General features: G+C 46.9%; 1 pseudogene; it reads left to right on the top strand.

The window, feature by feature from the left end:
- Positions 1–53,431: 53,431 nt before the first annotated feature.
- LOC138252477 (small nucleolar RNA SNORA17) lies at positions 53,432–53,523 on the top strand (annotated as a pseudogene).
- Positions 53,524–72,089: the final 18,566 nt, after the last annotated feature.

Here is a 72,089-nt window from a genome sequence, read left to right as displayed (position 1 = left end):
CACAATTGGCAGACCCTGGCATCCAGATAAGTCCCTTGTAACTGGTACTTCTAGTACCAAGGGCCCTGATGCCAAGGAAGGTCTCTAAGGACTGCCGCATGTCTTATGCCACCCTGGAGACCTCTCACTCAGCACAGACACACTGCTTGCCAGCTTGTGTGTGCTAGTGAGGACAAAACGAGTAAGTCGACATGGCACTCCCCTCAGGGTGCCATGCCAGCCTCTCACTGCCTATGCAGTATAGGTAAGACACCCCTCTAGCAGGCCTTACAGCCCTAAGGCAGGGTGCACTATACCATAGGTGAGGGTACCAGTGCATGAGCATGGTACCCCTACAGTGTCTAAACAAAACCTTAGACATTGTAAGTACAGGGTAGCCATAAGAGTATATGGTCTGGGAGTCTGTCAAACACGAACTCCACAGCACCATAATGGCTACACTGAAAACTGGGAAGTTTGGTATCAAACTTCTCAGCACAATAAATGCACACTGATGCCAGTGTACATTTTATTGTAAAATACACCACAGAGGGCACCTTAGAGGTGCCCCCTGAAACTTAACCGACTATCTGTGTAGGCTGACTAGTTTTAGCAGCCTGCCACAAACCGAGACATGTTGCTGGCCCCATGGGGAGAGTGCCTTTGTCACTCTGAGGCCAGTAACAAAGCCTGCACTGGGTGGAGATGCTAACACCTCCCCCAGGCAGGAATTGTCACACCTGGCGGTGAGCCTCAAAGGCTCACCTCCTTTGTGCCAACCCAGCAGGACACTCCAGCTAGTGGAGTTGCCCGCCCCCTCCGGCCAGGCCCCACTTTTGGCGGCAAGGCCGGAGAAGATAATGAGAAAAACAAGGAGGAGTCACTGACCAGTCAGGACAGCCCCTAAGGTGTCCTGAGCTGAAGTGACTCTAACTTTTAGAAATCCTCCATCTTGCAGATGGAGGATTCCCCCAATAGGGTTAGGATTGTGACCCCCTCCCCTTGGGAGGAGGCACAAAGAGGGTGTACCCACCCTCAGGGCTAGTAGCCATTGGCTACTAACCCCCCAGACCTAAACACGCCCTTAAATTTAGTATTTAAGGGCTACCCTGAACCCTAGAAAATTAGATTCCTGCAACTACAAGAAGAAGGACTGCCTAGCTGAAAACCCCTGCAGCGGAAGACCAGAAGACGACAACTGCCTTGGCTCCAGAAACTCACCGGCCTGTCTCCTGCCTTCCAAAGATCCTGCTCCAGCGATGCCTTCCAAAGGGACCAGCGACCTCGACATCCTCTGAGGACTGCCCCTGCTTCGAAAAGACAAGAAACTCCCGAGGACAGCAGACCTGCTCCAAGAAAAGCTGCAACTTTGTTTCCAGCAGCTTTAAAGATCCCTTCAAGCTCCCCGCAAGAAGCGTGAGACTTGCAACACTGCACCCGGCGACCCCGACTCGGCTGGTGGCGATCCAACACCTCAGGAGGGACCCCAGGACTACTCTAAGACTGTGAGTACAAAAACCTGTCCCCCCTGAGCCCCCACAGCGCCGCCTGCAGAGGGAATCCCGAGGCTTCCCCTGACCGCGACTCTTTGAATCCAAAGTCCCGACACCTGGGAGAGACCCTGCACCCGCAGCCCCCAGGACCTGAAGGACCGGACTTTCACTGGAGGAGTGACCCCCAGGAGTCCCTCTCCCTTGATCAAGTGGAGGTTTCCCCGAGGAACCCCCCCCTTGCCTGCCTGCAGCGCTGAAGAGATCCCGAGATCTCTCATAGACTAACACTGCGAACCCGACGCTTGTTTCTACACTGCACCCGGCCGCCCCCGCGCCGCTGAGGGTGAAATTTCTGTGTGGGCTTGTGTCCCCCCCGGTGCCCTACAAAACCCCCCTGGTCTGCCCTCCGAAGACGCGGGTACTTACCTGCAAGCAGACCGGAACCGGGGCACCCCCTTCTCTCCATTCTAGCCTATGTGTTTTGGGCACCACTTTGAACTCTGCACCTGACCGGCCCTGAGCTGCTGGTGTGGTGACTTTGGGGTTGCTCTGAACCCCCAACGGTGGGCTACCTTGGACCAAGAACTAAGCCCTGTAAGTGTCTTACTTACCTGGTTAACCTAACAAATACTTACCTCCCCTAGGAACTGTGAAAATTGCACTGTGTCCACTTTTAAAACAGCTATTTGTGAATAACTTGAAAAGTATACATGCAATTTTGATGATTTGAAGTTCCTAAAGTACTTACCTGCAATACCTTTCGAATGAGATATTACATGTAGAATTTGAACCTGTGGTTCTTAAAATAAACTAAGAAAAGATATTTTTCTATATAAAAACCTATTGGCTGGATTTGTCTCTGAGTGTGTGTACCTCATTTATTGTCTATGTGTATGTACAACAAATGCTTAACACTACTCCTTGGATAAGCCTACTGCTCGACCACACTACCACAAAATAGAGCATTAGTATTATCTATTTTTACCACTATTTTACCTCTAAGGGGAACCCTTGGACTCTGTGCATGCTATTCCTTACTTTGAAATAGCACATACAGAGCCAACTTCCTACATTGGTGGATCAGCGGTGGGGTACAAGACTTTGCATTTGCTGGACTACTCAGCCAATACCTGATCACACGACAAATTCCAAAATTGTCATTAGAAATTCATTTTTGCAATTTGAAATTTTTCTAAATTCTTAAAAGTCCTGCTAGGGCCTTGTGTGTTAAGTCCCTGTTTAGCATTGTCTTTTAGAGTTTAAAAGTTTGTTAAAGGTTTGAAATTAGATTCTAGAAACAGTTTTAGATTCTTTAAAAAGTCTTCCAACTTTTAGCAAAATAATGTCTGATACAGAGATGAATGTGGTGGAACTCGACACCACACCTTACCTCCATCTTAAGATGAGGGAGCTAAGGTCTCTCTGTAATATAAAGAAAATAACCATTGGCTCCAGACCTACCAAAATTCAGCTCCAGGAGCTGTTGGCAGAGTTTGAAAAAGCCAACCCCTCTGAGGATGACTTCACAGAGGAAGAAATTAGTGACTTGGAGGGCAATTCCCCCCTTCCAGTCCTAAATAGGGAGACCAGGGCCTCTCAAGCCCTGTCTCCAAAAATGATAGTCAGAAATGTTGCTTCCCTCACAGGAGGGTCCAGCATTTCTGAAATCACTGAGGATGCTCTCAGTGAGGATGACCCCCTGCTAGCCAGGATGGTCAAAAGATTGGCTTTGGAAAAGCAGCTCCTAGCCATAGAAAGGGAAAGAAAAGAGATGGGCCTAGGTCCCATCAATGGTGGCAGCAACTTAAATAGGGTCAGAGATTCTCCTGACATCCTAAAAATCCCCAAAGGGATTGTAACAAAATATGAAGATGGTGATGACATCACCAAATGGTTCACAGCTTTTGAGAGGGCTTGTGTAACCAGAAAAGTGAACAGATCTCACTGGGGTGCTCTCCTTTGGGAAATGTTCACTGGAAAGTGTAGGGATAGACTCCTCACACTCTCTGGAAAAGATGCAGAATCTTATGACCTCATGAAGGGTACCCTGATTGAGGGCTTTGGATTCTCCACTGAGGAGTATAGAATTAGGTTCAGGGGGGCTCAAAAATCCTCGAGCCAGACCTGGGTTGATTTTGTAGACTACTCAGTAAAAACACTAGATGGTTGGTTAACTGGAAATGAAGTGTGTGACTATGTTGGGCTTTATAATTTGTTTATGAAAGAACACATTTTAAGTAACTGCTTCAATGAAAAGTTGCATCAGTATCTGGTAGACCTAGGTCCAATTTCTCCCCAAGAATTGGGAAAGAAGGCAGACCACTGGGTCAAGACTAGGGTAACCAAAACTTCCACTGGGGGTGACCAAAAGAAAGGGGTTACAAAAACTCCCCAGGAGAAAGTGGGTAACACTAGAAACCAAGAAAAAGAGTCCTCTGTAGGCCCCCAAAAACCAGAACAGGTGGGTGGGCCCCAGGACACAACCCAAAACAAAGGTGGGTACCAGGGTAAGAACTGGGATGCCACTAAGGCATGGTGCCACAACTGTAAACAGTCTGGGCACCACACCAAGGACACTTCTTGTCCCAAAAACAAACCCCAGAACAAGATTCCAGGGGTAACCAGTGTAGCCATGGGAGATGACTCCTCAGATGAGGAGGTCTTCATAGCCTTCAACTGGAAACAGGGCCCAACAGGTGAGTTGGAGATTCCAGAGGGAAGTAGACACTTCCACCACCTACTGGTGAATGGAATCCCCACCACTGCCCTGAGAGACACTTGTGCCAGTCACACTATTGTGCATGACAGGCTGGTGCTCTCAAACCAGTACATCCCAGGTGAGACTGCCAGGGTAAGAGTTAGCCTAGACAGGGTCACTAAGAGGCCTGTAGCTTTAGTGCCCATAGAAGTAGGTGGCACTCTTAGCTGGAGAAGGGTAGTAGTCAGTACAGACCTCCCCCTTGATTGTCTCCTTGGAAATGACTACCCAGAGGTTAGTCAGAGCCCAAGAGAGGAACTGGTCCAGTGCCAGTCCTCTCCCAAGGATTCTGGAAATCCTGCCTCTGCAGTAAATGCAAGCAGGCCCCAGAAGAAGAAGAAAAGAAAACAGAGTAGGAGGGGTTGACAACCTTTAGCCAAGGTTACAGCAAGCCAAGGAGATTCTGCTCCAGTAGGGGAGAACTCCAAAAATGGCCCTGATAAAGTCCAACCTGACTCACAAGAAGTCCTGGCTAGTCAGGCAACTGTTAAACCTGAGTGGGTGGCTCCTCAGCTAACAGAAGAAAGAGTGGAAGAAGGGTGTTTACTACAAGATGTGGTAACCCCCCACTCTAATACAGCAGACAGGCCACCTGAACCCAAAGAGGCCTGTAACTTAGCCCCTTCCCCTTTAGGTGAGGAGCTAAAGGTGTGGTTCTGGGCACTGACAGCTGTCAGTGGCCTCTGCTGGGTGTTAGCCTTTATGGCTGCACTATCCTTAGCATGGTGGTCTGACCCCATGCCAAATAGCAAGTTAGGCCCCCTGACCCTATTGGTCATGGTGGGGTTACTCCAGCTCTGGGTAACCTCTCTGGGTAAGCTAGGGGTAACCCTGGCCAAGATAAAGTTAGCAGAGGTGGATACCTCTAAGACCAAAATAGAAAGAATGGGTGGAGACATTGAAGAGGCAGACAAGAGGCAATTCAGACTAGGTCCTATCACTGTGGAAGTAGGTCAGTTCCCCCAAAGGGAATGACCTGAACAGAAGGATGTAAGGCAGAGTAGGCCCTGCAACTAACCAGCCTATTTCTCCTACTCTTCCTCGCCTGACAGACTAGGAAGACTCTCCCAGCTTGGGCTGAGTCTCCTGGCCTGTGGGCTGGGGGGGGCTTGTGTAAAGAAATGGCTCCCTGTTGCAGTTACCCCCCACTTTTTGCCTGATACTGATGCTGACTTGACTGAGAAGAGTGCTGGGACCCTGCTAACCAGGCCCCAGCACCAGTGTTCCTTCACCTAAAATGTACTTTTGTATCCACAATTGGCAGACCCTGGCATCCAGATAAGTCCCTTGTAACTGGTACTTCTAGTACCAAGGGCCCTGATGCCAAGGAAGGTCTCTAAGGGCTGCCGCATGTCTTATGCCACCCTGGAGACCTCTCACTCAGCACAGACACACTGCTTGCCAGCTTGTGTGTGCTAGTGAGGACAAAACGAGTAAGTCGACATGGCACTCCCCTCAGGGTGCCATGCCAGCCTCTCACTGCCTATGCAGTATAGGTAAGACACCCCTCTAGCAGGCCTTACAGCCCTAAGGCAGGGTGCACTATACCATAGGTGAGGGTACCAGTGCATGAGCATGGTACCCCTACAGTGTCTAAACAAAACCTTAGACATTGTAAGTACAGGGTAGCCATAAGAGTATATGGTCTGGGAGTCTGTCAAACACGAACTCCACAGCACCATAATGGCTACACTGAAAACTGGGAAGTTTGGTATCAAACTTCTCAGCACAATAAATGCACACTGATGCCAGTGTACATTTTATTGTAAAATACACCACAGAGGGCACCTTAGAGGTGCCCCCTGAAACTTAACCGACTATCTGTGTAGGCTGACTAGTTTTAGCAGCCTGCCACAAACCGAGACATGTTGCTGGCCCCATGGGGAGAGTGCCTTTGTCACTCTGAGGCCAGTAACAAAGCCTGCACTTGGTGGAGATGCTAACACCTCCCCCAGGCAGGAATTGTCACACCTGGCGGTGAGCCTCAAAGGCTCACCTCCTTTGTGCCAACCCAGCAGGACACTCCAGCTAGTGGAGTTGCCCGCCCCCTCCGGCCAGGCCCCACTTTTGGCGGCAAGGCCGGAGAAGATAATGAGAAAAACAAGGAGGAGTCACTGACCAGTCAGGACAGCCCCTAAGGTGTCCTGAGCTGAAGTGACTCTAACTTTTAGAAATCCTCCATCTTGCAGATGGAGGATTCCCCCAATAGGGTTAGGATTGTGACCCCCTCCCCTTGGGAGGAGGCACAAAGAGGGTGTACCCACCCTCAGGGCTAGTAGCCATTGGCTACTAACCCCCCAGACCTAAACACGCCCTTAAATTTAGTATTTAAGGGCTACCCTGAACCCTAGAAAATTAGATTCCTGCAACTACAAGAAGAAGGACTGCCTAGCTGAAAACCCCTGCAGCGGAAGACCAGAAGACGACAACTGCCTTGGCTCCAGAAACTCACCGGCCTGTCTCCTGCCTTCCAAAGATCCTGCTCCAGCGACGCCTTCCAAAGGGACCAGCGACCTCGACATCCTCTGAGGACTGCCCCTGCTTCGAAAAGACAAGAAACTCCCGAGGACAGCGGACCTGCTCCAAGAAAAGCTGCAACTTTGTTTCCAGCAGCTTTAAAGATCCCTGCAAGCTCCCCGCAAGAAGCGTGAGACTTGCAACACTGCACCCGGCGACCCCGACTCGGCTGGTGGCGATCCAACACCTCAGGAGGGACCCCAGGACTACTCTAAGACTGTGAGTACAAAAACCTGTCCCCCCTGAGCCCCCACAGCGCCGCCTGCAGAGGGAATCCCGAGGCTTCCCCTGACCGCGACTCTTTGAATCCAAAGTCCCGACACCTGGGAGAGACCCTGCACCCGCAGCCCCCAGGACCTGAAGGACCGGACTTTCACTGGAGGAGTGACCCCCAGGAGTCCCTCTCCCTTGATCAAGTGGAGGTTTCCCCGAGGAACCCCCCCCTTGCCTGCCTGCAGCGCTGAAGAGATCCCGAGATCTCTCATAGACTAACACTGCGAACCCGACGCTTGTTTCTACACTGCACCCGGCCGCCCCCGCGCCGCTGAGGGTGAAATTTCTGTGTGGGCTTGTGTCCCCCCCGGTGCCCTACAAAACCCCCCTGGTCTGCCCTCCGAAGACGCGGGTACTTACCTGCAAGCAGACCGGAACCGGGGCACCCCCTTCTCTCCATTCTAGCCTATGTGTTTTGGGCACCACTTTGAACTCTGCACCTGACCGGCCCTGAGCTGCTGGTGTGGTGACTTTGGGGTTGCTCTGAACCCCCAACGGTGGGCTACCTTGGACCAAGAACTAAGCCCTGTAAGTGTCTTACTTACCTGGTTAACCTAACAAATACTTACCTCCCCTAGGAACTGTGAAAATTGCACTGTGTCCACTTTTAAAACAGCTATTTGTGAATAACTTGAAAAGTATACATGCAATTTTGATGATTTGAAGTTCCTAAAGTACTTACCTGCAATACCTTTCGAATGAGATATTACATGTAGAATTTGAACCTGTGGTTCTTAAAATAAACTAAGAAAATATATTTTTCTATATAAAAACCTATTGGCTGGATTTGTCTCTGAGTGTGTGTACCTCATTTATTGTCTATGTGTATGTACAACAAATGCTTAACACTACTCCTTGGATAAGCCTACTGCTCGACCACACTACCACAAAATAGAGCATTAGTATTATCTATTTTTACCACTATTTTACCTCTAAGGGGAACCCTTGGACTCTGTGCATGCTATTCCTTACTTTGAAATAGCACATACAGAGCCAACTTCCTACATTGGTGGATCAGCGGTGGGGTACAAGACTTTGCATTTGCTGGACTACTCAGCCAATACCTGATCACACGACAAATTCCAAAATTGTCATTAGAAATTCATTTTTGCAATTTGAAATTTTTCTAAATTCTTAAAAGTCCTGCTAGGGCCTTGTGTGTTAAGTCCCTGTTTAGCATTGTCTTTTAGAGTTTAAAAGTTTGTTAAAGGTTTGAAATTAGATTCTAGAAACAGTTTTAGATTCTTTAAAAAGTCTTCCAACTTTTAGCAAAATAATGTCTGATACAGAGATGAATGTGGTGGAACTCGACACCACACCTTACCTCCATCTTAAGATGAGGGAGCTAAGGTCTCTCTGTAATATAAAGAAAATAACCATTGGCTCCAGACCTACCAAAATTCAGCTCCAGGAGCTGTTGGCAGAGTTTGAAAAAGCCAACCCCTCTGAGGATGACTTCACAGAGGAAGAAATTAGTGACTTGGAGGGCAATTCCCCCCTTCCAGTCCTAAATAGGGAGACCAGGGCCTCTCAAGCCCTGTCTCCAAAAATGATAGTCAGAAATGTTGCTTCCCTCACAGGAGGGTCCAGCATTTCTGAAATCACTGAGGATGCTCTCAGTGAGGATGACCCCCTGCTAGCCAGGATGGTCAAAAGATTGGCTTTGGAAAAGCAGCTCCTAGCCATAGAAAGGGAAAGAAAAGAGATGGGCCTAGGTCCCATCAATGGTGGCAGCAACTTAAATAGGGTCAGAGATTCTCCTGACATCCTAAAAATCCCCAAAGGGATTGTAACAAAATATGAAGATGGTGATGACATCACCAAATGGTTCACAGCTTTTGAGAGGGCTTGTGTAACCAGAAAAGTGAACAGATCTCACTGGGGTGCTCTCCTTTGGGAAATGTTCACTGGAAAGTGTAGGGATAGACTCCTCACACTCTCTGGAAAAGATGCAGAATCTTATGACCTCATGAAGGGTACCCTGATTGAGGGCTTTGGATTCTCCACTGAGGAGTATAGAATTAGGTTCAGGGGGGCTCAAAAATCCTCGAGCCAGACCTGGGTTGATTTTGTAGACTACTCAGTAAAAACACTAGATGGTTGGTTAACTGGAAATGAAGTGTGTGACTATGTTGGGCTTTATAATTTGTTTATGAAAGAACACATTTTAAGTAACTGCTTCAATGAAAAGTTGCATCAGTATCTGGTAGACCTAGGTCCAATTTCTCCCCAAGAATTGGGAAAGAAGGCAGACCACTGGGTCAAGACTAGGGTAACCAAAACTTCCACTGGGGGTGACCAAAAGAAAGGGGTTACAAAAACTCCCCAGGAGAAAGTGGGTAACACTAGAAACCAAGAAAAAGAGTCCTCTGTAGGCCCCCAAAAACCAGAACAGGTGGGTGGGCCCCAGGACACAACCCAAAACAAAGGTGGGTACCAGGGTAAGAACTGGGATGCCACTAAGGCATGGTGCCACAACTGTAAACAGTCTGGGCACCACACCAAGGACACTTCTTGTCCCAAAAACAAACCCCAGAACAAGATTCCAGGGGTAACCAGTGTAGCCATGGGAGATGACTCCTCAGATGAGGAGGTCTTCATAGCCTTCAACTGGAAACAGGGCCCAACAGGTGAGTTGGAGATTCCAGAGGGAAGTAGACACTTCCACCACCTACTGGTGAATGGAATCCCCACCACTGCCCTGAGAGACACTTGTGCCAGTCACACTATTGTGCATGACAGGCTGGTGCTCTCAAACCAGTACATCCCAGGTGAGACTGCCAGGGTAAGAGTTAGCCTAGACAGGGTCACTAAGAGGCCTGTAGCTTTAGTGCCCATAGAAGTAGGTGGCACTCTTAGCTGGAGAAGGGTAGTAGTCAGTACAGACCTCCCCCTTGATTGTCTCCTTGGAAATGACTACCCAGAGGTTAGTCAGAGCCCAAGAGAGGAACTGGTCCAGTGCCAGTCCTCTCCCAAGGATTCTGGAAATCCTGCCTCTGCAGTAAATGCAAGCAGGCCCCAGAAGAAGAAGAAAAGAAAACAGAGTAGGAGGGGTTGACAACCTTTAGCCAAGGTTACAGCAAGCCAAGGAGATTCTGCTCCAGTAGGGGAGAACTCCAAAAATGGCCCTGATAAAGTCCAACCTGACCCACAAGAAGTCCTGGCTAGTCAGGCAACTGTTAAACCTGAGTGGGTGGCTCCTCAGCTAACAGAAGAAAGAGTGGAAGAAGGGTGTTTACTACAAGATGTGGTAACCCCCCACTCTAATACAGCAGACAGGCCACCTGAACCCAAAGAGGCCTGTAACTTAGCCCCTTCCCCTTTAGGTGAGGAGCTAAAGGTGTGGTTCTGGGCACTGACAGCTGTCAGTGGCCTCTGCTGGGTGTTAGCCTTTATGGCTGCACTATCCTTAGCATGGTGGTCTGACCCCATGCCAAATAGCAAGTTAGGCCCCCTGACCCTATTGGTCATGGTGGGGTTACTCCAGCTCTGGGTAACCTCTCTGGGTAAGCTAGGGGTAACCCTGGCCAAGATAAAGTTAGCAGAGGTGGATACCTCTAAGACCAAAATAGAAAGAATGGGTGGAGACATTGAAGAGGCAGACAAGAGGCAATTCAGACTAGGTCCTATCACTGTGGAAGTAGGTCAGTTCCCCCAAAGGGAATGACCTGAACAGAAGGATGTAAGGCAGAGTAGGCCCTGCAACTAACCAGCCTATTTCTCCTACTCTTCCTCGCCTGACAGACTAGGAAGACTCTCCCAGCTTGGGCTGAGTCTCCTGGCCTGTGGGCTGGGGGGGGCTTGTGTAAAGAAATGGCTCCCTGTTGCAGTTACCCCCCACTTTTTGCCTGATACTGATGCTGACTTGACTGAGAAGAGTGCTGGGACCCTGCTAACCAGGCCCCAGCACCAGTGTTCCTTCACCTAAAATGTACTTTTGTATCCACAATTGGCAGACCCTGGCATCCAGATAAGTCCCTTGTAACTGGTACTTCTAGTACCAAGGGCCCTGATGCCAAGGAAGGTCTCTAAGGGCTGCCGCATGTCTTATGCCACCCTGGAGACCTCTCACTCAGCACAGACACACTGCTTGCCAGCTTGTGTGTGCTAGTGAGGACAAAACGAGTAAGTCGACATGGCACTCCCCTCAGGGTGCCATGCCAGCCTCTCACTGCCTATGCAGTATAGGTAAGACACCCCTCTAGCAGGCCTTACAGCCCTAAGGCAGGGTGCACTATACCATAGGTGAGGGTACCAGTGCATGAGCATGGTACCCCTACAGTGTCTAAACAAAACCTTAGACATTGTAAGTACAGGGTAGCCATAAGAGTATATGGTCTGGGAGTCTGTCAAACACGAACTCCACAGCACCATAATGGCTACACTGAAAACTGGGAAGTTTGGTATCAAACTTCTCAGCACAATAAATGCACACTGATGCCAGTGTACATTTTATTGTAAAATACACCACAGAGGGCACCTTAGAGGTGCCCCCTGAAACTTAACCGACTATCTGTGTAGGCTGACTAGTTTTAGCAGCCTGCCACAAACCGAGACATGTTGCTGGCCCCATGGGGAGAGTGCCTTTGTCACTCTGAGGCCAGTAACAAAGCCTGCACTTGGTGGAGATGCTAACACCTCCCCCAGGCAGGAATTGTCACACCTGGCGGTGAGCCTCAAAGGCTCACCTCCTTTGTGCCAACCCAGCAGGACACTCCAGCTAGTGGAGTTGCCCGCCCCCTCCGGCCAGGCCCCACTTTTGGCGGCAAGGCCGGAGAAGATAATGAGAAAAACAAGGAGGAGTCACTGACCAGTCAGGACAGCCCCTAAGGTGTCCTGAGCTGAAGTGACTCTAACTTTTAGAAATCCTCCATCTTGCAGATGGAGGATTCCCCCAATAGGGTTAGGATTGTGACCCCCTCCCCTTGGGAGGAGGCACAAAGAGGGTGTACCCACCCTCAGGGCTAGTAGCCATTGGCTACTAACCCCCCAGACCTAAACACGCCCTTAAATTTAGTATTTAAGGGCTACCCTGAACCCTAGAAAATTAGATTCCTGCAACTACAAGAAGAAGGACTGCCTAGCTGAAAACCCCTGCAGCGGAAGACCAGAAGACGACAACTGCCTTGGCTCCAGAAACTCACCGGCCTGTCTCCTGCCTTCCAAAGATCCTGCTCCAGCGACGCCTTCCAAAGGGACCAGCGACCTCGACATCCTCTGAGGACTGCCCCTGCTTCGAAAAGACAAGAAACTCCCGAGGACAGCGGACCTGCTCCAAGAAAAGCTGCAACTTTGTTTCCAGCAGCTTTAAAGATCCCTGCAAGCTCCCCGCAAGAAGCGTGAGACTTGCAACACTGCACCCGGCGACCCCGACTCGGCTGGTGGCGATCCAACACCTCAGGAGGGACCCCAGGACTACTCTAAGACTGTGAGTACAAAAACCTGTCCCCCCTGAGCCCCCACAGCGCCGCCTGCAGAGGGAATCCCGAGGCTTCCCCTGACCGCGACTCTTTGAATCCAAAGTCCCGACACCTGGGAGAGACCCTGCACCCGCAGCCCCCAGGACCTGAAGGACCGGACTTTCACTGGAGGAGTGACCCCCAGGAGTCCCTCTCCCTTGATCAAGTGGAGGTTTCCCCGAGGAACCCCCCCCTTGCCTGCCTGCAGCGCTGAAGAGATCCCGAGATCTCTCATAGACTAACACTGCGAACCCGACGCTTGTTTCTACACTGCACCCGGCCGCCCCCGCGCCGCTGAGGGTGAAATTTCTGTGTGGGCTTGTGTCCCCCCCGGTGCCCTACAAAACCCCCCTGGTCTGCCCTCCGAAGACGCGGGTACTTACCTGCAAGCAGACCGGAACCGGGGCACCCCCTTCTCTCCATTCTAGCCTATGTGTTTTGGGCACCACTTTGAACTCTGCACCTGACCGGCCCTGAGCTGCTGGTGTGGTGACTTTGGGGTTGCTCTGAACCCCCAACGGTGGGCTACCTTGGACCAAGAACTAAGCCCTGTAAGTGTCTTACTTACCTGGTTAACCTAACAAATACTTACCTCCCCTAGGAACTGTGAAAATTGCACTGTGTCCACTTTTAAAACAGCTATTTGTGAATAACTTGAAAAGTATACATGCAATTTTGATGATTTGAAGTTCCTAAAGTACTTACCTGCAATACCTTTCGAATGAGATATTACATGTAGAATTTGAACCTGTGGTTCTTAAAATAAACTAAGAAAATATATTTTTCTATATAAAAACCTATTGGCTGGATTTGTCTCTGAGTGTGTGTACCTCATTTATTGTCTATGTGTATGTACAACAAATGCTTAACACTACTCCTTGGATAAGCCTACTGCTCGACCACACTACCACAAAATAGAGCATTAGTATTATCTATTTTTACCACTATTGTACCTCTAAGGGGAACCCTTGGACTCTGTGCATGCTATTCCTTACTTTGAAATAGCACATACAGAGCCAACTTCCTACAACACTGTCATCCACTTGTGAGACTGTGGCTTTGCACTCCCCAGGATTGAACAGTGGGCAGACCACCCACTGTAGAGACTTGAGAGACTGTGGCTTTGCACTCCCCAGGATTGAACAGTGGGCAGACCACCCACTGTAGAGACTTGAGAGACTGTGGCTTTGCACTCCCCAGGATTGAACAGTGGGCAAACCACCCACTGTAGAGACTTGAGAGACTGTGGCTTTGCACTCCCCATGATTGAAAAGTGTGCAGACCACCCACTGTCATCCACTTGTGAGACTGTGGCTTTGCACTCCCCAGGATTGGACAGTGGGCAGACCACCCACTGTAGAGACTTGAGAGACTGTGGCTTTGCACTCCCCAGGATTGAACAGTGGGCAGACCACCCACTGTAGAGACTTGTCAGACTGTGGCTTTGCACTCCCCAGGATGTAACAGTGGGCATGTGGCCCCCTCGCGGATTTGGCGTTGTGCACTCAAGCGGCTGAGGTGCCCCCCCTTTCCCTCCCCCTGAGGTGCCTGTTTAGTTGATCTCTGATGCTCCTGCAGTGTTCTCTCCATCATGGTCGGGGATCTTGTGTGGGCCTCGCCCATACTGTGTGGTCCCAGTGTTCCACGGACTATCTTAGTGCACTACCTGGACTACTATGCTTGGTATTTATTTTGTACATGGTGTATATATATATTTCTGCCTACTTGTTTTTAATATATTACAATGGTTACACTAATTTTCTATTGTCTTTGCATTCTTCTGGGAGTTTGGGGGGTGTAACTGTGATGTATTGATATGCATTTGTGTGTGTTGTAGTGGGTGAGGGTGGGGGTGTTGCGCGTCTGTCCCTGTTTTTTCCCTCCTCCCTCCCCTGTGTCGTAGGTGCAGTACTCACCGTGTTCTTCGCCGCCGGCGTTCGTGCTCCTGGTAGAGGAGCAGGAAGACTATCGCAGGCAGAATTTGGAGTTCCGGGTCCATGGTGTCCTCGTGGGATGTGTAGAGGTGAGCATTTTCCCTTCGAAATTCCCGTTTCCGCTGTGTTTTTATCCGTGGTGAATCCGCTCCGGAAAAGGTGGCGGATTGGCCTGTCATAATAGTGTGGGCTGTACATTGTCTGCCGCCTGTCTGTTGGCGGTGACCGAAACGCTGTTTGTTTGTACCACCGTGGCGGTCGGAGTGTTAAAGTGGCTGTCTTTGTTGGCGGTTTCCGCCACGGTCGTAATTGCAATTATTTTACCGCCAGCCTGTAGGCGGTTTTATCGCCGCTTTAACACCGTCCGCCAGGGTTGTAATGACCGCCTTAGTGTTTTGAATTCTTTTTGAATAGTGCCCTTTTTAGCTTTTTTGATGGGCGACTTGCATCTTCTATGAAGTTTGAGTAGTTGAAGTTTGTTCTTAATTGCAGATTTATTTTGAGCCAGGTGTGTTGTAGCTTTGTAATTTGTTGTTTTATCTTTTTCAGTTTTGTCTTTCTCCAAGGTGCTTTTTTTCTTGTCTTGTTTTGTTGCTCTTAGTGTGGACACAATCTTGCAGGAGGTTCCAGACTGTATTGGAGTGCTCCACCACTTTTATGCTGGCACTGGAAGCGACTCTTCAGCAGGCTAAAGGTCCTCTCAATCACACTTCATGTCCTTCTATGTGCTGCATTGTATCGCTGTTCACTTGGCATGGCAGGATTGAGGTATGGTGTCACGATGAAGGGCCACACTGCATATGCAGTGTCTCCTAGAATGACAGAATGATATTAGAGATTGTTATCTGTGACATCACTTATGTGATTTGCAGCATTGTTCTCTGTTACATTACCAAGTAGATATATGTTGGACTTTTTGCCTTACGCAGAGTCATCCCCAGTCTTTTTGCCTCCTTCCTCCTAGTTTTTCTGACCTCTCGCTGTTGGCTCTAGGATTCTGAGCACTTTATCACTGCTGACCAGTGCTAAAGTGCAGGTGCTCTCCCATCTAAAGTTCGGTATGATTGGCTTATACCTAATTGGCATATTTAATTTACCTATAAGTCCCTTGTACAGTGGTATCTCTATACCCAGGGCCTGTAAATTAAATACTACTAGTGGGCCTGCAGCGCTGCTTGCGCCACCCACTGAAGTAGACTTTCAATCCTGTCTCAGGCCTGCTAGCACAGGGCCTGTGTGCACGGTTTTCTGCCACAGGGACCTGGCATCTAAATTTACTTGCCAGGCCCAGAACTCCCCTTTTACTACATGTAAGTAACCCTAAGGTACGCCGTAGCTAGCCCTATGGGTAGGGTGCCATGTATGTAGAAAGGCAGGACATGTGCCATATTGCATGGCCTGTCCTAGTAGTGACAAACAGCCTAACTTGGTGTCTCACTGCTGTGAGTGCGGCCTTCTCATAGGATTGCATTAGAAATGCCCTGCCTTATGTGTAAGGGGTATTGTCTGATTTATGAGGGGTAGCGTAGGCATGTTTGGTATGGTTGTGATGGTGATAATAAATGCTGCTTACTGGTGTGGGTGTATTTTTTTTTACTATCACAGAAATGCCACTTCTAGAAAGTGCGCATTTATCTGTGCTTATGACTCTGGTGTTTTGCAGCTTGACTCCAATCCACATCTGGGCAGAGTGACAGTTGGGGCTTTGTGCATACTTTTCTACTTTTCAGACAGCCTGTACACAGGGAGGGTGGAGGTGTCACAGAGGTGCATCTGCATACTGAATAGTCTTCCTGGGCTGAGAGAAGGGAGAGGCGGGGCACACCTGCATTTGTAAAGACTGTGCCTTGGCCTCACACAATAGGGTCGTTAAACCCCCCCTGATGTTTGGAGCCTGTGCTGAAAGGAGAGAGGGTGCACTCCCAGAACCAGTTGTAACTGGCTGGAACCTCCTCTACCTACCATTGTAAAACACTGTAAGAACTGACTATAAGTACAGGGGAATTTTCCCCACAATTTGGAGACTCTTGGAATTATCTTGGAACTGGACACCAAAGGCTGAAAGGTCTCACCAGGAACCGCCATGGACTGCTGCTGCTGTGCTGACCTGTGACCTGCCTGGTCACTGTGAAGGACTTGCCACTTGCTGCCTTTCCCTCGTGCTGGCCTGTAGCTGGGCCCTCCACCTGAGGACCTTGTCTTAAGATTCTGCTCCCCAGGGGCAGGGTGCTGTGGCTCCTGACCCCTGCATCCATTTCTTCAACAGGGGTGCTTCTCCGTGGTTGCGGCTGCCATAGCGCTGATTGCAGTGCGCTTATGGAGCCTTGGGAGCTCGTAGGCTCCTTGCTGCATTGTGCCCCTTTAAAGAAGATCACCGCAGCGGCCCGGGAAGCTGGAAGAACACTCGCGTACCGCATCGGGTGCAGACGAGTGTCTGCTCGGGCCCCAGGAGGGGTCCGATCTTCTTGTGGCTTCACGGCAGGACCAGGGGAAGGAGCGGGGAGTGCCCCCTTCCCCCTGGCCTCTGCGTTAGGAGCAGGACGCTCCTTTTCTGCTGTTAGGTAAAACGGGCATTATTGTAGGCCCCCCCTTGGTGGAAGGGCCAGTGGAGGCCCGGGGGGGCCCCCAGAGATCGCGGGTCCCAGGAGGGGCCTGTCATTAAACCGGAGGGGGTGCGTGGTGCCCCCCTCCTGCCCTAAGTTGTTTTTGCTGGCTTTGGCCCCCCTCGTGAGGGCCGGTTGAGGCCCTGGGGGGCCCCCAGTAATCACAGTCCCCAGAGGGGCCTGTCTATAAAAGAGAGGAGGTGCATGTCGTCCTCCTCTGACCCCAGAGTATAAGGGAGGCCCCCGTTTTGCGCATAGGAGAGCCAGGGGCCCCATAGTTCGCCTTCTAGGCACCGGAGGTGCCTTCATCCAACCAGGTGCTGTTTAAAGGACCAATATAGTTGCAATCCAAAGTTCTTTCTACAGACTTTTGTTTGATTCATACATTACTTACCTGCGTTTGATGTTTTTACATATGTGTATGCAAATGTTCCTTTTATGGACATGCTTGCTAATATGTTTTTCTAACATGCCATATGTTTTCTAATGTTCCTGCTGTGGCCATTTTATGATATTCTTATGACAAGTGCTGTGATGTAATAACGTGTTTTCCTGACTACTGCTTATGTTGCAGAATACTGAGTAACCTGTGTGTTATGTGTGACTACTGCTAGGTTGCAGAGTAACTAATGTGTAACGTTCTGACAACTGCTAAGGTAGCAGGATAGTACTGATATGTGATGTTTAGTCTGATAATTGCGTTGTGTAAAATACAGTATATTTTCATATAATCTGGTGTTGTGATTCCTTTGTGGTGGGGATATTGCGTCACGTGTGTTGTGTGTGTTGTGCAAACGCTTTACACATTGCCTCTGGGTTAAGCCTGACTGCTCGTGCCAAGCTACCAAGGGGGTGAGCAGGGGTTATCTTGGACGTGGAACTCCCTTGCCCTGACTAGAGTGGGTAAGTTCTGCCTGGCTGAGGTGCATACCCTAGCCAACCAGAAACCCCATTTCTAACATTGGTTGTCAGCGGTGAGGACAGGACTTGCGCTTGCACAATAACATTGTGACTCATTATTTCACTACAAGGATTGCGTTTAGACCATCACATGTTTGGCTTCTCTTAACTTTCTCTCTTTGGTCTTTTTTCCTGTTTTCAGTTCTCACGCTTGGGTATTGTGGTTGTCACATTTGAGTTATTTGTACCTTTTCAAGATGGGGCTTACCTTTGATTTAGAGGACCTGCCGTTTTACACGCAGGAGGAATTAGAGGGGTCCTGTAGAGAGAGAGGGCTGCCTGTAGAAGGGGACCTCAGGAGATCTCTGAATTTCTTTGAAAGGTTTGTGACATATACCCAGGGAGGGAGTGTGCTTAGGGAGTACCCAGAGGATCCTGAGTATAGCGAGGGTTCCCAATGGGAGGGCTCCCAGACCTCATCCCTAGAGAGTGGTAGAGAGACTGATCAGGAGGGTGAGAATGACCGGTTGGGGACACCAGTTGACAGGGAAGGCCCCAGTGATATGGAGTCCCTTGCTGGGTCCAGTGTAAGAAGCAGGGCTACCTCTCATTCCTTGATGCCTGATGAGCTAAGAGATAGGCGGGAAGAGAGGGACCTGAAGTTGCAGTTAGCGCGCCTAGCTTTTGAGGAGAGAAGGGCTGAGGTAGAGAAGGCCTTCGTACAGGAGAGGATGGCAGAGGCAGAGAGGGCCTTTGCCAGAGAAAGACTCGCTCTAGAGCGCAGTCTGAAGGTTCTGGACTCACCAGCTCTGCAGGTGGAGTCCAGTGGTGGCAGTAATGTACAGTGCTGTAGCAAAGATGTTCCTCACATACCCATATATCTGGTACCTAGGTTCCTAGAGGGGGGTGACATACGTCAGTGGTTAAAGGAATATGAGAGGGCTCTGGTAGAGCGCAGGATCCCTGAGAAGGATTGGGGAACTGGCCTAGGGAGCTTTATTCCTGAGGAGGGGAGGGATGCCCTACTGACTCTGGAAGAGAGTAACAGGGAAGGGTACTCCGTTGTAAAGAATGCACTGATTGTGAAGTATGGCTTTTCCCCTGAGGAATACAAAAAAAGGTTTAGGGGTGGTAAGAAACTGTCCCACCAGTCTTGGGAGGAGTTTGTGGAGTATTGCTGCATTGCACTAGATGGATGGGTGAAGGGTAGTACAGTACACAATTTTGAAGGGCTGTTTAATCTGATTGTAAGAGAGCACCTGCTTCGTTGTTGTTTTTCAGAGTTACGCCAACACTTGTCAGTGTGTGAGCTCTCTGACCCCAGGGAGCTTGCAAAGGAGGCAGACTTCTGGTTGCGTACCATAGGGTCTGGTGTGGCATTAGGGGGTGTTCCTAATGAGAGTGTCTAGGTGTTTCCCAACCAGGTGTGGTGGAAAAGGCTTGTGTCCAGTGTATTGGGGCGGGTAAGGCACCCCATATCCAGTCTCAGATGAGAGGGAATGGGGTTGGGCTGAGGCCCAGGGTACCCGAGCTCCAGTCCCAGGTCCTGGAGGGTTCCATGAGTGAACTCCAGGAGGTGAGCCTAGCCTGTGCCATAGGGCCAGCTGTTCAGAAGGATCCCATTTTGTCATTAGGACTTGGGCGGGTGGCTGGTGATAGCGTTCCGCCGGTCCTGGTGTCTGGTAGTCTCGCTCTACAGCGGAGGAGGCGGAAATCCAGACATAGGGTTGAGAGGTGGCTGCGGGCCCCAGTGGAGAACCTGGAGGGTCAGGGGTAAGCTCTGAGAGCAGAGCCCCCCAGGAATGACCTTGGTGAGACCATTTCTGGGCTGGGGGGGATCCAGACTCTGTCAGATGGGCAGAGGTCAGGAGACCTGCACCAGCCAGACTCTTGTGTGGCCCTTGGGAAAGGTGTTTCCCTGGTGGGGGGTAGGTGTGCCCCCCAGGAAGTCCTGGTGCGCCAGGCATTGGTTCAACCGCAGGGTAGTGACTCTGGGTTGCATTGCCAGATTTAGGGGGTAAGCTCTGATCTGGTAGGGGGTAGGTGTGCTCCCAAGGAAGTCCTGGTTCGCTGGGCAATGGTCCAGTCTAAGGGTGTCGTCCCTGGACTAGATAGACAGGTTCAGGGGGTAAACTCTGACTTGGTTGGGGGAGCGGTTAGTGTGCTCACCCCGTGTGAAGCTTCTGGTGGCTTCTCCCGAGGTGGGGAGACGCAGGACTCAGGAAGTGGGCTTCAGGGAGGGGGAAGCCCGCCCCGGACCACAGTGCAACCCAAGGGTGTCGTCCCTAGGTTGGGTGGTCAGTCGCCAGGTAGTGATCCTGGGCTGGCGAGAGAGTTGTACAGGGCTGCTGTACCCAGCACCCTGGCAAGTGTGGATTCTGGTGATGCCCCTCCTAGGAGAGGAGGGCGGGATCCTAGAAGGAGGGGTAGAGGGAGGAGAGCCTCGCCTCTAGCCCCTGTAGAACCTATGGGTGCGGACCCTAGGTTGGTGGATCAGTGGCAGGGTAGCGCCCCTGAACTGATTGGAAATAGAGTGGAGACAGGTTGCTTTGCACCTGGGGCTACCGCCCCCCACTCGTTATGGTTTCAGAGACCAGAGGCTCCTAGATGGCCTGGGGCCTGGTTCTGGCCATTGGCAGCTAGAGAACCCCCGTGGGTTGGTCTAGGCTGCCTGGGTAGCATTGACAGAGAGATCCAAGTGGAGTCAGGAAGGCGTAGAACTAGAACATGCCCCTGCTGTTGTGGGCCTGGGTCCTTGTTCTATCGCCCCAATCAGGGAAGTACATCAAGGTATTGATTGTTCTCCCCTGGCTTTTGGCTGGTAGGGGGTTATGTTGGACTTTTTGCCTTACGCAGGTTCATCCCTAGTCTTTTTGCCTCCTTCCTCCTAGTTTTTCTGACCTCTCGCTGTTGGCTCTAGGACTCTCAGCACTTTATCACTGCTGACCAGTGCTAAAGTGCAGGTGCTCTCCCATCTAAAGTTGGTATGATTGGCTTATACCTAATTGGCATATTTAATTTACCTATAAGTCCCTTGTACAGTGGTATCTCTATACCCAGGGCCTGTAAATTAAATACTACTAGTGGGCCTGCAGCGCTGCTTGTGCCACCCACTGAAGTAGACTTTCAAACCTGTCTCAGGCCTGCTAGCACAGGGCCTGTGTGCACAGTTTTCTGCCACAGGGACCTTGCATCTAAATTTACTTGCCAGGCCCAGAACTCCCCTTTTACTACATGTAAGTCACCCCTAAGGTACGCCGTAGCTAGCCCTATGGGTAGGGTGCCATGTATGTAGAAAGGCAGGACATGTGCCATATTGCATGGCCTGTCCTAGTAGTGACAAACAGCCTAACTTGGTGTCTCACTGCTGTGAGTGCTGCCTTCTCATAGGATTGCATTAGAAATGCCCTACCTTATGTGTAAGGGGTATTGTCTGATTTATAAGGGGTAGCGTAGGCGTGTTTGGTATGGTTGTGATGGTGATAATAAATGCTGCTTACTGGTGTGGGTGTATTTTTTATTACTATCACAGAAATGCCACTTCTAGAAAGTGCGCATTTATCTGTGCTTATGACTCTGGTGTTTTGCAGCTTGACTCCAATCCACGTCTGGGCCGAGTGACAGTTGGGGCTTTGTGCATACTTTTCAGACAGCCTGTACACAGGGAGGGTGGAGGTGTCACAGAGGTGCATCTGCATACTGAATAGTCTTCCTGGGCTGAGAGAAGGGAGAGGCGGGGCACACCTGCATTTGTAAAGACTGTGCCTTGGCCTCACACAATAGGGTCGTTAACCCCCCACTGATGTTTGGAGCCTGTGATGAAAGGAGAGAGGGGGCACTCCCAGAACAAGTTGTAACTGGCTGGAACCTCCTCTCCCTACCATTGTAAAACACTGTAAGAACTGACTATAAGTACAGGGGAATTTTCCCCACAATTTGGAGACTCTTGGAATCATCTTGGAACTGGACACCAAAGGCTGAAAGGACTCACCAGGAACCGCCATGGACTGCTGCTGCTGTGCTGACCTGTGACCTGCCTGGTCACTGTGAAGGACTTGCCACTTGCTGCCTTTCCCTTGTGCTGGCCTGTAGCTGGGCCCTCCACCTGAGGACCTTGTCTTAAGATTCTGCTCCCAGGGGCAGGGTGCTGTGGCCCCTGACCCCTGCATCCATTTCTTCAACAGGGGTGCTTCTCCGTGGTTGCGGCTGCCATAGCGCTGATTGCAGCGCGCTTATGGAGCCTTGGGAGCTCGTAGGCTCCTTGCTGCATTGTGCCCCTTTAAATAAGATCACCGCAGCGGCCCGGGAAGCTGGAAGAACACTCGTGTACCGCATCGAGTGCAGGCGAGTGTCTGCTTGGGCCCCAGGAGGGGTCCGATCTTCTTGTGGCTTCACGGCAGGACCAGGGGAAGGCGCGGGGAGTGCTCCCTTCCCTCTGGCCTCTGCGTTAGGAGCAGGACGCTCCTTTTCTGCTGTTAGGTAAAACGGGCATTATTGTGGGACCCCCCCTTGGTGGAAGTTGTTTTTGCTGGCTTTGGCCCCCCTCGTGAGGGCCGGTTGAGGCCCTGGGGGGCCCCCAGTAATCACAGTCCCCGGAGGAGCCTGTCTATAAAGGAGAGGAGGTGCATGTCGTCCTCCTCTGACCCCAGAGTATAAGGGAGGCCCCCGTTTTGCGCATAGGAGCGCCGGGGGCCCCATTGTTCGCCTTCTAGGCACTGGAGGTGCCTTCATCCAACCAGTTGCTGTTTAAAGGACCAATATAGTTGCAATCCAAAGTTCTTTCTACATACTTTTGTTTGATTCATACATTACCTACCTGCGTTTGATATTTTTACATATGTGTATGCAAATGTTCCTTTTATGGACATGCTTGCTAATATGTTTTTCTAACTTGCCATATGTTTCCTAATGTTCCTACTATGGCCATTTTATGATATTCTTATGACAAGTGCTGTGATGTAATAACGTGTTTTCCTGACTACTGCTTACATTGCAGAATACTGAGTAACCTGTGTGTTATGTGTGACTACTGCTAGGTTGCAGAGTAACTAACGTGTAACGTTCTGACAACTGCTAAGGTAGCAGGATAGTATTGATATGTAATGTTTAGTCTGATAATTGCGTTGTGTAAAATACAGTATATTTTCATATAATCTGGTGTTGTGTTTCCTCTGTGGTGGGGATATGGCGTCACGTGTGTTGTGTGTGTTGTGCAAACGCTTTACACATTGCCTCTGGGTTAGTCCTGACTGCTCGTGCCAAGCTAAAAAGGGGGTGAGCAGGGGTTATCTTGGACATGTAACTCCCTTGCGCTGACTAGAGTGGGTAAGTTCTGCCTGGCTGAGGTGCATACCCTAGCCAACCAGAAACCCCATTTCTAAAAGTATCCTTCACCAAACTCCCTAGCAAGAAGTCTTGTGTAAAATCCACTGTGCCTAAAGATGTATGAATCATGTGTGCTACGAGGGTATCTGGCCACAAGATCAGTTATGATGTGAAAGGCATTGCAAATGACCTGGATGTTCATTGACTGGCTATTTTTCAATTTCTGCATATATACTCTGTTGCAGATGGTGGACAGATTCCCGCATGTGTCCCATCAATTCAGCCAATGAAGTGGAAAAGTGGAAATTGGGCTACCTGGTAATTAGATTTAGTTAGCTGCAAATCCTGTGGGGTATTGGGGAATTTTATGTGCAGATTGAGTTTTGTTAACATAGCTTTGAGGAATGCATTAAAGAAGTGTGAGAGTGCACTTTGACGTACACCTCCAGCTGCTGCTATAACCCCCTGATAACTTCCTGAGGCTAAGAGGTGCAGGGAGCATGATACCTGCACATGAGTGGGTATGGAGTTGGTTCTTTGTGTGTGTTACTGCAGTTGGGGTTATAAATCTGCTAATTAGTCCAGTATCATGGCAGATTTAAACCTGTACTTGTCATATATTTCCTCCTCTGTCTGATCAAAGACAGTAATGTGCACTCTGAAAATACGCTCCTGTCACCACCTCCCTCTCCTCAAACCTGCCACGATCCTCGTCCTACTCACAATGACATAGAGTGCAGCCATTGTTGAAAAGGGCTGATGTATTCTGGGCCTCTTTTTACAGGTTACACCTGTTTACCACCTGATTTCATTTCATGGTAAATTGCACATGCAAAATCCCCATTTTGCGACTCATCACAATTTGTGACTTCTTCATACATTGAATTTGTGAATCCTTATTTGCGAATCACAATTTGCAATTCACAAAATCTAGTCACATTTTTAGGGAATTGCTATTTTAGCAATTCATTAAAAATACTCTACAAACGCCATTCATACTTTGCAGAAGGCTATTTTGCATTCGCAAACAGTGGAATTTTGCAATTCTGGCCCAAAATCTTTTAAAATATACTTGTGTATGTTGGACATTTTACATTTTGGTTGTTTTACTCAGATAAATATTGGTTGCTTTTCTAAACTGTTATGGAGTGTTTTGTGGTGTTTTCACTGTATTACTGTGTGTGTGTGTATGTGTGTACAAATACTTTACACATTGCCTCTGAGATAAGCCTGACTGTTCATACCAAACTACCAAGGGGGAGAGCAGGCGTTATCTTAGCTGTGTGGCACCTTTAGCCTGTCAGGATTGAGGGTCCCTACTTGGACAGTGTACAACGCACTGCTAACTAAAGACCTTATTTCTAACACTGGTGATCAGAGGTAAGGATAGGGCTTGTATTTGTACTTTATTTATTATGTTTGGTATCACAGAACATTACACCCCAACATACTGGTTTGATTTTTCTCTTTTTGCAACTCTTGAGTAATTCACAATCATGCCTCATTCTGGTGAGCCATCAGTTGGAGCTGCAGAGTTGGTGTGTGAGCAGGAGAGGTTGGAGACCTATTTGGTGCCTCAGCTCAAAATGTTGGAGCTCAAATGTCCTATTGAAGACCTCACTAAAAAGGAGGATCTGCAAAAGGTGCTGAGGGCCTGGTTGGCAGCAAAGGAGGCTGGTGAGCACACAGGGGAGGAGAAAGCTACTGTAGAGGGAAAAGAGCAAATCTGCAGGATGAATTGATGGAGAATCAGGATCTCACTGGGAGAAAGACACCTTCCAGGGCCAGCAGCAGTTTTCTTCAAGAGGACTGACCCTAGAGGGCTAGGAGGCTCCAAAAGGAGCTGGAAAAGCTAAAGTTGAAGCATGAGACAGAGCATCAGTTGGAACTAGCCAGGTTAAAATGAGAGGCAGAGAAAGAGAAAAACGTCATAGAGAAAGAGAAAATCACCATAGAGAAAGAGAAAATTGCCATGGAGGAGAAGAAAATGTTTTTAGCTCAAGAGCTGAGCTTGAAGGAGCTGTATCTAAAGAGCAGGTCCTGCACAGATGGCAGTATTAGTTTTCCAGTGCTGTCTGAGGGGAAGGTAGAAATACCCAAGGATGTGATGAAGGATGGTGTTGTGGGGGATGACTTAGAGCAGTGCTTCAAGTGTTATGAGGTGTCACTGAGGATGGACTGGTTCCCTGAGAGAGATTGGGAGGCAGCCTGTGGAAGTATTTCTCAGTAGAGGGGAGGGACACCTTGTTGGCCTTAGAAGTAGAGAATCATATGAGGTACCCTGGCATGAAGGATACCCTGACCAGGAGGTATGGTCTCACCTCAGGGAGTTACAAGGCAACGTTTAGGGAGAGTACTAAGCTTGGGTCCCAAACGTGGGTGGAATATGTTGATTCTTTCTGCAGAGCACTGGATGGTTGGGTGAAGAACAGCGAAGGAACAGACTATCAGGGGTAGTACAATCTGATTGCATGGGAGCACTTGTCTAGTCATTGTTTTCCAGAGCTGCATCAGCACTTGATTGACAGCAAGCTGACTGACCCCAGGAAGCTTGTGAAGGAGGTGGACTGCTGGATCATCACCAGGGTCCAAAAGAAGTTGTATGTGGGAGACAAGGGTCGGCAGGGTCCCCAACAGAAGAAGGAGGAGGAGGTAAAGGAAGACACAGACAGATCCCTTGATAACGGGGGAGAAAAGGTTCCCATGTCCCTTCTGACAGGAAGGAGGGATATTCTGTTGGGCAGTGGCCCAGGATGCCCCATTTTTTAACCCTTGTGCTTTGAGTGTTCCCAGTTAGGGCACAGGAAAATGCCCACTGGTAGCCCCTGTTCGGGGTGACTAATTTGGCCCGGTGGGAGATAATTCCCAGGGGCAGGTTCCAGACCCTGCAGTAATCTCCCTTAGTTGGGAAGTGAACTCAGAGGGTGAGTTGGTGATCCCAGAGGGTGAGAATCATGACTTCCACCAGGTGGAAGTGGAGGGGATCCCAGTCACTGCTCTGAGGGACACCAGGTCTAGGTGGACCATGGTTCCGGAAAGGATAATTTCCCCAGAGCAGTACACTGGCAAGGAGTGTAGAGTGACTCCAGCTCAAGTCCAAGATTTTTTCTGTTCTATGGTTCTGGTGTCCCTCAAGTGGTTTGGGGAGGTGACCCAGAAAAGGGGTAGCCTAGATGCCCGTAGGGGAATGAGTTGTCTCTGATGTCAGGGGAACGGAGAGGGCCACTGACAAAGATGCTCTAACAGTTCAGTTTTCTGGTGGTACCACTCCAAAGTGGAAGGTACAGGACCCCAGAAAGAGGAACATGAGGAGGAAGAGCCCACCCCAATTCTCTGCTCAGCCTGAGGGTACAGACCGTAAGTTTAGTGACCAGTCTCAGGATACCACCCTTGAACTGGTGGGAGGTGGAGTGGAAAAAGGGTGCAAGGCACCTGAGGCTACTGCCCCTACGTTTTGAAACCACAAAGGCTAGAGATTCTGGAACGGCCTGGCTCTTGACACTGACAGCTGTCAGTGTCCTATGTTGGTTGTTGTCCTTGTGGTCAGAGTTTTCCCTGGGTTGGGGGCCAAAGTCAAACTCAAGGGGTGGAATGGGTCACATCACACTGTTGGCCGGGGAGGTACTGCCTGCCTCCTGGGCTGCATCTGTGACCAAGGTAACTTTAAGTGCTGAAAAGATGGAGTCCACAAATGAGGAGAGGGGTTCCCCCTAGGTTAGTTCAGTGGGCCGCGAGAGTGCAGCCAGAAGGATCCATCTGGGTTCGGAGAGGCATAGAACTGGCAACAGCCCCTGCAGTAGTGGTCCATTGTCCAGGTTCTATCTCCCTAAGCAAGGAAGTCCCAAAAGGTGCTGTTGGTCTACCCTGGTTTTAGGCTTGGGGGGTCTGTGTTGAACAGGCCTTTTTTGCAGGGTTATCCCTTTTTGCGCCAATAAAGCACACAGAGGGGTATGTGCATTCATAATTACCATGAAGTCAGATACCACATGTAGTTACATACACTTAGCCAATCAAAACACAGCACACACACTAACACACAGCGTTCACGTGCCCCTCATTCCAGACATCTGGACACTTTATGCACTGGCCTTCATTGTGTCCCCCCAAGGTCAAGGCCCACCTGCATTTGTTATCAATGACTCCAAGACAACTGTTAACATTCTCACCCTAAAAAGGAATGCTGTAATTGTTTTATGGTACGCAGAGAAATGTGTAAAACACCATACAGAACAATTGTACTTTTAGACAGTCCTCAGACCCCATTTCTGTAACTGTTCTCCCAGCCATAATGTTTATTTAAATGAACAATTCCTGCTTTGGCAAACACCTCTTGTCTTTTGTTTTTTCAAGATAACATTTGAGCTACATTTTGGTGAACCAGATAAGAGCTGATTGGTTCCACCCCCCAACTGCAACCAGAGAAAGGGGGCCCGCCTGGACAGATTCACATTTGTGCAACAAGTAATGATGAGTAGACGCCCCAATTGATTAGAAGTTCTTCAGAATCCCGGGGGCGGAAGACCGCAGTGAAGCCGCTGTCAGAAGGGATAGAGACTACATCAAAGCCCTAGTCTCAGCATTTGGTGTATGGCAAACTAGGAAGAAACATAACTTGCAGAAGTCACCTTTTTTCGATAGTCTGCATGCTAGGAAAGGTGAAAGTAGTTTGATAATGTTTTGTCACTTGAACCACTGGGCGTGACACAGATGGTACGCTTATCTCATGGGTGTGACACATGTTTGATTGCTTGGACCGCTGGGCATGACACATATGGTATGGATAGGCCCTGGGTGTGATCTAGGGTGGCATCTCAATTTTAAGAGGTGTATATCGCTTAGACCGCTGGGCGTGACACATATGGTACTCATGGGTGTTAGGTGTGATATAGGGCTGAGGCCTCACCACTTGGGTCACTGGGAGTGACACAGATGGTATATATGGCCCTTGGGTGTGATATAGGGCTTAGGCCTTACCACTTGGACAGCTGGGCCTGACACATATGGTACACATAGGCCCTGGATGGGATATAGGGCACGCACCTCAATCTTATTTTTTAGTCTAAAAGGGTTTCTCAGTGTTACCGGTTTCTTAACACTGTTGGCATCTGAAAGAAGTCACAGGTGTTGTTCACTTGGACATCACACAGATGGTATGCATGGCCCCTACTTGTGATATATGGTGCGATTGGGACATTAGGGAAAACAAATTTAGGATCTAGGAGATTGGCATAGCTTGTGTTTGGCCAAGAAGTGCCTATGGTTGTGGAGTTGTCCCTTTTTTCTCTGCATAAATTATTGGTATCTTTGCACCGGAGCTGATATTGACAAGACTATCTGGCTCACCTAGTCCTGTGTACTGCGCAGAGCTTCCCCTGGTCACAGGATAGCTTGCGCTAATAGCAGAATAAGGTATTTTTGACAAAGTCATCGCTTTTTGTGCTTTGTCAGTTTTTCTTTGTTACAGTTGAAAAATTATGTCTCTTTGTTGTTGTGGTACTTGTAAATTAATGACACTGTGTTTTGTCTTGAGTATTATGTCTTGTCTATGACTCAATGTGCTATATGAAGGTGTTGCTAATTCTCAGAAATTGTTATTTGATACCAAAGTAACAGTGTTATTTTGGTGCCAAATTTCATGATGTTTGAATTAACAATTGTACTTTCTTCTAGGTTGTGACCCTTCATATGCTTTATTATTTGTGTTTATGAAATGTTCATCTTGATGCATCTTTATACAAAACTGAGCTCACACTATATAGTTAGAACTAGCAATCAAAGTGTATATATTTCCCCATGGCCAGAGTAGAACTTAAGATTCCCAAAAACCAGAAAAGCTAGACGTGTTTAACTTGAGTCCCTAAAACCACAAAAGGTAGAAGTGTATTTGTCCTCTAAAAAAACTACCCAAACTGATCATGGAATTGCCACTAAAGCACATGTAAGTCAGGTTCCCTACACAGGCTAAGAAACTTAATAAGGTTTGCCATGAATTGTACACACACACTAAGGCACACCAGTTTCCCTGGCCAAAAGAGGGAACCTTTGACGGTAACATCATCAAACACATGAGGACACATACAGACCAAGTACGTAGGGTAAAAGAAGGACACAAGAGAAGCACTATTAAAGCCATTGGCCATCTTCGAGGAGGCCCAAACTGATAACTCTATCCCACAATCAGCAAGCATCCCTTCATTGGGTATACCAATCCACCTGTCAAGGGAGACTGAGGGTCCCCTACTGAACAACGAACTGTTAGGTGTAAGCGTAACAGACTAACAAGCCAGCAGGTCCAAGCAAACACAGCACAACCCCAGTCCAGCGCTAGAGGTCTCCGAAGTTCAAAACCCGTCATTGGGCTCGGCCCACCGAACCTCAGCAGAAAGGAGAACACACACTCCCACTGGTTCCGGTGAATACACCTGAGTGACTTGGAGGTTCATAGCTCTTCTGGACCGTGATACAAGTAGCAGGTGAGAGGAAAGGTGTCCCAGTCCTCCAGGATCAAATGAGAAGGGCGAGCCACAGGGTTTGGTCAAGTAGCCGAAGAAACAACAGAAAGCGAGTTTGAGGGCAAGCCTTGACCAAAAAGAACAGTGCATAGCTCAGAACGAAGGAGGCAATATATGTGGGTTATAGAGGAAAGATGCAAACTAAGGAGAGAGAGATATATAGAGAGAAAGACCTCGCACTATGAAAGCCCAGCGAGAGAGTAGAGCAATGCTCCATCCCAGGGGAGAGCAGGGGTAGCTACAGATCCTCGCTTGAGGAAGAGTATGAGGCAGAACTAGAGGAAAGACTTTTTGCTGGGGTCTGAGCTTCCCCAGACTGTCAACGTAGGAACGAGGCCGGCCAGGAAATAAGAGCAAGGTAGCATGGTGCAAACTCAACTTAAATGCAGGAGAACCAAGGTAGCACCATTGCATGCGCACAAGGGGAGCAGCGATGAAAATGTCTGCTGCTTCTCCCGAACGCACAGGACAGACAGACTAAGAGAGGTGTAGGTAGCTGAGGAAACAAAGGAAAGAGAGTTTGGGGGCAGGTCCCAACCAAAAGAACAAAGCATAGCTCAGAACAAAGGAGACAATCTAGGTGGGATTTAGAGGAAAGACGCAAGCTAAGGCGAGAGAGGGCTTGCACCTTAGAAGCACAACGAGAGACTTAAGCAGCGTGCCCTCCACCTGAGGAAAGCAGGGGTATGCACAGAGCACCAATTGAGGAAGTGTCTAAGGCAGAATTAGAGGAGAGGCTTTTGGTTGCGGTCCAAGCCTCTCCAGATCGTCAACGAAGGGGAGGGGCTGACCAGGAAATAAGAGACCAGGTTAGCCTGATGCAAACTCAACTTAGATGCGTGATAACCAAGATGATACCTTTGAATGCGCACCAGGAGAGTAGTGTCAAAGTTGTCTGCTGCCCCTCTGAAACGTGCAGGACAGACAAACCAACCCCAAGAGAGATAGTGGCCCAAGAGGAAGGCAAAATCTTTGTGTGACCATTTTGTCACCTGCTAGCTCACTGAACAAAGGGAAGTGATCAGTATGATAGACCCTGGCCAGATAAGGGATCCTTTAAACCAGAAGACTGTATCCAGCATAGAGAGGGAGATCCAAAGTGGAACTTCCTCTATATGCAGGATTGTCTAAGAAGATGGAAATGCTATGTTAGGGAGAGACCACTGGAACTTCCCAAAGCCAACTTTTTCCCGTTACTTCAGAAGTGCATGTCAGGGACCATCTATGTGCCAAGAGCTCAGATGGATAAAGAAGGGCTAAGGGCCACGTTGCCAACACTGTTGGATGGGGAAGGAAAGGGATCTCATGCTTTGAAAAGAACACCATTGGAATAAAGTTAACGATAGGCAATGTCAAAAGTCTGCCAAATAGTCTTATCGGAGAACAGTCTAACATGGTGTTTGCCTGAGTTCGCATCCCAGCAATCATGCTGACAAACACCAACCATGACGGGCCACATTAATTTCTTACAGGCACCAAAGATAGATGGCCCTGAGGGAAATGTTCCCTGACTGCCCGATGTAGGAGGGTTAAAGACTGCCCTCTTAAAAGGCAAAGCTCATTGGGCAACATAGTGTGGCTAGACACCAAACCCTGGTGGGAGATTCAAACTCACATATTACACTATCACAAAAAGAAACAAGAAAAGGACAGAGTAGGACAGGAACAGGCCCAGAGAGACACCGCTAAGTTGGTCCAACACAAATTGAAAAAGACAGGCGTTGGCTGCTAGCATGCAAATGGCACCAGTTCTGAAGGTAGCTCCACTTCAAAACCCCAGAGGGTTTCAACCTAGCTACAACGGCAGAAACCAGAGAGGATGGCAGCAGCCAGAACTTATAGAATGTTACTTTTGCCACAGAACAGATGCCGGCTAAAGGCATATAATAAACAGAGGTTAATGACCTGGGGCCCGTCTCTTCAACATCTCCATCCACAAAACCAGGACCATGGAAACACAAACACACCTTACACTTAGCTGCAGGGAAGTTAGTCCACCACAGTGTCATCACAACAGGGGTCAGGTAGCTAGACAAAAACATGGCAACAGCAACCACAGACAGGGAAACCCGTCCAACAAAGGACCCGGGCCACAACCATGGCAGGGAGAGGTAACTGTTTGGGGAAGTAATGCCTTCACACAAATGCAGAATCCAAATGTGCAGTAAGTTAAAACTCCCAATGTGAAGCAACCATTTCACTCACACCTCAAACTTTGCTGTAAAAAAAACTCAAAAGAAGGACAAAACAAAACAACATTAGGGATTTAAGCCTTTTCTTGCGTTCAGGGAACTCAGGGCTGCTCTATGTGTTGTGTTGACTGGGTATCCTCACTAGAGTCCCCCATTGAGGGTGTCTTGTGGGAGCAATAGCCTCACTCTGTTGCTAATTCCCCCAATGTGGGGCTGACTGGCCAAGCCCCAGTGGGAGGGCTGCCTCATCAGGTGGGGCAGGCGGCTCCCCAACCAGTGCTTAAAAACAGGCACCCAGGACCCACACCCACAAGTCAAAAAGGATAAGGTCCAATCACCAAGTCAGAAGGTCCCCATTCTCTGGCACACAGTAGGGTCCAAAATTTCTTTAAGATGTGTAGTCCGAACAACTGCAGTGCCCCCAGAAAGTTAGCAGTCTCCAGCCAAATGGAGGCCCCTTTTAGTTCCAAAACAAAGCTGTCCTCCAGGGTCGGCAACCAGGTTCCCCGTATGCTTGGGATAATGAAGACCCCATAACCTCCACAGCACACCCACAAGGTCCAACAGATTGTGAAGCACCACATGATGCAGAGTCAGTAGAGGTGGGTTCACCAGAGCAACCAGTGTCCCAGTCCATTACCATCATTTGGGCAACCATCAATGAGTTCTTGGCCTTGTACAGGGCTCTCCATGCAGCAATATTTTGCCTCCTCCTTCCCCTCAAAGTTTTAAAGATTTGGTCTATGAGAGAGGGGGTTGCAGCGAAAAGGGAGTCCAAAAAGATCCATCACAGTTCCGAGCAGAATGGAATGCAGAAATATGATCATCCTCAGATCATGCCTAGCAATCAGCTACTGCCTGGAGGGAGCCATAATCCCAATCTCAAACACCACAATTTCAGAGGCACATGGAGGCCGGGAAACAACTCTCTGACCTCCTCTGGTTCCCGACAATAGAGATAACAGATCATGTGAAGATCTATGGAAGCACCCAATGACAAATAAAAAAAGGCTAAAGCTAGCCAAAAGAAGCCTCTTGAAAAGTGTGTAATAAAGACATCTCGAGCCACTGGGAGGGTCACATTACATGCTATATGCGGAGACTAAAGGGGTATACATGTGACCTCAGGGCACATTGCAATCACCAAACAATGTTCAGTTGTGACATGCCTCCCCTTTATACATCGCCCCACGCATGTGTAAGTTGAAAATCACCACCTGCAGCAATGGCACCCCCATGAACACTAGGATGCTGGAAAGATGGCAATGTCCACAGAGCACCAGTTAACTAATAAAATTACTCACATACTCACAAGATCATCCTGCAAGAAATGCTTTACCCTGTACTACTAGTCAGGCATGGAGAAGGTAGAGGCCCAGCAACCTATAAAATAAATACATTAATGAACATTAAGTCAACTTAGTTACCCCGAGTGGGTCACCTTTCAGTGCCTCATCAAAATTGCACAAAGCACAGGAATTCCTCGGAGATAATTGGTGACGACATATGCAAGGATACAATATTTTCTAAATTAACATAACCAAACGTAGCTCTTATCCAACAGGTCTTTTATGGAACCTTCCAGAGCACCACTTTTACAGTGGATCATCACCTCTTCAGCGACCACACCAATAATCCCAACAAAATCACCGTACTATGAACCGCTTCATGAAACTTTTGTATTGAACTCTACCACATCAACACCTCAACAGGATCAAGACATATGAACTGTACCATAACCTTTTTGAACTGTTAACACTTAGAAACCCTCATCACTAGAGGATTATAGATATCTCCCTGGGATTCACCATACACACCCTGACCCTGATCACTCCCGGAGAAGATCTGTCAGAGCTGTACCAACACCTGCTAATGAAAATGATGACTCTGTTGCATCAGGTATGACAGAAAAGAACTGCTGATTATTTTGGTGGGGCTCAGTACAAAGACATTCCAGAACAATTCAGACTGTTGTCTGGTGCACAAGTATCAGCCAGAGGGTCCATACCCTTCTTCACCAGGCAAACAAAAGAAAACGCCCATTGGTTACAAATGATTAGGTGAGAACTGCTCAGGATGATGAACAGAACTGAGCTCGACCTTAATGCTTTCAAGAAAGAACGGAGAGCCATCCACCTCATGGTGATACAACATCAGTAGGTGCTGAACATGATGACCACAATGGAGGGAGGCGTGTGTACAAGGATGACTGCGTCCAGCTGCACTTTTGTACCAGGCAATGACATGGACAATGGGACTCTGACTTTTGCCATCCAAGCATTGTACCGATTACACAAAGACATGCATGAAGAGCGAGGTTCCCCTGAGCAGGAGTGGTTCACAAACTGACTCTCCTAGCTCCCCTGGTGGCTGACCAGTCTGTGCATGTCATTTTTGCCTCTTTTCATATTGTTATTGATTTTGTGTGGTTTCCTCCAAGTGGGGATTTTCTGCTGTAAAAATGCAGTCCTTAAATTGAGTAGAATGTAGGTAACTAGAGAAGCAGTAGTAACCAAAATTGAAGAACAAGCTCCCAATAATGTGACTGTCATGAAGTATGGGTGAGATGATGTAGTAGAAAATTCAACTAGAAGGGGGAATGTTACTTTTGAAAATGTTGATGTGGATATATACAATGATATGTTCACATATAACAACAAAATGGCATCACTATTAGCAAATTCACCTGTCATGAGCACTCCATCAACCCCGACTCCAAAGTATGTAGTCAGGCAGGCTCTAAGACCTAGGCCTGAGGTTACTGACTTACACGTCATGTGTGGGGCAGCACGTAGCCAGCAGACAAACGTGCAAACAGGAAACTCAAGATTGGTCCCAAAGAGAAGCACAGCAACACCACAGGGGTCCAAGGAGATTGGCCCCAACAAAGCACACATGGCCAGAGGGGTGCGCATATTCCCAAACACAATAATGTCTGATGACACATGTAGTTAGGTACACCTAGTCAATCAGAAGACAGCGCGCACAGTAACACACAGCAATCACGCACCCCTAAGGCCGGACACCTGGATATGTTATCCACTGGTCCTTATTGTATTCACACAAGGTCAAGACCCCTCTGTATATGTTAATAGAAAGACCTTATTTATAACTCCAAGACAACTTTTCACATTCTTTTCCATAAAAAGGAATGCTGAAATTGTTTTATGGAACCCAGAGAAATGTATAAAACACCGCTCAGAATGATTGTACTTTGAGACAGTCCTCATAAACTATTTCTATAACTGTTCTCCTGACCATAATGTTTAATTAAATGAACCGTTGCTGCTTTTCCATACACCTCCTGTCTTTTGTTTTTTCCATGTATATTCACATTCGAGCAACATACTTCTTTTTCCTGCCATATTTGATTATTATTAGATTATGGGTACTCCATCTATCCTGGACCAAAATACCATTAACATGTGCTGCTTATCCAGAACTCGACAGCTAGACTGATCTGTCATCTGCTAGAAAAGGAGCATATTTCTGATCAACCGACAAATTCTCATTGACTCCTCATGCACAAATGGATTATTTTCTACTATCTCTCTGTCTATGTCATAGACTTTTAACTTCACAACCCGTGGTAGAGGTAAATCTTTCTACTATTGCGTGGCTAAATTAGAAGGCTCCATTCCTGCCTTCCTTAGTTCGACTTCTAACTCTCTTCCTTTCTTTTAAAGCCATAAAAGGTGTTTCTTCACTTCCTTTTTTTACCTTAAACTGCTATACTCTCCCATTCTTATCCCTAAAGCTCCAATATACCTTTTAAAACTACTCTAAGCTGCTAGAATCTATAATTTACTTTCTATATTATCGCATTCCTCTATGCCTCCATCAGTCACCTGTCTGCACACTCACTTATAAATGTATCCAATTAATCCATCACAATGACCTTCCTCGAGCCATTCACCCAATCAATCAGTCTCTCTCTCTATCAAAATCTCATGTGCACACGCTTCCCCGTTAACACATATGTTTTTTTTCATTTTCCCCTATATGTTTACCTATGCAACATCAGAAATATGTGTGAGCCTTGTTAGGTCGCAGTTTAAAATTGGCTACCGCCCAACTGGTGGGAAATACATGACTGAGGAAGAACGCTCCACTGAGCAAAGCAAGCAAACAATGCATCCAGTGATCTATAGGTTAGCACTTTAGGTAAAAAGGAAATATTACAAGCACAGATTGTGGCTCTGTTATGAAATGAGCAGAGTTGTTTTCACTGTACGAAGAGAAATGACATTCCATTTAAGCCTCTCAGCGAGCAGAATTAACGATTGAGTTTAAATGAGGTCTTTATTCCTTGGGACAGATTTATTCGTCCTGGGATTTCATCTAAATTGAATAAATAGATGATTGCGCACTCAGTACAGAGTGTCAAAGCAGTCTGTTTACCCCTGATCCCCACTGGCAGCACTGTCTACATTCGCTGCGTTCACAAACACAATATGCATTTTGTGACTCCCGCCTCGTTTGTTTGTGTCTTTTTCGGAATGTAACGCTTGACAAGAGTGTTTGCAAAGTACTGATTCATTTCAAACTCCTCTGCTCAATTATGGCAGTGGGATCATGAACCTGTCAGCCAGAGCATCTATTTCTGCAATTGAGGCACTTAAAGAAGATGGATCGATTGGCATTGGAACAATGCAATAATAAATAGCGGCTTCAAATTCACAGTGCGATCTCAGTCTCCCTTTCTGGAAGAACAGAGCTCGGGCGAAAAAAGAACGGCCAGGCTGCTGCTGATGACCCAGATAGAGTGATGCTGTTTAGCCTGTTCCTTTTCTGTCGCCTTCTAACGACAAATATGTGAGAATACAATACTGCTATGTCTTTTCTGAGCAACAAACATCCAAACAAAACTTCACCTAGTTTTACAAGAAGTACCAAAGAGGAATCACTAGTTTGTGCGCTCCTGGCCTTGTACACAAATGGCAGTCTCAATATGACTGGGACAAAAACAAAACAGGCCGAAAGGATTTGTTCTAGAAACTGAGAGGCACATTTTTAATCTTTTAACGCAGGGCAGAGCCGCAAACCTTCTTGCTGTGCTGCCCTACATCAAAAGAATAGGGCAGGAATGCACTGTATCTACAAGAAAAGGCGAATTCCTGTTATTTTCCCCTTCACTGGTGTAGTGTGAGCTGCCATGCGCCAACGCAGGCACCAGTGTACCTTGGTGCAAGGGTGTCTGCATTGCGGGGAAGATTGTTTTGTGCAGAAAGGGACGCCTTCCTGCACAAAAATAATCATGCGAGGCGGATTCCTCTTTTATGTGTGCTCAGGAATGTAGCACACATAGAAAAAGGGAAAAACAAGGAGAATTAAATATATTTTTCCTCGTTGCGCCTTTCTTACGCCTCCCCTGGAGAGGTGTAGGCATTTGACTCATTCCCACGTTTACAAATCCTTGTAAATCTGGGACTTTGTCAAAATCCATGAGTGTTGCATGGGAATACCCATGGCAACACCCACAGAACTCCTAATTGATGCAGAGTAAGGCAACACAGCGATTTGCGCTGTCTTGCCCTACTACATATCTACAATGCTATGAAAAGCCACGCAAAGTGGCTTTGCATGTCTTTGTAGATATGGGCATGCACCATCTGTGCATCAAAAAAAGTGACGCACTGGGGGTGCAAGCTGAGGGCCATATTTGCAAGGCCCTTTGCACCACCGGAACGTCACTTTTAGTGATGGTCTGGCGGCACACATTGCAGGGCCATATTTACAAGGCCACGTAAAGTCACCACGCGTAGTTTTTCATCGCCTTGTAAATATACATTGTCTCACCCTGCAACAGGGAGGTGTTTAATGGGTGTTGCGTGGGTGTTCCCATGCAACACCCATGGATTTTGATGCATTCCTAGACTTACAAGGATTTGTAAACCTGGGAATGGATCAAAATCCTATGCCTCCCCAGTGGAGGCGCAAGGAGGTGCAATGAGGAGAAATACCTTTATTTCCCCTCATTTTTCCTTTTTCTCTGTCTGATGCATTTTGCAGCACACATTGAAAGAGGAAAACGTCTCTCGTGATTGTTTATGTGCAGGAAGGTGTCCCTTCCTGCACAAAAGCAATCATCACTGCAAGGCAGACACCCTTGCACCATGGTGCAACGGTTTCTGCATTCCTGCATGTCAGTCCATTGTGCACCAGCCCAGGGGAAAAAGACAGGAATGTGCTGTATCTTGTAGTTATGGCACATTCCTCCCTTTTTCTTTTGACGCAGGGCAGCAGAGCAAGAACCTGGCCTGTGCCAAAAGCTTGTAAATATGTGTATGCTTGTCTACAAGCTGGATAATTTTCCTCAGTTGCTTACTAATGTGTCAAATGATAAATGTAAAGGGGAAAACAAACAAGAATAGTATTCTTTAAAAAACAATGATTTAATATTAAAATGATTTCATATTAAAAAGAATGAAAAACACAAGTCCATAACATAGCCACAGAACAGAAGGTGCAGCAAGCTACTGTCATGGTTAGTCTATTGAAGACAGGCATGAGCGTTACTAACTTTAAAATCGACTTAGTTCCGTTCAGGATTTGTACAATTGTGACCGTTAAATTATGTTGGACATCTATGCCTAATAATGGCCACAATCAAGCACGTTTTATTGCATTATATTCTTTTAAACTTCTTAGAAGTGAAAAAATGCTAATTACTGTGCATAAACAGGTTAGTTATATCATAGCCTAAAGATACGTCTAACCAGTGCAATGGAAAATACTCTGAGAGCAGACAGGCTAAGTGACTGGAAATCATGTGTTCCTGTCTGAAGATATACCAGATTATTGACTTTTCATGCTATTTCGGATCACTGACAGGAAATTGAAAACAAAAATATTGTGAGGACAGAATATGTTGTCAAAAATATCAAGGACCAAAATATTGAGAAGGAAAGAGCAAATAGATAAATATAGATTTACTATTCTTAACGTCACATCAAAGTAGCTTGAAGATATATATATATATCACAAAGGTCCATATATGTGGATGTCTATATAGCAAAACTTTGCTTACCTTTAGAAGCACAATTTCATATTTTTGTCCTCCATGTTCTTGACACAATATTTTGTCTCACAATATTTTTGCTTCTGATATTCTGTCTAACCACCACTATTTTTGCATGTGTGTATGTAAAAGGTATGTAGAATATGAATGATGATGATAATCATAAACATCTTTGTGAATATCAGCCAAGCCTTGTAGAGAACATACAAGGGCCATATTATGGAAAGTGATCTGAATATGCAATAAACATGTGCACCCGCTTTTTGTACCCACAGGGCACTGCAGAAAAGGCTGCAGATTCTCGTACTGCTCATTCAGTAATACACATCACATAGGTGCACATTTAGCCTCAGCTTCATCTAAAGGGCAAAGCATTTTGCTCCTGCATCTGTGCTGTATTATTGAAGCAGGTACAGAGGCAAAGACACCATCGAAGGGCACAATAACAGGATCATAAAGAGTTGGCTTTTAGTCAGTGCGCAGACATGTTTGCCCCTTGGGAGTAAGTGGTCGCATGGACCTGCAGAAACCCCCATACAGGTGGATGCACTCACTCTCTGCACCCGCTTGTTTAGTTTAGTTTAGTTTATGGGATTTATAGAGTGCATGGCTACTGGAAGGCATCCCAGCACTAATGGAGGACCGGAAGATGACAGGAGCAGGACTATACTGAGAACAGTGCAGTTTTCAATTTTCTACAAAAGGAGAGTTTGGAAGTATCTTGGCGAAGCTCTAGGGGAAGGTAGTTCCAATGGTTAGCTGCTCTACCAGCAAAGGATCTGCCACCCCATCTAGATTTCTTAGTGCAGAAAGAGTTGATTAGAAAAGCTGATGAAGATCTAAGTGTTCTCCGAGGGATGTAGGGTGTAATAATTTGTCTGAAAAAAATGGGGCCCTTATTGTGAAGGGCTCGGTGTATAAATTACATGGCTTTAAAAATGGTCCGCTGTACAATAGGAAGCCAGTAGACAGAAGCTAGGGCTGGTTTGGCAGACAGATGTCTGGGGGTGTCCGAAAGTAGGCGGGCTGCAGCATTCTGCACCACTTGTAGTCTCTTTAGGACATAAAAGTGGGAGCTCAGGAACAAAACATTCCCATAGTCAAGACGTGACAATACAAGGGCCTGAATAAGGAGTCTTTCAGTGGAGAAAGGAAGAAGCTTAAACATTTTCCTGAGAGTCCTTAGAAGACTAAAGCAGGTGGCTGCAAGTTTCTTGGAATGACATTCCATCATGAGATGTGAGTTTAGCCAGATGCCCAGACTCTTTATAGTTTCATTTGGTGGGGGAAGGTCTTTAAACCATTCCTACCATCATTAGCTCTGTCTTTTCATCATTGAGCTTGCATTTGCTATCTGCCATCCATCTGGCCACATCTAGAAGACAAGAAGATAAAGTAGCCTGTTCCAAGTTAGCCTTGGTAGAAAAGGAGAAGACCAGCTGAGTGATATCAGCATAAGATACTAAGGATAAACCATTAAGTTTAATGATTTTTGCCAAAGGGGACATCTAGATATTAAAAAGAGTGAGGCTTAAAGAGGAGGCAAAGAATTAGACAAAAAAGTCTGATCCAAGACTTGAAAGGTCCTATCCTTCAGGAAGGAAGAAAGACACTCAAAGGAGGTCCCCACAAATCCCATATGAGATATTCTATGTAATAATATCTTGTGATCCACTGTGTCAAATGCGGTGCTCAGATCTAATAGAATGATTGCTGAATATCCGCCTGAATCCAGGCATTGACAGGTATCTTCTGTGACGGCCAGAAGGGCTGATTTACAGTACTGTGTAAGAGTCTAAAACCCATGTGGGTGTGATGCAGAAGATTATGGGGGTTATTACAACTTTGGAGGAAGTGTTAATCCGTCCCAAATGTGACAGATATACCACCAGCCGTATTACGAGTTCCATTGGATATAATGGACTCGTAATACGGCTGGTGGTATATCCGTCACTTTACCGTCACTTTTGGGACGGATTACCACCTCCTCCAAAGTTGTAATAACCCCCTCTATTCCTCAAGGAAGCCTGTAACTTGTTCATTGACATGCTTTTCAATGATTTTGGATTCTATCGGAAGAAGAGCAATTGGTCTATAATTATTCAATAGAGTTGGATTAAGCCTAGGTTTCTTTAGTAGAGGTTTAAATAATAGCGTGTTTCCAACATTGTGGAAGTTGACCAGATGTAAGAGAGTTATTAAGAACTTTGGTTAGGACAGGCACTATAACGTCTGAGCCTAAGGCTAGTATATATGGTGGAGCAGGGTCAAGGGGAGAGCCTGATATCATAGTACATAGATGGTTTGCTACTAGATCTTCCATCAGAGGCTGAAAGACAAAAAAAGTGGCTTTCAAAGGATGGAATTCCTCTTGGGGTACCAATTTGGCCTCTTGGAAGTGGTTATAAGAAAAAGTTCTTTGAATATCGAGAATGTTCTCTTGAAAGAAGCGTGCTAGGTTGTTGATGTGCTCCATAGAGGCTTGAATTGAACTGTTTGGAGAGGGGTCTTGGGTCAGTTCTGTAAAAATTCAAAAGATCTCTTTAGGGGAGTTGGAAGCTTGTTCTATTCTAGAGGAGTAGAAGGTTCCCTGTGCATCTTTAATTTCCCCATGATAGGATCTAATCGCTCTTCTATATTAGTGTTTGGCGACATCGTCATAGGTTTTCCTTCATTTCCTTTCCAGCTGCTTACATTCCTTTTTTAACTGCTGCAGCTGGGGGAAGAATCAAGAAGATTTCTTAGTGCGGGCAAATTAATGGATAGTCTTAACCGGTAGTATGGTGTCAAGGGAATTACATATCCATTTGTTAAATATATCTGCTGACCAGAGCTCATTGGTAGAAGATGAGGGGCAGTAATGCTTCAAAGTGTCTGTCCAGTCATTACAACTTAACTTAGACCAATGACGCACATTGACTTGCTAGATAGCGAATGTGTAGGTGTGGAGATTGTGGGAAGCGTGAGCGAAATTATAAAATGATCAGACCAGATCAAAGGAAGCGGGGCCAGGGCTGATAGATTTAGAAGGTTACTGAACACCAGATAAATAGTGTGGCCTTTAATGCGAGTGGGGCCATGAATCAAATATGCCAAGTCTAAGGCTGCTAAATCCATAAGCAGAGTTTCACAAGTGATTGTGTTCATCGTCTACATGAATATTAAAATCACCCAGAATGGTGAAATTAGAGTTCCTACAAGCAAAATCTGCTATCACTTCTGGTAAAGCCTGAAGAAACTTCCTATCAGAATCAGGGGGCTGATACATCAGTATTCCAGAGAAGGTAAAGGTAGCATTAATTGCTAAAGAAAAGACAAGCTTTCACAGTCAGGAATAGCCAAAGTTTGTGTGATACAGTTGATAGAATGTTCATGAATAATTGCAATTCCCCCTCTCTTGGAATGAAGTCTATCCAATTAATGGATTAGATAGTCCTGGGGCAGGGCCATGGCTTTATCAGGGGAAGATTCCTCAGATAGCCAGCTTTCTGTTAAAAATAGAGCCTCTGGGGCAACGTCAGTTAGTAGTGAGTGAATATGGAGTTTATGAGCAGGTAAGGAGCGACAGTTGACGAACAGAAGTTTGCCGACCTGTTCTAAGTTATTCCTTTGCTGAGGTAGCGAGTGGAGCTGGGGAATTCATTGGCACAGCTTACAGGGTTTGATGGGGATGTCAAAATGTAAAGAGTGCTTACAGAAATATAAGGTATGATTCCTAAAGGCTAAAAGTTGATGGGCTGAGTAAATAAACCTTTTTGGGGGTACCTGCATAGTATTCCTGGCCTCTGGACTCAGCCGGGTGCAGCCGGATGCTGACGGGCTTGCCTTAGGTGTGCCTTTGGTGTGCTAGCGGCGCGCCCGCTGCCACATCCGCTTCATGGAGCCCTTTATAATGGGCCAGATCTGCAGCCAGTTAAAGACTAGACCGCCTCCCAAGATGGTGGCGCTAGTCGGAACAAGTTGAGGAGTAAAAATGGTGGTCATATTAAGTAAAGGAAGCCTGAGGGATGCCACTGAACATGGGTATGAGTTCACTAAACTATTTAAAAGGCAAGTCAAAACAATTAAAACCAAGTTCTATTTTAAAAGTAAAGTAGCACTAAAAATTGCACCGTACCAAAAAGTATAATCAGATACCTTGATTAAAGCAGTCCACTGCGCGTCCGCCTCATGAAGCCCTTTATAATGGGCCGGATCTGCAGCAAGTTAAAGACTAGACTGCCACCCAAGATGGTGGTGCTAGTCGGAACAAGGTGAGGAGTAAAAATGGTGGTCATATTAAGTAAAGGAAGCCTGGAGGATGCCACTGAACATGGGCATGACTTCACTAAACTATTTAAAAGGCAAGTCAAAACAATTAAAATCAAGTTCTATTTTAAAAGTAAAGTAGCACTAAAAATTGCACCGTACCAAAAAGTATAATCAGATAACTTCATTAAAGGGGTCTACTGCGCGCCTGCTTCATGGACCTCTTTATAATGGACCTGATCTGCAGCAAGTTAAAGACTAGACCCCCTCCTAAGATGGCAGCACTAGTCGGAACAAGGTGAGGAGTACAAATGGCGGTCATATTAAGTAAAGGAAGCCTAGACGCTGCCACTGAACATGGGCATTAGTTCCCTAAAATATTTAAAAGGCAAGTCAAAACAATTAAAACCAAGTTCTATTTTAAAAGTAAAGTAGCAATAAAAATTGCACCGTACCAAAAAGTATAATCAGATACCTTCATTAAAGTGGTCCGCTGCACGTCTGCTTCATGGAGCCCTTTATAATGGGCCGGATCTGCAGGAAGTTAAAGATTAGACCATCTCCCAAGATGGCAGCGCTTGTTGGAACAAGGTGAGGAGTAAAAATGGCGGTCGTATTAAGTAAAGGAAGCCTAGGGGACGCCACTGAACATGGGCATGAATTCACTAAAATATTTAAAAGGCAAGTCAAAACAATTAAAACCTAGTTCTATTTTAAAAGTAAAGTAGCACTAAAAATTGCACCGTACCAAAAAGTATAATCAGATACCTTCATTAAAGCTTGTGAGGCATCGCTTCCCCTTTCAGATGCCAGCTGGGTAGCAAACTGTATATGGACCACTGCCTGCTCTGAAAAAATGAAATGAAAACGTTTAATTTTTTAGTTTTGTAATACATCTCGTTTTCCTTTAAGGAAAACGGGCTGCATTACAAAAAAAAAAAAACTGCTTCATTTAAAAGCAGTCACAGACATGGTGGTCTGCTGTCTCCAGCAGGCCACCATCCCTGTGAGTGCCCACCTCATTAATATTAATGAGGTGGGTCGCAATTTGCGACCCCCTTGCGAGTCACAGATGGTGTCAGGGACACCACCTTACATTCTGAATTGCGAGTCGCAAATTGCGAGTCTCTCTGACTCGCAATTTGCGAGTCGCAATTCAGACTCTACTTATATCTGGCCCCAGGTTCTTTGTGTAAAACAGTATGTTTCATAAGTTAATACTATCCTGTCATTAAATTGTTGTGCAGGAAATACATGTAGTTAATAATGTTTGACTTCTGATTAACCTCAAAATTCAGTTTATGAAAAAATGCTTGCAGGAGTTGTCCTTCAGAAAGTTTGGTCACACTACAGTAGTACTGATAATAGGAAATATGTCTATTTTCCTGGTTTTCACTGAAGAAAATGAAGTTAGGATTCTTGATGGCACAGAATAAAGCTAGTGCCGTAGTTCCCAGAAAGGCACCAGCAACAGACAACCATTTGAAAGGGAACTCTTACTATGTATATATTAACATAGCCCCTTTCTACTCATTGTGGCTAAAAATAATGGTGCACAGTGGGACCTAGACAGTTACACTAAAGAAGAATTCTCAGCACAACTGTGTCTACTTCCTCTCAGAGGAAAACTGTTTACATTTCAGAGGCTTTCGATACAGCAACCTGTTTATCACTGCCTCCTCTAAAACAAATGTGAATTGAATTTTTTATATTACTGGCCCAGGTGAGTTTTCCCATGTGGACTAATTATTGTAACTTAGAATAACGACAAACACAACCATTTCATCTTCACCCAGAACTCGGAATAATATATTAAATGTTTTCTATACTTCTAAATTATTATCCTAGATGCTGTTTCTGAACATTACTCAAATCATTATGCAGTAATATTGTAACTCATGAGCATTGTATGCATCCTATGTTAATTTTTTTTAATATATTTTAGAAATAAAAGTTCCCTTGTTATAAGTGGCTCATGACTATCCAGTGACTTACACGATTTTTTCCTAGATATTTCTTTAATTCAACTCCGTAGTGACTGAAATGTTTAAACTTCTCAACAAAGTGCACAACTGAGGAAATGCTGTCGATAATGAGCTGTTGTACTGTAAGGCGAGAGGTAACCGGTTTGTGTTCAATTTCTTGATGGAAGCTTTAAATTTATCCTACCAGGTATCACCGAACTGTGCCTGAATTGGAAGATCATGAACAACCCTGGCAATAACTTTTTACAGTAAGATAATGACGAGTGCATGCACAATATTAAATGTGCAAATATCCTCTCATGTAGTTCACTAGATACCTGCTTTGCTTACTCCTATATGGACCATGTAACATTCTCTGGTGGGGCAGCTGGCTTCAGTGGAAATGTCTTAGGACAATGAACAATTACAAGGGAAAGGTTCACAAGATAATCTATTGTATGCAACTTCACCTACCCTCAATAGTAATATCAGAATGCTATCACAGTGCTAGCTTGCTTTTGCCAGTTGGTCACTGTTGGTCACTGTTAAAATTGTGTCTCTGCCACTCACCTCCCTTGTTACGCATGCTGATGACACAGCATTGCTGACAGGAATGGGTGCACTGCAGTGGCGTAACAAAACTGGAAGGACCCCCCTGCACAGAACATGGAGGAGGGCCCCTCTGGATTTACTCAGGTCAGGTGCTGTGTTGAGGGGGCCACCTTGAGCTTAGAGCCCCCTGCACCACGGGGGCTGCGAGGGACTTTGTTATGCCCATGGTACACTGCCTAATTATGGGGGAAAGTGGGCAGCTGCCCTTGCCAATCACTCCAGTGCCTAATTTTAGCCAGTGGTTTCCGGTGCTTGACAATGGTATTTAATTGGTAGCACCAGCACCTATGACAGTCTGCCATATGGTGGTGCTATTTGTCTAATTTAGATGTGAGCACAACATCAGTTGTTTATTAATTCAGTAGACATTAAAAACAACTAATACCGATGGCCCAAGCCATTCCTATAGCTTTTGGGTCCTCAATTAGGTTGAATTGTCAAACTTGTAGTAGTGTAAAGGGTAATAGTTGTTTTGGTACTGCCATTGGGGGCACTGGCAGAGGCAATGGGTGGGGCAAGCTGCAATGCATCCTGATGAGGGCCCTGGCACTATTCTGTTTACAAAAATAAAAAACTGCTTAATTCCTATCATAGTAAACTCAGCACTATAATTCGCAAGGATGATTAATCTGCGACTACTGGAAGCCATTACATGAAATTAAAATATTAGGCATGCCTGTTTTTAGAGCACCATAGAGCAGTGGTTCCCAACCTTTTGACATCTGTGGAACCCCACTTTATCATTACTGAAATCCCAGGGACCCCCACTAAATCATTATTGTTAATCTGGAGACTCCCTACTGAGTCATTACTGAAAGTTAGGAACCTAATCTGTTAACATTATTCAATTTCCTAAGCAGTCGCGGACCCCCTGAGGAGGGTTCGCGGCCCCCCGGGCGTCCCTGGACCACAGGTTGGGAACCACTGCCAAAGAGTAATTCTAGGCACAAGAACAAGCTTCAGCTTCCACCCTCACAACACAGAGAATTGACGCAAGCATGAATAAGTAGGTTATGTAAGCATTTATATAATAATTGTCCTCTGTTTTCATTTTATATCCTTATGCCTCTAACATCACACCTTCCTTTTATTGCTTATTTATTCATATCTTCGCTATATTTTGCACTATAAGGAGTAAGATGCCTAAAGTGTACACCACAAAGGACATTGTAAATCACTTAAGAGTTTGTGAAATCATAAAGGGACCCATTTGTGGACTTGTACATTTATATAGTCCTCAGTGACTCACAATATTCTTATACGGCACCGTTAGCATTATTTAGCCCACCAATAATAGAAGATACACCAGGAATTCAGCATTAGTGATGCACCACTTAAACAATTAGCTAAAGTTTGGTAACCTATAACATTGACTTCAGTTAAGTGTATAAAGAAATTTGTGGCATACTGATTTTTTTGTCAGATCTGTCATATTTATTGAAGGATGGTTAAGAGTTTTCTTAAAGTTCGAAAACACAATTTGTCATTCGATAAACAATGATAATGAGGAAAATGATGATCATCATGCAAATAACACTAATCCAACTTTAACAGATTTATAAGACAGGTAAATTGTGCTATAATGTACATTCTTTCTTTAACCCATTTGCTGCTAAGCCTCCCCTCTCCCCGTGCTAAGCCTGCTTTTGGACTATTTGGGGTAGTTCTCGCTTATGCCCCCATAACTTTTGTCCACATAAGCTATCCAAGCCAAATTTGCGTCCTATTTTTCCAACGTCCTGGGGATTCTAAAGGTGCCCAGGATTTGTAGAGTCTCCTGGAGGGGACTGAGAAATTCGCCAAAATACAGCTTAATTTTGGTTCATGGGGACACATGGGAAAAAAAGAAAAAATCTGTTCTGTTTTTATTTCCCTGTAGAGAGCAAAAATGAAGGGTTTTGAGTGCTAAAATCACCACCTTCCCGGCTTTCAGGTTTGGCATTTTACTGGGGCATACTCCATTTTTCCTCTTTTTTGTTCATTCAACCTTTTTCCAGTTAGGTACAGAAACGGATGTGAAACCAATGTGGATTACAGAAAGCTATACCTTTCTGAAAGGTAGACGAAATTCTAAATTCAGCAAGGGCTCAATTGTGTAGATCCTTGAAGGTTTTCCTATAGAAAGTAACACTTGAAATAAAACTATATTGAAATTGAAAGGAAAAAAATAACCTGCCATTTGTGTATAAGTTTTAATCTGTAACTTTTTCAAAGTATAGCAGATCTTCAAAAGCTATATACTGTTACGTCTGCTGGACACTTCTGGTTGCAGGGATATATAGGGCTTGTCGGTTTTCTAAGAGCCCAGGCTACCCAGAGCCAATACCTGAGTTGCACCTTCATTGTGTACCGGATATACAGCCGTTCATTTGGTTAAATATCAAGAGTGAAAAATAGGTATTGTTAGAAATGGGGTCTCTGGTTGGCTAGGATATGCACCTCAGCCAGGCAGAACCTACCCACTCTAGTCAGGGCTTGGGAGTTACACGTCCAAGATAACCCCTGCTCACCCCCTTGGTAGCTTGGCACGAGCAGTCAGGCTTAACCTGGAGGCAATGTGTAAAGCGTTCGCACAACACCCAACACACGTGACGCAAAATGTACACCACAAAGTAAACACAACACTGAGCTATGTAAAAATAATCTGTATTGTACAAAACATAATTAGACCAACATTACACGTAAGTAATACCCTGCTACCTTAGCAGTTGTCAGAAGGTTTACACAAGTTACTAATACTCTGCAAGAAGTTGCAGTTGTCACATTAGGTTACACAAGTTACTAATACTCTGCAAGAAGTTGCAGTTGTCACATTAGGACACGTAAGTACTCAGGATCCTGCAACATAAGCAGTAGTCAGAAATTATAATAAGAGGTATATGCAATTATGAACAATTCCTAAATACCCATGAAAGGAACATTAGAGAATATACCACAATTCATATACATACATATCAGCTTGACATGCCTAGAGAGGAACATTAGCACATATATGTATCACCAGAAAACAGGGAGGAAACCTAAAACATTAGAATTTAGATCAGGCTCCTGAAGCCTGGATTTCCTAAAAGGTACCTGTTAATTGGCGGAAAAGGCACTCCCAGTGTCCAAAGACAAACACGGGGATCCCTGGCGCCGCTGGGCGCACAACTGGGGCCACACGGTACTACAGGGGGGAGAGGGGCGTTTGGCGCCCTCTCCTTGCGATCGGCGGGCCCCTCTGGTGGCCTGTGGTCCTGTTGGGGCCCCCTCCTACGAGATGGGGCTGGGGGTCACCCAGAAATGCCCAGATTAAGTTATGGGGGGGCGTTAGCGCCCCTAGGGCAGTGGCCGGGGGGAAAGGAACTCCCTTTCCGCTCCCCAGGCCCTGCGTAGGGGAGACAGCCACCCGCGTCCTCGGCGGCTGTCTTTTCCGAGGTTACGGTGGAGCAGGGGCCTCCGATGAGGCTCTCCTCCTGCTCTAAGGGTGCGGCGGCACCCAGATGGTGCGCGCGCCGCTCTCTCGGCGTCCTCGATGCTTCCGATTGGGCAGGCACCGAGGACGGTGCCTGCGAGTGCGCCTTGCCCCGGGGGCACGATAGGAGCGTGCTCGCTCCTTGTTTGAAATAAGGGATGCCCCGGGGGTTCCAGTAGAGATAGTTTCGGCGCTCGGGTCGCGGCGGTGAGAGTTTTCAGCCCCAGGAGCGCTTTTAAAGCGTGGAGACTCAGCGTTCCGACCCCAGCCGCAGCGGTGATCACAACCCAGCAGGGAAGCGCTCCTCCAGTGTGGGGGCACTTCGAAACCAACACAGAAGGTGCTTGGAAGGGCACCGGGTCAAAATAAAGCGCTTTTCACAAGATGTGAGCCCCGAGCTGCGGCTGTGATTTTTAGGGGTGCCCACTAAATCGTATTTCGCAGCGCTGAAGCAATCTGCAGCCTGGGCTGCGGCGGTGATTCTTCCTTAGGATCAAGAGAGTGCTCTGAGCCAGTGGTTGAAGGATTAGCAGGGGTGTGGGGCCACCACATCCCACCCCTGGGAGCACCCAGAACTAGGAGAAGCACAGGGCTGGTGGAACCAGCTACAGGCCAGCATAAGGGGAGCAGATGATGGCAGTTCCTCCTAGTGACCAGGCAGGTCACAGGTCAGCACAACAGCAGCAGTCGAAGGTGGTTTCCTGGTGAGTCCATTCATCAGCGTTCCGTGTCCAGTTTCAAGTTCCAAGAATGTTCAAATTGTGGGGAAAATTCCCCTGTACTTATAGTCAGTTTTTACAGTGTTTCACAATGGTAGGGAGAGGAGGTTCCAGCCAGTTACAACTGGTTCTGTGAGTGCCCCCTCTCTCCTTTCAGCACAGGCTCCAAACATCAGTGGGGGGTTAACGACCCTATTGTGTGAGGCCAGGGCACAGTCTTTGCAAATGCAGGTGTGCCCCGCCTCTCCCTTCTCTCAGCCCAGGAAGGCTTTACAATCTGTAGATGCACCTCTGTGTCACCTCCACCCTCCCTGTGTTCAGGCTGTCTGAGAAGTATGCACAAAGCCCCAACTGTCAGTCTGCCCAGACGTCGATTGGAGACAAGCTGAAAAACACCAAAGTTATAAGTACAGATAAATGCGCACTTTTTAGAAGTGGCATTTCTGTGATAGTAATAAAAAATAAACCCACACCAGTAAGTAGCATTTCTTACCACGGTCACAACCATACCAAACATGCCTATGCTACCCCTCATAAATCCAACAATACCCCTTACACATAAGGCAGGGCATTTCCAATGCAATCCTATGAGGGGGCAACACTCACAGTAGTGAGACACCAAGTTAGGCTGTTTGTCACTACCAGGACAGGCCACGCACCTGGCACATGTCCGGCCTTCTACATACATGGCACCCTGCCCAGAGGGCTAGCTAGGGCGTACCTTAGGGGTGACTTACATGTAGTAAAAGGGGAGTTCTGGGCCTGGCAAGTAAATTTAGAGGCCAGGTCCCGGTGGCAGGAAACTGCGCACACAGGCTCTGCGCTAGCAGGTCCTAAATAGGTTTGACAGGCTACTTCCGTGGGTGGCGCAAGCAGCGCTGCAGGCCCACTAGTAGCATTTAATTTACAGGCCCTGGGTATAGAGATACCACTTTACAAGGGACTTATAGGTAATTTAAATATGCCAATCAGGTATAATCCAATCATACCAAATTTGTAAGAGAGAGCACATGCACTTTAGCACTGGTTAGCAGTGAAAAAGCGCTCAGAGTCAAAAATGTCAGCCAACAAAGGTCAGAAAACTAAGGAGGCAAAAGCAAAAAGTCTGGGGAATGACCCTGTAAAAGGGCCAGGTCCAACAGGTATCAAAGAAAACCTATGTATTACCAAAATGGGAACACAGTTTGGACTTTAGAAGCAGTGGTCATTTGAACATCTCTGAATTTGAGGGTACCCATACTAGCATGTAAATTAGACAGCATTTCTCAAAATGACTTCTTTCTTATGCACTGACTTACAGTTGGAAAGTGGAAATGCAGAGACAAGCAATTGGTAAAAACACTTGTTCTACTCTTCTGTGTTCCTTCAAGTCTCCTGATAAAAATGGTATCTCATTTATGTGAGTAGGCCCACTGCCCGCAGCAGGAAATAACCCAAAACTAAACATGGACAAAGCAGATTTTTCAACTCTAAACCAACCCTTTTGTTTGCAGTTTGCCTAGCTGTGGATTTTGGGCCCTAACTCAGCTGTCACTTAGGAAAACCTAGAAAATATGTACATTTTTGAAAACTAGATACCCAGGGGAATCCAGGGTGGGGTAACTTATGTCGCTCTCACCAGGTTCTGTTACCCAGAACCCCTTTAAGACCTCAAAATCTGTCTAAAAATACAGTTTCCTCACATTTTTGTGATGGAATGTTCTGAAATATGAGGGGAGACACTAAAGTCTTCCAGCATTTCCCCAAGTTTCCTAACAAAACTGGTACCGCAACAGGAAACAGCCCAAACGCACATCACATTTTACCACCCAAAATGGACCGCTTTTTTAAAAATGTGCCTAACTGTGAAATTTGGGCCCTAGCTCAGCTAGCACCTAGGGAAATCCAGCACACCTGTACATTTTACATTTTTAAAAACAAGACAACCAGGGGAATCCGGGATGGGGTGACTGTGTGACTCTCACCAGGTTCTGTTACCTACAATCCCTTGCAAACTTCAAAATTTGTCTAAAAAACACATTTTCCTCACATTTCTACCACACATCATTTCCCCAGGTCTCCCGATACAAATGGTGCCTCATCTGTGGGTGGGTCAAAAACCTGCGACAGAAAAGTGCCAAAAATGTGTACCAATTGAGGGAGAACCAAAGCTGGTCCAAAAGGGCAGTTTTTCAATACATTTGTAGGATGACTCTGCTTCAGGCACCCACACAAGTGGTGCAGAATTGTTATCAGTACAGATGGGGGCAATGCTGATTGGTAGAAATGTTGTAGATTTCTGTGGATTCTGAACGTTTTCATCACAGAAATGTCAGAAAAATGCTGGATTTCAGGCAAAGGTGGAGGTTTGCAGGGAATTGTGGGTAAAACACTGGTGTGGGGTGCATGTACATCACACCACCTCAGATGTTTAGTTTTCAGAAGTGTCTGGGATTGGTAGTTTCTCCAGGTGGCAGCATACGCTGGGAGTTAGCCAAGCTCTCTTGGCCTACATATAAAATCAAAACCCACAAGAGTCAAATGTCTTCTTGCTTGCCATTGGGATGAGATGCTTTAGTCCCAGAGGGGGAGAAAGACTGTTACCACCTTCAGTTTGGATGAGAAGCATAACCATGTCCATGGCAGTGGCAGCCACCACCCTTCTTATTTTCTTTATTCCGTGGCATCTAGTGGGATGTCTGCCCCCCAGGGGTAATTACCCCATCTGTCCCCAGGAGGCAGAAATACTGTGTCACTATTTAATTGTGGGGGGGGCATGGCCATGACCCACCTTTTTTTTCCTAAAAGAATTCTTGCCTGGTGTGTAGTGGGCTTTCTGCCCCTTCTGCTGGGCAGATCTGGGGTAATAATCCCCCTTTGCCCCCATGGGACCAGAAATACTGTGGCCTTCTTTGGGGAGAGAGTGGGGGCACTGCCATGCAATTCTGGGAAGCCCCAAAATATTTAAATACTCCCTGGTGTCTAGTAGGCTTTCTGCTCCCCTGTGGGGGCAGATCAGGGGTAATAACCCCCATCTGCCTCCCAGAGAAACAGGAAATACTGTGCCCATTTGTGTTTGGGGTGGTGGGGCCATTGGTATGTCCCTGTTGGGCAGCCCCCCCCCACCTGTACATATTAAAATAAAATCCCTGTGGCATAGTGGGTTTTGTGGGTACTGCCCTGTCTGCCTCCTCAGGGAGGGTAAAAAGATTTGGGTGCCCATTTATATGGGCTGGGTGCATAGCCATGCCTTTGGTGGGTAACCCCCACCCCTCTCTGATTTAAAAAAAAAAAATCCCTGGTGTCTTGTGGGCTTTCTGCCTTCTGACGGGGGGCAGATTAGAAGTAATAACCCCATCTGCCCACCAGGGGAGGCAGAAAGACTGTTCCTATTATTTTGTTGGGGATGAGGGCCATTGCAGTGCCCATTCTGAGCAGGCACCACCCATTCCTAAACAAAAAAATGAATCCCTAGTGCCTAGTGGGCCTTCTGTCCCCCGGGGGGTGGCAGAACAGGGGCTGTTGCCCCATCTGCCCCCCGGGGGGGCAGAAAGACTGAATTGTGCCTGAACAATTACAGAGGGAGCAAAAGATCTTGCCCAGTGGAGTGGATCCCTGCTTAGGTAGTGCACTCCTTGGACTATCCCCAATCAGGGATCCACTTGGGAGATTCTCCACTTTCCACTGATACCTCTCCCGTCCTCTCCCATCTGGATTGGTGCTCAGGGAGCTGAGATAGCCCCCCAAGCACCGATGCAGAGTAAGTAAAATGATCCTACAGGATAATTTCACTTTTGTTTTCAGAGAAATTACGTCAGTGTGCCATGCGCGCTAATCCTCATTTCCCTGAAAACCAAGAAACAAGCATTGATGGGGGGGAGCAGGGATTCCGCCAGGTTTCCTGGTTCATGTGGGAGGACAGCTGGGAGCTGTTCAAAGCACATGAGCACCACGGTGTTGGATGTTTCCTAGCTGTCCGACGTATGCAAGAGGTTAAAGACTCAAATATAATCTAACATAACAAAATCTGAATTTATATCTCAAACTCACCAATTCATTGGATAAGGGCTGCTCATATTATGTTACTAACTACCTCTGTGGAACCTGGGCTTGTTCATTATCCGTTGCTTGAATCAAATAGTCTAGAAAACATTTCAGGAAATCCAATTGTGTAAAGCAATGGGCTGGAGAAGCCACAGTCTTGATATGAGTTCATGGGTTCAACAAAGCACAAAGAATCAAAAAAGTAAACTGGTCTCTAGGAGGAATGATGTGGTTACTGACACACATAGTAAAGTATTTGCCAGAGAAATTGCTCATGGTTCATGAACAAATATTAACCAAAACAACAATACAGGTATTAAATATGAAATACTTAAAAGTCCATACCACTTTGTTAAAATGGGAAAAAGTAGCTGATGACTCACATGTGACTCACATCTGTGCAAGTCAAATGTTTTATAATCTGATTTTGAACGATTTGGGAAATCAAAAGTCTTCAGCAGGTCAAGAATGTAAGCTGTTGTCAGGAATGGCTCCGTGAGGCCAGATAAGTCTGTTGAATGCTCCTCTCTAGCCAAAGAAACTGCTAGGAAGAAGCCCTTAAATTCCTACCGTGCTTTGATAGTCTTAGCAACCTTTACAGCTCCTGCAGACTTAGTCAATGGTTTTCAGTTGCGGTAGGATTCATACAAATTCTGCTTGTGATCCACAACAAAGCGGTCAGTATGAATTGGTCATCTTGATTACTCTGCAGTGGCAATAGCCTCCTCTGCTGGCAGAACCATGTACTCCTTTCAACCACGGAACGGAAGTTCCATAGTGATAGAACTGTGATGTTGTAACTGTCTGGTGTTTTAGTTCTAGGCAGAAAGTTGTTTCCTCTTCTACAAGATGGAGATTCACAGAGGCAAGCAAGCTAACACTGCCAGGATCTGGAATGCAGATAGCATGTAGATCAGCAGGAAATGAGTACCCCTATTCCATTGAACAGTTCTGGTCCCATGAATTCAAAACTGAAGATCATTCGCTCTACCCTCCACTAAAGGACAGGCAATAATTATCTGTTGTGTCCAGCAGGGATGTCTTACCATCACCATCTCTTTGAGTCAAGCAAGGTATCTCAATGGGGAAAGTTGTTTAATGTTGGTGAAGGGACCCTGCCAAATGCACTGAAGTTTCCAGGAGTTTCCTCCCAGATTGTACTATAGTATGATCAAGATATATGAACAAAAATCTATTCTACATGCATTACAAAATTCAAGATGGTGCCCTTCGTTTTCAACTGTGCTTTGTTATCCCTGCCACTTTACCTCCATGCATGCCCAGCCTAATTTAGCCCCCGAAACTAAACATTACATTTCCACCCTGTGCCAACACAGACCTCATATATCTTCCTGGCATTAGCTCCATTGTTTTGTCCCTGTCCTACAATTTGATAGAACAAGAGTTCTAAAAACACGAATCAGAGGCAGGCGTAACTAAGGAAACTCCGGTGCTAATCATCCCGTCCCCTCTGCTCTCTGTGTAGTCTTACTTTGCACTGGAAGCTACTGCCTCATATTTAGCAGTGTTGCCAACTAGGTGTGCTGTTACAGAGGTCTAGCAAGGAGATCGATGCCTTTTGTTAAACATTGACCTGAGCTCAGCAAGAACATGTGTAATATTCCGAAGTATTAGAAATCCTGCAGGTAAACCAAATCAAGGCTTTCTGTCACCCTGTTACCTATACCCAACAGATTTGGATTTATCACTATCCATTCAGTAGTTATACATTAAGATTTTATTTTTTCACATTATGTTTGACATTTTTAAAAGTCAAGTAATAAGAGATGAGAAAAAAGCATTGTAGGAGGCTGGCCTGGCTTATAGTGGGTATCTTGTGGTAATTACACCTTGTGCCAGGTCCAGTTATCCGTTATTAGTAGATTAGAGGTGTTCTATCAGTTTAGGCCGATAGAGGTAGCTATAGCAGAGCAGCTTAGGCTGAACTAGGAGACATGCAAAGCTCCTACCATACTACTTATATCATATCACACTATGGGGGTCATTCCGACCCCGGCGGTCAAGGACCGCCGGAGCCGGGGTCGGCGGGAGCACCGCCAACAGGCTGGCGGTGCTCCGCAGGGCATACTGACCGCGGCGGTATGGCCGCGGTCAGAACAGGAAAACCGGCAGTGTCCCGCCGGTTTTCCGCTGCCCTGAGGAATCCCCCATGGCGGCGCAGCTTGCTGCGCCACCATGGGGGATTCCGACCCCCTCACCGCCATCCTGTTCCTGGCGGTTCTGACCAGCATGAACAGGATGGTGGTGAGGGGTGTCGTGGGGCCCCCGTAAGAGGGCCCCACTTTGAATTTCAGTGTCTGCTTAGCAGACACTGAAATTCGCGATGGGTGCTACTGCACCCGTCGCACCCTTCCCACTCCGCCGGCTCCATTCGGAGCTGGCTTCCTCGTGGGAAGGGGTTTCCCACTGGGCTGGCGGGCGGCCTTCTGGCGGTCGCCCGCCAGCCCAGCGAAAAAGCCAGAATGGCCTCCGCGGTCTTTCGACCGCGGAGCGGCCATATGGCGGTTCCCGCCAGGCGGGCGGCGACTGCCGCCCGCCGGCCTCAGAATGAGGCCCTATATCACAAGAAAACACAATACTCAGAGTTACTAAAAATAAAGGTACTTCATTTTAGTAACAATATGCCAAAAGTATCTCAGAGGATACCCTCACTTAGGAGGTAAGTAATATACACAAATTATATGTACACAAACCAAAATCAGGTAAGTAACAGTAAGAAAAGTAGTGCAAACAATGTAGAATCACAGTTGGATGCAATAGGTAGAAATAAGCCTAGGGGCAACACAAACCATATACTCCAAAAGTGGAATGCGAATCACAAATGGACCCCAGGCCTATGGTAGGTTGTAGAGGGTTACTGGGACTGTGAGAAAACAGTAAGGGTTTCCAAGATACCCCACCCCAAGACCCTGAAAAGTAGGAGTAAAGTTACCCTACTACCCCAGATAGACAGTATAGTCAAGATAGGGGATTCTGCAAGAACCACAACCACCAGTAAAACACTGAAGATGGATTCCTGGACCTGAGGACCTTTAAAGTGAGGGGACCAAGTTCAAGAGTCACGCAAGTGTCCATGGGGGGCAGGAGCCCACTAAACCCCGGATGAAGGTGCAAAAGGGCTACCTCCGGGTGGAAGAAGCTGAAGATTCTGCAACAGCAGAAGGCGCCAGGAACTTCTCCTTTGGTCAGAACATGTCCCACGGTGTGCTGGAGGATGCAAGAGTGTTTCCACGCAGAAATACTGAAAAAAAGCCTTGCTAGATGCAAGAGTTGTGGATGAGGATTTTGGGTGCTGCTGGGGACCTGGAAGGACCAGGATGTTGCCCCTTGGAGGAGGAGACAGAGGGGTCACTCAGCAACTCATAGAGCCCTCGCAGAAGCAGGCAGCACCCGCAGAAGTACCAGAACAGGCACTTAGAAGATCTGAGGACAGCGGTCAACTCAGAGTCACAAAGGAGGGTCCACGACATCGGAGTCCAACTCAGCGAGTTGGGCAATGCAGGACAGAGTGCTGGGAACCCAAGCTGGGCTTTGCACAAAGGAATCCTTGGAAAAGTGCACAGAAGCCAGAGCAGCTGCAGAACACGCAGTACACAGGATTACTGTCTGGCGTGGGGAAGCAAGGACTTACCTCAACCAAATTTGGACAGAAGGGCCACTGGACTGTGGGAGACACTTGGACCCAGCTCCTGTGTTCCAGGGACCACGCTCGTCAGGATGAGAGGGGACCCAGAGGACCGGTGATGCAGAAGTTTGGTGCCTGCGTTGGCAGAGGGAAGATTCTGTCGACCCACAGGAGATTTCTTCTTGGCTTCCAGTGCAGGATGAAGGCAGACAGCCCTCAGAGCATGCACCACCAGGAAACAGTCAAGAAAGCCAGCAGGATGAGGCGCTACAATGTTGCTGGTAGTCGTCTTGCCTCTTTGTTGCGGTTTTGCAGGTGTCCTGGAGCAGTCAGCGGTCGATCCTTGGCAGAAGTCGAAGAGGGAAGTGCAGAGGAACTCTGGGGAGCTCTTGCATTCGTTATCTGAGGAATAGCCCAGAGGAGAGACCCTAAATAGCCCAGAAAGGAGGATTTGCTACTGAGAAAGGTAAGCACCTATCAGGAGGGGTCTCTGATGTCACCTGCTGGCACTGGCCACTCAGAGCTGTCCATTGTGCCCCAACACATCTGTGTCCAAGATGGCAGAGGTCTGGAACACACTGGAGGAGCTCTGGGCACCTCCCCTGGGAGGTGCCTGTCAGGGGAGCAGTCACTCCCTTTCCTTTATCCAGTTTTGCGCCAGAGCAGGGCTGGGGGATCCCTGAACTGGTGTAGACTGGCTTATGCAGGGAGGGCACCATCTGCGCCCATCAAAGCATTTCCAGAGGCTGGGGGAGGCTACTCCTCCCCAGCCCTTCAATCAATCAATCAATCAATCATTGAATTTGTAGAGCGCTCTACGTACCCGTGAGGGTTTCAAGGCGCTGGGGGGAGGGGGGTGGAGCTGATGTTACTGATCGAAGAGCCAGGTCTTGAGGAGTCTTCTGAAGTGAGAAGGTCTTGGGTCTGTCGCAGGTTTGTAGGGAGCGTGTTCCAGGTTTTGGCGGCGAGGTATGAGAAGGATCTGCCGCCGGAGGTTTTTCGTTGGATGCGGGGGACGACGGCGAGGGCGAGGTTTGCGGAGCGGAGCTGACGGGTGGGGGTGTAGAAGCTGAGTCTGTTGTTCAGGTAGGTTGGTCCGGTGTCGTGGAGTGCTTTGTGAGCGTGGGTGAGAAGCTTGAAAGAGATCCTCTTGTCCACGGGGAGCCAGTGAAGGTTTCTCAGGTGGTGGGAGATGTGGCTGCGGCGGGGTACGTCGAGGATCAGCCGGGCGGAGGCATTTTGGATGCGTTGGAGGTGTAGTAGGTCTTTTGCTTGGATGCCTGTGTAGAGTGCGTTGCCGTAGTCTAGCCTGCTGCTGACGAGGGCCTGTGTAACCATTCTTCTTGTTTCTATCGGGATCCACTTGAAGATCCTAAGGAGCATGCGGAGTGTGTTGTAGCAAGAAGAGGAGACTGCGTTGACCTGTTTAGACTTGGTGAGGGAGGAGTCGAGGACGAAGCCCAGGTTGTGTGCGTGGTTGGTTGGTGTTGGTGGGGTTCCTAGTGCGATAGGCCACCAGGAGTCGTCCCAGGCGGAGGGGTTGGGTCCTAGGATGAGGACCTCCGTCTTGTCCGAATTGAGTTTCAGATGGCTGTTTTTCATCCATTCGGCAATGGATTCCATTCCCTCGTGGAGGTTGGTTTTGGCAGTGCGCGGGTCTTTGGTGAGCGAGAGGATGAGCTGGGTTTCGTCGGCGTAGGTGAGAATGTTGAGGTTGTGTTGTTGGGCTACTTGTGCAAGGGGGGCCATGTAGATGTTGAACAGCATCTGGCTGAGGGATGATCCTTAGGGGACGCCGCAGATGATGTCGGTGGCTTCGAAGCGGAAGGCGGGGAGGCGGACTCTTTGGGTTCTGACGGAGAGGAATGAGATGATCCAGTCGAGGGCTTTTCCTTGGATTCCCATTTCGTGGAGACGGGTTTTCAGGGTGTGGTGGCAGACTGTGTCGAAGGCGGCAGACAGGTCCAGGAGGATGAGGGCTGATGTTTCGCCGTTGTCCATTTGACGTCCGATGTCGTCTGTGGCGGTGAGAAGGGCGGTCTCAGTGCTGTGGTTTCGTCTGAAGCCGGATTGGGAGGGAGCCAGGATGTTGTTGTCTTCGAGGTGGCTGGTTAGTTGTGTTTTGACTATTTTTTCAATCACCTTCGCTGGGAAGGGGAGTAAGGAGATCGGGCAGAAGTTCTTGAGGTCGTTGGGGTCTGCTTTGGGCTTCTTGAGGAGGGCGCAGATTTCGGCGTGCTTCCAACTTTCCGGGAAAGTCGCTGTTTCGTAGGAGATGTTGATGACCTTCCGTAGTTGGGGGGCGATGGTGGAGTCGGCTTTGTTGTATACGTGGTGGGGGCAAGGGTATGACGGGGATCCTGAGTGGATGGAGTTCATGATCTTGCGTGTCTCTGTGTCATTGACGTTGGTCCAGGAGGTCAGGTGGTTTGCACAGGTGGAGCTTTCGGGAGTGGGCGCTGGCGTGGGAGTGGCGTTGAAGCTCTCGTGGATGTCGGTGATCTTTCGGTGGAAGAAGGTGGACAGTGCGTTGCAGAGTTCTTGGGATGGAGGGATGTCGTTGACGTTGGCGCTAGGGTTGGAGGGTTCTTTTACGATGCTGAAGAGCTCTTTGCTCTCATGTGCGTTGTTGTGCAGGCGGTCTTTGAAGTGGGATCATTTGGCTTCTCTGATGAGTTGGTGGTGTCTGCCGGTGGCGTCCTTGTGGGCTGTGAGGCTGTCAGGTGTGTGTTTGAGGAGCCATTCCTTTTTTAGTTTTCGACAGTCGCGCTTGGAGTTTAGGAGCTCATCGGTGAACCAGGCGGCTTTTCTTCTGACTTGGTTGTTGGTGGGTTTCTTGAGTGGCGCAAGGATGTTGGCGCAATCGTTGATCCACAGAGTGAGGTTGCGGGTGGCGGCTTCTGGGTCAGTGGGGTCGGAGGGTGGGTTCTGGGTGAGGGTGTTTGTAAGCCGGTCTTCCGTAACTTTGCTCCAGCATCGGCGGGGTGGTTGTTGGTTGCGATGGTGCTCGGTATGTTTCTTGTAGGTGAAGTGGATGCAGTGGTGGTCGGTCCAGTGGAGTACAGTGGTGTGGTTGAAGGTGACGTGGGTGCTTGAGGAGAAGATGGGATCAAGCGTGTGGCAGGCGATGTGGGTTGGTGTGTTTACGAGTTGTCTGAGGCCGTGGTTTGTGAGAATGTCGATCAGAGTAGTGGAGTTGGTGTTGTTGTTGTTCTCCAGGTGGAAATTTAGGTCTCCGACGAGGATGTAATCCGTTGAGGTGAGGGCGTGGGTGTTGGTGAGGTCGGCGATGGATTCGCTGAATGGTGCTCGTGGTCCGAGAGGTCTGTAGATGAGCGTTCCTCTGAGAGTGGTGTTGGGGTCGGTGTGGATGCGGAAGTGTAGGTGTTCGGCTGTCTTGAGGGTGTCGTCAGTGTGGGTGTAGACCTTGAGGGTGGATTTGTGGGCGATGGCTAGTCCTCCTCCGATTCCGTCGGTGCGGTCCCTTCGGATGATCTTGTAGCCGTCCGGAATGGCTATTGCGATGTCGGGTGCCGAGGAATCGTTCCACCAGGTCTCGGTCAGGAAGGCTATGTCTGGGGCGGTGGAGTCCGGCAGGTCCCAGAGCTCGATGGTGTGCTTGCGTGCGGAGCGGGTGTTGAGGAGCATGCAGTGCAGGTGATTTGTTCCGGTCTTTGTAGGTTTCATTGTTCTGTCGCAGGTGAATTTGCAGCTGCGGCATGTGAAGGGTCCGTGGGTGTTCCTTGCTGAGGACTGGAAGCATGCTGTGATGCGGCTGGGATTGAGGGCGTTGAGTTGGTCGGGCATGTAGCGGCGTCTGGCGAAGCAGAGGTCTCGCGGACCAGGGGGGGTGGTGCTGGGTGCGGTCCAGGCGCAGATGGGCGCAGACAGGCTTGCCTCTGGTGTTCCTCCGGCGTGCCAGCGGCACGGACACGCAGCGACCGCCATTAAGAAGGGAGGGGGCAGGGAGGAGCAGCTGGGAGGTGGGAGGGAGCGGCGAATGGGGAGGTGAGGGGGTGGGGCCGCAGGGAGGCAGCGGCGGGGAAAGCGGCTCAAGGAGAGCCGACAAGGGGACGGGGTAGCGCACAAGGGGCAAAAAAAGCAGCAGAAATAACAGAAGGAAACTGCACAAAAGAGCGGCACAGAAAATTCAAAGGCACATAAAACGAGTCAAAAATAGACAAGAGGCACAATAATTAAAGGCACAGAACACGAGTCACAGATGAGCGAAAGGCACAATAATTAAAGGCACAGAACATGAGTCACAGATGAGCGAAAGGCACAATAATTCAAGGCACAGGACACGAGTCACAGATGAGCAAAAGGCACAATAATTCAAGGCACAGGACGCGAGTCACAATCACATAAGACGGCACAAAGCACAAGTCTAGTGAAGCTTAGCAGAGCCCACTAGACGACAGGGATGAGGCGCAGGAGGATGCCTGCGGGTGGAGGAGGGCCTCGAATGCACGTTTGGCAGCGCGTGCAGGGTCAAGGGCAGGGGGAGAGCTTGGTGGTGCCGCGGGTGTGGGGGAGCGGTCTCCTGACCAAAATCAGGTCAGAGGTCGCTCACCCTCGACGCGCAGCGAACGCCATTAAGAAGGGAGGAGGGTGGGAGGAGCAGCTGGGAGGTGGGAGGGAGCCGCGAATGGGGGCGCGAGGGGGGCGGGGCCGCAGGGAGGCAGCGGCGGGGAAAGCGGCTCAAGGAGATCCGACAAGGGGACGGGGGAGCGCACAAGGGGCAAAAAAAGCGGCAGAAATAACAGAAGGAAACTGCAAAAAAGAGCGGCACAGCGGCACAGAAAATTCAAAGGCACATAAAACGAGTCAAAAATAGACAAGAGGCACAATAATTCAAGGCACAGAACATGAGTCACGGATGAGCGAAAGGCACAATAATTCAAGGCACAGAACACGAGTCACAGATGAGCGAAAGGCACAATAATTCAAGGCACAGGACACGAGTCACAGATGAGCGAAAGGCACAATAATTCAAGGCACAGGACGCGAGTCACAATCACATAAGACGGCACAAAGCACAAGTCTAGTGAAGCTTACCAGAGCCCACTAGACGCCAGGGATGAGGCGCAGGAGGATGCCTGTGGGTGGAGGAGGGCCTCGAACGCGCGTTTGGCAGCGCGTGCAGGGTCAAGGGCAGGGGGACAGCTTGGTGGTGCTGCGAGCGTGGGTGAGCGGTCTCCTGACCAAAATCAGGTCAGAGGTCGCTCATTTCCAAAGGGAGAGGGTGTAACACCCTCTCTCAGAGGAAATTCTTTGTTCTGCCTTCCTAGGACCAGGCTGCCCCGGCCCCAGAGGAGCAGAAACCTGTCGGAGGGGTTGGCAGCAGCTGCAGTGGAGACCCCGGAAAGCAAGTTTGGCAGTACCCGGGTTCTGTGCTAGAGACCCATGGATGCATGGAATTGTCCCCCCAATACCAGAACCACAATTCCATGATCCTAGACATGTTACATGGCCATGTTCGGAGTTACCATGGTGATGCTACGTATAGGTCTTGTAATCAGAATTAACTGACTATGAGGATATAAGTTGTCACACAACATTATAGCTATTAGATATATAGTGTTGTATATTCTTCATGTTATCATATAATGATATCTGGTGGCCTTCTCCATCTTTGTATGTCTGCTATAGATGTTTTCTATACATATTGTTAACAGTGTTTATACTCTTTACTTCCCCTTTTTTCTTACTTATCTTTAACTAATATGCCTCCGCCTAGTTTGACTTGCGGGTAGGGACTGAGGCACAAACGTGTTTTGACCTTAGATATAGGTCATATTACCAATAGAAGGTATATGCATTGGTTAGGTATGCATGATTATTGAATGCAGTTGCTAATTGGTAATTTTTCTGTATGCTTAATTCAGTGGCGAAAGTGACCCTCTTGTTTCTTTACTCCTTGTTTCTTTTGGTGTGTTTTTTATTTCAACATTTTTTTTAGGTAGACTGTCTCCCTTTACCATGTACTGGTGGAGAAGAGCGGCCTTTAATTCACATAAGTACAGGTTACGGTGGGAGCGCTCGAAGTTAGCGTTTCTCCCACAAAGATGGCGCCCGCGATTTGCCGGTCCGATGCATATAGGCTGTCAGGAACATTGCGGTCGCGCTTTAGCTCGTAACGCGCGCCGGATACGGGGCAATTTAAAAGAATGGCAGCCGAGTGAAACGCTTCTTTGATCATCGGTTCTCGGAGCTGGCAATTTTAGCTCCGTTTTGTGTGCATTTAATGCACTTTGGACTCAGGTGAGAGATTATGGCACATTGCTACTTATGCTGGAATTACAGCAAATATTACGGGACAGCATGACTACATCCTTACGCTTATCGGCTTAACAATGTTAAAATTATTGTCTTAGGTGTCGAGGATACCTTTCACCTCTATATGCAGCCACATTTAGATAGCCATTAGCGGGTAGGTGCTTCATGTTGGATTTTGGTGGAGCAAATGGGCTGTAATAATTTTCTTTCACTCGGTATCTCTCTCATATGTTTTATATTGTTTGTTTACAGAGTGGATTTTATTAATTGTTCAAGTACTTTGAAATACTGATGTTTTTCGTATTTTACCCGATTGAGGTATGACGTAATTTGTTTTGGGTCACTATGCAGACGTTTGCGAGTTTTGATACACAATAGGTGTTTGTTTTGGGTGTGCACCGTTTTGGTTATGGCTCATTAGTTAATCTTGGTTCTCTAGTATCTTCACGGGTACTATACTGTTTGTGATTGCAGTTGCTTTGACTTTAATTTATTTTATAGTATTATCACTATTATAGTTTTTTTTCGGGTTTGTGCCTTGGTTTCCCTCTCTCACTTTTCACACTGGATGGGGCTAATACTGAATATAATGTAAATATTTGAAGGTTGTAATAGACTTAACAATGGGCCCTTGATTTTGATTTTGAATGTGTTAGTTTAACAAATAGTTATTATTAATTGTTATTTGTGGTATGTTAACCTACATTAGTTCTGTGAGTTATGTACTTTACATATTGTGATTTCTGTTTAGATATGTACATGTCTTATGTTTGATATTTCTTTCAGCCTTGAAAAAGTCACGGGGAGCATCTACTCCCATGACGAAATACGTGTTGGCTGTTTTTGTGTTACATAAAAAAAAAATGGATTCTTCATTCAGAATGATTTCCACTGGAATTTTGTTCATCTGCATGTACAAAGTGATTTAGAATTACTGATATATAAACTCTGCATACTCTGTAATAGTGAATCCTATAGACTTAGATTTATTTATGAGTGCCTAGGTCTCTGTTATAATGTTTTGTATATCTGTGGTTTCACCGTGTTGGGGGTAGTGGAGATTCCTCAGAGGCCGGGATCACCGTTTCTCTTAATGATATTATTCTTTTTTACTCCTATAAGGGGATTGTTGGGAGCACTTTCTTTCCCTTAATATTTCTTCCCTTTTGGAACACTACATAACTTATATAGGGGATAGCAGCTCCACACACCTTTATTTACTATTATTCTTTCTTTACTGAGATATACAAAATGGATCGTGCCAAACTGGCGGCAGACTTATTTGGTGACTCTGGATCCAAAAACACTGCACACTCTTCGAACACTTCATGTAGCAGATTAGAAAAGGTTGGATTACGGGACAAATTCATTAAACTTGAGAGACTAAAGAAGCAGGAAGTTTCGAAATGGTGGGATGGGGCTACATTGAAACATTATGTTAAACTCAATAGGATACCTAGGGGTTTGAGGTCTCATATATTTCCCACATTCGATGATTTGGACCCAGACCTATTAGACAGTTGGGAACAAGAACTGATATCAAGTTCTATGAAACTGATGAACATTTTAATTGAGAACTCTGAGAGGAAAGTTAATAAATTACAGAAGACATTTTGGGGGTCATGGCCAGGGCCACGAATGACGGAAGCACCGCCAACAGGCTGGCGGTGCTTCCAAGCCCATTCTGACCGTGTCGGTAAAGCCGCGGTCAGAAAACTGGGGCCGGCGGTTTCCTGCCGTTTTTGCCCCGGCTGGGCGAATCCGCCAGGGCAGCGCTGCAAGCAGCGCTGCCCTGGGGATTCTGACCCCCTTACCACCAGTGTGTTTCTGGCGGTTTTCACCGCCAGGAAGAGACTGGCGGTAAGGGGTGTCCTGGGGCCCCTGGGGGCCCCTGCACTGCCCATGCCAATGGCATGGGCAGTGCAGGGGCCCCCTAACAGGGCCCCATGAAGCTTTTCACTGTCTGCCTAGCAGACAGTGAAAAGCGCGACGGGTGCAACTGCACCCGTCGCACCGCCGCAACACCGCCGGCTCCATTTGGAGCCGGCTCCTGTGTTGCGGCCCCCATTCCCTCTGGGCCGGCCGGCGCTAACTTGGTTAGTGCCTGCCGGCCCAGCGGGAATGTCGGAATGAGGGAAGCGGTATTTTGGCCGCATGACGGCCAAATGCCGGTTCCCGTCTGGCGGGCGGCTACCGCCGTCCGCCAGGGTTGGAATGAGGGCCTTTATGCTTAGAGACTGAAATTAAAGAGTATGGAGGAGGCGACCTCTAAGAACTATGCAATCTTAAATGAGATTGTGAGTCAACACCAGATAGAGGTTACACGTAGGAAGTCACGTAAACTTAAGCGGGATGAGTTAGACTATATGAGAGGGAGAGTTTTTACTTTTTCACGCAGGTACGGTCACTTAATAAAAGATACTGATGGTATGCAGGTCCGACACACGGGCTCACAGTCATCACTTAGCAACTTTTCATTCAGTAACAGTGAATCTAGTGATGTTTCCAATGTCTCAGACCAGGATGCTCTCAATTAACAGGGAACAGTGTCTTTTTTAGCCGAGGTACAAAGAATCAGACAAGGACAGAGGGAGACAAACAGACGTATAGAAGACCCCGCAAAACAAGGAGAAGCAAGAGAGAGGGAGCACAAAGAAACAAAAATAGGTGTTCAAACCAGATCGTGGAACAGGCGGAAATGATTGAGAGCAACAGTGGGGCAATCACTATTGTCAATCTATTGGGTTTTGAACTATCTACGCATGCCAACACACTACTTACAAAGGGACTTGTTTTTTGCCCGTTTAGTTCTGGGGATTTTCAAAAAAACTAAAATTGACTTTTTTAAATACGCGAGGAGACTTAAACTTAAGAAGTTCTTTAGCGCTTATAGCAATACCAAGGATAGGAACATCCTTTCTGCTTGCAATAAAGACTACCACTCTCTCTCTATTAGAGACATACAAGATGCAGCTGTGTTGCTTTCTATTACTGATTATGAACAGGATCCCACCGCAATCTCCAAGATTTTGGAGGATCTGGATGTAGTGCCAGATACTAGGGCAAGTGGCCTGAAATCTAAGTCAAGATGGACGCCTGTTCTCAGTGGGGGCAATTGCATAGACACTTTCTTCAAATTGGTATGGCAGGATCTTATGAAGGCTGAGAATAAAAATAAGGCCCGCTGTCAGAATCGGCGCTATAATCTGACTCAAAGTGAACTGGAGTGCCTTAAAAACTTACGTACCTGTAAAGACATCACCATTAGAGAGGCTGACAAGGGCGGGAATATTGTAATGATGAATACCTACGATTATGAATCAGAGATCGCCAGACAGTTGGGTGATCCTGATTGTTATGAGCGAATTAAGACCAACCCTATACCAGGTCTCTCTAATAAGATTAATAGATTTCTGAAACTCTGTTTGGACCAACAGCTATTGAGGGAGGATGAGTACATGTACTTGCGAGTGTTCAGACCTAGATATCCTTGTCTTTACACTCTACCTAAAATCCACAAAGACTCTCGCTCACCTCCGGGGAGACCTATTGTATCGGGAATGGGTGGCCCAACGGAGAGGTTGTCTGAGTACGTTGATATTTTTTTACAGCCCTTTGTTAATAATCTCCCCTCTTACATCAAGGATACCAAACATATTCTTGGTATCCTGAGTGACATCACTTGGGAGCAAGGTATGACATTAGTGACATTAGATGTCACCTCATTATATACAAGCATTGATCACGATTTAGGCATGACAGCCCTACGTCATTTTCTGTATAGTCAATCGGCTAGCCTGTATGGACATACCACCATGGTGTTGGATATGATTAGGATGATTTTAGGCAATAACTTTTTCCTTTTCAAAAGCGAGTGGCATTGTCAAAAAAGGGGTGTAGCTATGGGATCTCGCTTTTCACTAGCGTATGCAAACCTCTTTATGGGGTTCCTTGAACATAAATTGATTTGGGGTCCGGAGGCACAAACTTGGAATTCGAATATACTATTTTGGGGTCGATATATCGATGACTGCATCATGATTTGGACTGTGGACATTACTCAACTGAATGAGTTTGTCAACTTTTTGAACTCCAATCATTTTAACATAAGGTTTACTTGGGAACACAGCAAAACCAATATAACCTTTTTGGATGTGGAACTCCTCATCCTTCATGACAGGATTGGAGAGTCGTTTGTATAGAAAAAGTACAGCCTGCAATTCAATTCTGTACGCTAGTAGTGCACATCCGAGACACCAAATCTACTCTATTCCTTATGGGGAAATGGTACGTGCCAGGAGAAATTGTAGCTTGGAAGTGGACTTTACTGACAATATTCGAGACATGTCAGCCAGGTTTAAATCACTGGGTTATCCCACTGGTATTCTGGAGAAAGCATGTAGTAGAATTGGTCGTCTATCCAGGGCTGACACTTTGAGACATAGGAATAAAGTATCAGACAATAATGTCAGGTGTGTAGTTGACTATACTCCTGCCTCAGTGGCCCTTCGAAGATGTTTGAGGAAACATTGGCACATATTCAAGGCAGATACAACTCTCAAGGATCAAAGATCTGATTCACCTATCTTTACTTTTCGCAGGGGTAGAACCCTCAAAAATATTTTATGTCCTAGTTATCCACTGATATCTCAACAGGACAATTGGCTTACTACCCGTAGCAAGGGGTTCTTTAAATGTGGTCGGTCTGGGATGTGCAAATTGAGTAGATCAGGGATTTCCACTTTCAACAGTCTGGTGGGAGATAAATTCTTTATCACCTCCCACATCACATGTGACAGCTGTTTTATCATTTATATGATTGTATGTAAATGTGGTTTATATTATATTGGCAGCACTATAAGATCCCTTAAAGTAAGAATTAGTGAACACTATAGAGCTCTGATACAGCGGGATGAGCGTTATCCCATTGTCACACACATGAGACATTGCCCCAGACAGACGGACACGTGGACTTTTGAATTCTTTGGTTTTGAGATGGTTCATGCCAGTCCACGTGGTGGGAACAGGGAGTTACAATTGAGAAAGAGGGAATGTCGTTGGATTCTCAAACTTAGAGCGGTAGAAATGGGACTTAACTCAAACTACGAGATGGAATATTTTTTGGATTGATTGAATACTACGAAATGCATTGATGCTTTTATATCATATATTATCTTATCCTTATTTATGTGTGGGTCTCCTTTTTCTAGATTATAATCATGTTTATTGGATTCTTGTAATCAGAATTAACTGACTATGAGGATATAAGTTGTCACACAACATTATAGCTATTAGATATATAGTGTCGTATATTCTTCATGTTATCATTTAATGATATCTGGTGGCCTTCTCCATCTTTGTATGTCTGCTATAGATGTTTTCTATACATATTGTTAACAGTGGTTATACTCTTTACTTCCCCTTTTTTCTTACTTATCTTTAACTAATATGCCACCGCCTAGTTTGACTTGTGGGGTAGGGACTGAGGCACATACGTGTTTTGACCTTAGGTATAGGTCATATTACCAATAGAAGGGATATGCATTGGTTAGGTATGCATGATTATTGAATGCAGTTGCTTATTGGTAATTTTTCTGTATGCTTAATTCAGTGGCGAAAGTGACCCTCTTGTTTCTTTACTCCTTGTTTCTTTTGGTGTGTTTTTTATTTCAACATTTTTTTTTGGTAGACTGTCTCCCTTTACCATGTACTGGTGGAGAAGAGCGGCCTTTAATTCACATAAGTACAGGTTACGGTGGGAGCGCTCGAAGTTAGCATTTCTCCCACAAAGATGGCGTCCGCGATTTGCCGGTCCGATGCATATAGGCTGTCAGGAACGTTGCGGTCGCGCTTAAGCTCGTAACGCGCGCCGGATACGGGGCAATTTAAAAGAATGGCAGCCGAGTGAAATGCTTCTTTGATCATCGGTTCTCGGAGCTGGCAATTTTAGCTCCGTTTTATGTGCATTTAATGCACTTTGGACTCAGGTGAGAGATTATGGCACATTGCTACTTATGATGGAATTACAGCAAATATTACGAGACAGCATGACTACATCCTTACGCTTGTTAAAATTATTGTCTTAGGTGTCGAGGATACCTTTAAACCTCTATATGCAGCCACATTTAGATGGCCATTAGCGGGTAGGTGCTTCATGTTGGATTTTGGTGGAGCTGATGGGCTTTAATAATTTTCTTTCACTTGGTATCTCTCTCATATGTTTGGTATTGTTTGTTTACAGAGTGGATTTTATTAATTGTTCAAGTACTTTGAAATACTGATGTTTTTCGTACTTTACCCGATTGAGGTATGATGTAATTTGTTTTGGGTCACTATGCAGACGTTTGCGAGTTTTGATACACAATAGGTTTTTATTTTGGGTGTGCACCGTTTTGGTTACGGCTCATTAGTTAATCTTGGTTCTCTAGTATCTTCAAGGGTACTATACTGTTTGTGATTGCAGTTGCTTTGACTTTAATTTATTTTATAGTATTATCACTATTATAGTTTTTTTGCGGGTTTGTGCCTTGGTTTCCCTCTCTCACTTATCACACTGGATGGGGCTAATACTGAATATAATGTAAATATTTGAAGGTTGTAATAGACTTAACAATGGGCCCTTGATTTTGATTTTGAATGTGTTAGTTTAACAAATAGTTATTGTTAATTGTTATTTGTGGTATGTTAACCTACATTAGTTCTGTGAGTTATGTACTTTACATATTGTGATTTCTGTTTAGATATGTACATGTCTTATGTTTGATATTTCTTTCGGCCTTGAAAAAGTCACGGGGAGCATCTACTCCCATGACGAAACACGTGTTGGCTGTTTTTGTGTTACATTAAAAGATGGATTCTTCATTCAAAATGATTTCCACTGGAGTTTTGTTCATCTGCATGTACAAAGTGATTTAGAATTACTGATATATAAACTCTGCATACTCTGTAATAGTGAATCCTATAGACTTAGATTTATTTATGAGTGCCTAGGTTTCTGTTATAATGTATTGACCTATATGTAGTGCACGTGTGTAATGGTGTCCCCGCACTCACAAAGTCCGGAGAATTTGCCCGAACAATGTGGGGGCACTGTGGCTAGACACACTAAGTAACTTGGCACCTAACCTTAACCAAGTGAGGGTTAGACATATAGTTGACTTATAAGTTACTTATGTGCAATTAAAAATGGCTGTGAAATAACCTGGACGTTATTTCACTCAGGCTGCAGTGGCAGTCCTGTGTAAGAATTGTCTGAGCTCCCTATGGGTGGCAAAAGAAATGCTGCAGCCCATAGGGATCTCCTGGAACCCCAATACCCTGGGTACCTAGGTAACATGTACAAGGGAATAATAAGGGTGTTCCAGTGTGCCAATGAGAATTGGTAAAATTGATCACTAGCCTGTAGTGACAATTTTAAAAGCAGAGAGAGTATAAACACTGAGGTTCTGGTTAGCAGAGCCTCAGTGATACAGTTAAGCACCACACAGGGAACACATACAGTGCATACAGTATGAGCACTGGGGACCTGTCTGGCAGGATCCCAGTGACACATAGGCAAAAACACATACACATACAGTGAAAATGGGGGTAACATGGCAGGCAAGATGGTACTTTCCTACACAACCCACACCCCAAATGAAGGACAATAAGGCTAACCTTGCCCAGATGACTCTTCATTGTCTAAGTGGAAATATCTGGAGAGTCCATCTACATTGGAGCGGGTACTGCCAGGTCTATGTTCCACTGTATAGTCCACTGTATAGTCCATTCCCTGTAGGGATATGGACCACCTCAACAATTTAGGGTTTTCACCTTTAATTTGTTTTAGCCAAAGTAGAGGTTTGTGGTCTGTCTGAACAATAAAGTGAGTACCAAACATGTATGGTCTCAACTTTTTCAGTGCACAGACCACAGCAAAGGCCTCCCTCTCTATTGCAGAACAACACTTTTCTCTAGGGGTCAACCTTCTGCTGATAAAAGCAATTGGTTCATCCTGGCCCTCAGTATTCAGCTGTGATAGCACTGCCCCAAGCCCTAATTCAGAAGCATCAGTTTGTACAATGAATTTCTTGGAGTAACAAGGGCTTTTTAGGACAGGTGCAGAGCACATGCCTGTTTGAGCTCCTCAAAAGCTTTTTGACAGCTAGCTGTCCACAATACCTTCTTAGGCATCGTTTC

The sequence above is a fragment of the Pleurodeles waltl genome, chromosome 8, assembly GCF_031143425.1.
Source record: "Pleurodeles waltl isolate 20211129_DDA chromosome 8, aPleWal1.hap1.20221129, whole genome shotgun sequence".
Lineage (NCBI taxonomy): Eukaryota > Metazoa > Chordata > Amphibia > Caudata > Salamandridae > Pleurodeles > Pleurodeles waltl.
This window is presented reverse-complemented; position numbering and strand designations above follow the sequence as displayed.